Source organism: Brienomyrus brachyistius, chromosome 25, assembly GCF_023856365.1.
Source record: "Brienomyrus brachyistius isolate T26 chromosome 25, BBRACH_0.4, whole genome shotgun sequence".
Taxonomy (NCBI): Eukaryota; Metazoa; Chordata; class Actinopteri; order Osteoglossiformes; family Mormyridae; genus Brienomyrus; species Brienomyrus brachyistius.
The window spans coordinates 5351359-5412306 of NC_064557.1; the positions used below are offsets into that span (position 1 = coordinate 5351359).

Below are 60948 nucleotides of genomic sequence, written 5' to 3' on the forward strand. Positions count from 1 at the left end.
CTCTCCTGTTTATGCTCCGGGCTACAGGGTTTATCAACACTAGCTAACTAACTAGCTGCTTCTCTGAGCATTTGGGGTTTTTTTTAAGCAGGCTTTTAACGCCAACAAAGCACACAGCGGGATTTGACCAATAGGGCTTCTCCGCCTCTAGAAACTGAGCCCAGGGATGTCCACAGCCTTCCTGAAATCAGCAGCACTGCAGGGCGGACAAGCCTGGATGTTTTAGGATACTTTTAATTTACTTTATGGGGTTACAACTTTATGGAGTCTAATTACAAATTTAATCGCTTTTAAGAATTAAAGTAAATTTTTTTAAGAAGTCAGTAGTACCGTGTTATTCTGTCTAACACAAAGCACATTTTATAGGCTAAAGATTTCAGCAAAATTGTCTTACTGTTTTATATCATTGTGAATCACTAGACTCAAACCATTAAAACCAGTATGCTGAGGTAGGGCTCAAAGTTTAACATACCAGTATAGGACCTGGCAGCCAGCTCAGCTAGAGCAACCCTACTGTCATAAGAAAACAAATGAAAATGAAGCTGTGGGTGATGGAACATGCCGGATGCCTCGTCTTCACAGCTGAGTCATGTGACACAGCAGTAGCTGGACTGGGAGGCTTTAACCTGCTCAACTTTTTTTGCCTTCAACTATCTACAGGTAAAAGCTTGAATTAAATAATATGACAGTAATAGTTATATGATATTACCACTCTGTTAAACTGAATAATGGTCGTATCACACAGTAAGTGTTAAATGTAGAGGATGGTGGTGAGTTTTCTTGCTGCTTTTCAAAAGCAAACCTATACCCCCGCCCTACTTTTTGCTAACCTTCAAAAGTCCATGGTGCCATAATGTGGTTTATCCTGTGCCTCTTCATTTTCTGATTCCATGTAACTTATCCTGTGCCTCATCATTTTCTGATTCATGTGCTTTATCCTGTGCCTCATCATTTTCTGATTCCATGTGCCTTATCCAGTTCCTCATAATTTTCTAATTCCATGAGCCTTATCCCGTTCCTCATCATTTTCTGATTCCAACAACATCGTCTGTAAACCTCATTTTGATCATCTTTTGCGGACATCAGGAAAACATCTTACGCATTTCCAGGTTGATTCTCACAGATAAGAGTCTGAGATGTTTTGTTTCATCTTGTCTTTGCAACGTCTGCTTTTCAGACTGGATAAATACAAAAGGGCAGTTGAGGTCGCCATCTAGTGGCCAAAAGTGATCTTGCAGGTACTGCTGTGGCATTTGGGTACATCATACACAAAGCAATGAAAGCCATATAACAATTTGAATAATTTTATTTACATTTTGTAAATTATGGTGAATTGTTTTGATAAATAGTATCATTAAGAGGGAAATGCGATAGATTAGCACTGTGGCGTCATGCCTCCGGGATTCAGGTCTTGCCGCAGTTGGTTTCCTTCAGATACTTCGGTTTCATTTTATTTTCATTTTAGGGAACAATGGAACATGGTTGGGGTGGATCAGTCTCATCTCCTTTTCGCTAGTGTTTGATCGTGAGCCTGTTCCCTGTGATGGGCCTGGATTTTCACCAGGGAATTCTGCGTCTTGTGACCTGTGCTTCCTGGAATAGGATTAAGTGAACATTCACTGAATACATTATTATTAGCAATAATTATCTATGGTTTTGTGTTGTATTTTTCTGAGGATGTAGATTGTGCAGCAGTTACCTGTCTCAAATCCTGTGGTTTCTCCACATTGCACACCCAGACCTACATAACCAGTCTGTGCTTTGATTATTAGCTATAAATCCTTCATAAAGTTTCTTAAAAATACAAATAATACATAAGGCTTTATAATACTTTTTCTCAACAGCAAAACATAGATGCAGTTAACTCATTAATCTATTAATTTTAAAACAGGCTATAATTGTCCTTCAGGTTAATTTTCAATGTGCATTTCTAATTGTGCTTCTAACAACTAAGAAATTTAGCTAAAATACAAGAAAGCAAATTAAATGTGAATTAAGTTTCTCCTGCGACTTGAAATAATAGCTTTGAGCTAATGGACCGCCTCACCCAAAACGCTGGATCTGAAATGGACCGCCTCACCCAAACCGCTGGATCTGAAATGGACCGCCTCACCCAAAACGCTGGATCTGAAATGGACCGCCTCACCCAAAACGCTGGATCTGAAATGGACCGCCTCACCCAAAATGATGGATCTGAAATGGACCGCCTCACCCAAAACACTGGATCTGAAATGGGCCGCCTCACCCAAAACGCTGGATCTGAAATGGACCGCCTCACCCAAAATGATGGATCTGAAATGGACCGCCTCACCCAAAACACTGGATCTGAAATGGACCGCCTCACCCAAACCGCTGGATCTGAAATGGACCGCCTCACCCAAAACGCTGGATCTGAAATGGACCGCCTCACCCAAATCACTGGATCTGAAAGCTCTCAAAGTATGCAGAGTATGCGACCGTCCACTTTAAGACAAATGTTTAAGATTATTTTTATTCGTTTGTTTCATGTTAACGTCATTTTTATTTATGACATTGTAATGGGCTTTTTGTTTCTTTTTGACTTCTTCATGATATAAACATCGATAAGACAAATGGTGTAAATCTTAACCTTATTGAAGACATATAATTGTGATTTGTATAGTCCTTTGGCATTTCATCAAGCATCCCCTACATGCAGAGATGAAGGTATTATATGTACTTTATACAAGACACATTCTTATCAATCTTGCCCTTGTTCTATATATAATTCAGATGGTGTGACTTTGCAGCATGTGATTTATAAAGGTTAAGATCTGAAATGATGGTGCTTATTTTGTGGAGGGGGGTGTATAAGGCCTACGCTGTGCTGCTCATGAAAAGGATCTGGGGGGTTTTGTTCTGCTAATTATAAGTTTACACAAAAGTGGAAGAATGTGCAGTAATTCAGGGACACACATGGCAGCCCAGTGATCAAAGGGGAATTACAAGTGACTTTCCTTTCCTGAGCTCCATTGTCAAAGCTCAATATAGAGTGTCTGTCCCTTTGTGCTGAGAAATAGCCTTACATTTTTCTAATTAAAGGGGCCAAATATCTGTCCCCTGTGGTTGGTTGAGGGCTGGAGCGGGGGCGGGGGTGGGGGCGGGCTGGTGCTGAGGATATTCCAAGCCTGGTCTGAATGGGGGGCTGAGCTGTGGGGTACAGGGCCGCCTGCAGGGTCTCCCTTTCAGGACACGGCCCGGCGATCGGCTTCGGCTCCTGCTTTGAACTCGTTGGAGTCGTTGCTTGGCAACAGGTGCTCAGCAACCCGCTCGGAGTGCACCTACAGTCCGCAGCAGCATTCCGCTGGTCACAAACACCGAGACACGGCACCTCCTGGTATCCATGCCCTCCTTTGCGTACATTGATTCATGACCGCCATTGCTTGGTATGCGATTTGAATTTTTAAATATCTGTATTGAATGTTACATGTGTGACAATCTGTCCATTCATACAGTTCTGTATCTTACAGAAGTGACCAAGAAAAAATACCTCGTTTGAGGTTATAAAAGACAGGGATCTCATCATGAATCCTGAAGGTAGCTACTGCCCATAACTCATTACGGCTTTAAATCTACAGGATTAGTGTAAACGTTATCAGGACTGCCTTGACATTTAACAAACTCGTTTTGTTGGTCATCATCAATGTGACACATGAGGCATGTTGGTAAGTAAAATTAATAGATTTTTGCGAACTGAAATTATATTGGTTAGAAGATAAAACTGCATATAAGCAAAAATAAAACAAACTACTTCAACTCTGACTGATCTCCATGATCATACGGATCAGCCACAGGCTGAAGTCGTGTCTCGAGCAGGAAGGTGACAGGAGAGTGAGGGAGGAGTGCATCCTCTCCCAGAAGGAGTGTTTCCCGTACACAGAGCACACAAGCCAAGTGTGAGTCACACAGAGGGTCTGACAGTCAGCAAAACGAAGTCTGCATACCTGTGGAAGACTTGGAAGTCACCGGCTCACATTTTTAAGGTTTACTTCAGTTCTAAGAACAAACGCTGAATTTTTCAATACATATTTTTACTGTAAAAGATCGTGTTGCATCTAGAAAGAATGTTGTGGCCCAACACAGCTGACAGGTGTAATTAGTTCCCCACTAACCACAGAGCAAAAGCCAAAAGAATTTCATTCTTTCTTTAGAACTTGGGGAAAAAAGATAAATTCCAGCAGTATGTCCTGTACACAGAAGTGTTTACTAGTGTGAGAGTTACACCTTCCATTCAGCCCACCATTCAGCGTTCTGCAAAGGAACATTGTCTTTTGAAATCCACAATGCATTCTCAGCTGTCATAAAATTCAGCCAGTTTGTATAGAATTTGCAGAGATTCCTTTAAGTTTATAACAGAGACCTTTAATAGTAAAGTTCACATTTTCATAAACGCACACATTTACTGTATAAGTGACAAATAATATGAATTTGACTTGGTTCAGAACAGTGCAGACATTTATCATTTCAAGGATTCATTTCAGCAATGAGTTAGTGAGAACAGCCTGTTTCTTTGATATAACACATGTAAGACCCTGCCTCGTTTGCCTCGTTTGCCTCGTTTGCCTCGTTTGCCTCGTTTGCCTCGTTTGCCTCGTTTGCCTCATTTGCCTCGTTTGCCTCGTTTGCCTCGTTTGCCTCGTTTGCCTCGTTTGCCTCATTTGCCTCGTTTGCCTCGTTTGCCTCGTTTGCCTCGTTTGCCTCATTTGCCTCGTTTGCCTCGTTTGCCTCGTTTGCCTCGTTTGCCTCATTTGCCTCGTTTGCCTCATTTGCCTCGTTTGCCTCGTTTGCCTCGTTTGCCTCGTTTGCCTCGTTTGCCTCGTTTGCCTCATTTGCCTCGTTTGCCTCATTTGCCTCGTTTGCCCCGTTTGCCTCATTTGCCTCATATGGGCATATTAGATGGAGTCAGTGTCATGGACCTGTACTACTGCGAAGAATTTCCAGTGATCAGAGAAGTTTCCGAGGGACACAATTTAATTCTCAGTGAGTAGTGATGCTCTCCTGTACCTCACTAGTCTAATGATCCATCGCCATGATCACTGCAGTGTGTTTTTTTTCCACTGGGCTGCCCTGTGAAGAAGCAGCAGCACGCTGGGAAAAGGAGAATTTATTCAGCAAAGGTTTATAAAAGGCCCAGAACGGGCCTTTCTCTTCACTTCCTGTGCCGTCCAGGACGTTTCCTGCCTGCTCTGTGCACAGGCTTGTGAGTACAATCGGGCTGAATGGGGCGCGGGAGCCACAGACTGCCGGCTGGCATTCAGGGCCTGGCAGAGATCCGTGGGGGTTACTGCCGGCACCATCAATCAGCGCTTCTGAAAGGGCTGCCTTCAGGTGGCATAGACTGCTTTGGTGCAACACGCCATTAGCGGGGAGCCGACGGCTTTTCGAAGGAGGGACTATGGGGAAGGGCAAGCTAGTTAGGTGTTAGCTTAGCTGGCTGCATTCTTCTAGTCAAACTTAGGGTTAGGGTTAAGGGCAAGCTAGTTAGGTGTTAGCTTAGCTGGCTGCATTCTTCTAGTTAAAGTTAGGGTTAGGGTTAAGGGCAAGCTAGTTAGGTGTTAGCTTAGCTGGCTGCATTTTTCTAGTTAAAGTTAGGGTTAGGGTTAAGGGCAAGCTAGTTAGGTGTTAGCTTAGCTGGCTGCATTCTTCTAGTTAAAGTTAGGGTTAGGGTTAAGGGCAAGCTAGTTAGGTGTTAGCTTAGCTGGCTGCATTTTTCTAGTTAAAGTTAGGGTTAGGGTTAAGGGCAAGCTAGTTAGGTGTTAGCTTAGCTGGCTGCATTTTTCTAGTCAAAGTTAGGGTTAGGGTTAAGGGCAAGCTAGTTAGGTGTTAGCTTAGCTGGCTGCATTCTTCTAGTCAAACTTAGGGTTAGGGTTAAGGACAAGCTAGTTAGGTGTTAGCTTAGCTGGCTGCATTTTTCTAGTCAAAGTTAGCCTTAGTGTTAAGTCACGATGAGCATTCTCTGTGAAAACTGAGCTATAATCTGCACACAGTGTTCTGCTCCAGTTTTGTCCGTGTTATACTGTAGAATCATCGTTTTCCAGCCTTGCTGTTGTGTCAGGAGCCGGTCTGCCGGTGCTCCCTGGAATCCCCCACCAAGTGCATCTGATTCCCAGCTTACAGCTTTCTCGCCTCAGGGATATGGAGGATAAAAGAGATCAGGGCTTAGAACAGCGTGGGTGGCTGGGGTGCCGGAGGCCGCAGGGAGGAAAACGCTACGCGGGCAAACGGCTTACGGAGGCTTGGGCCCTCTGGAGGCTTTCATGTAGGGGCTTTAAACAAGGGTTTGCATTTTAAAGAGGGGGGACACTGAAGTACGGGACTGTAGCGATTAAGGGGACTGTTCTCTAAACTGGAGAGCTAGACAGGGAAATATATATTATCTGTGAACATTTTTCATTGAAATATCACATGCTCCAGTCATTCATTAGAGGAAACCAGGATTCAGCCATTAGTACTGAAGATGTGGATTTGCTGTTTGGTTAACCCTTCATTATGAGGGCGTAGCTCACTTTGCACATCACAAACGTGAAGATACAGGTCATATATATATATGTGATGTGCAAAAGTGAGCTGTATATATATATATATATATATATATATATATATATATATATATATATATATATGATCTTAGCCAATACGCCCTTAATCTTACCTTTTATTAGTTCTAGTGTTAATCTGATCCACTGCAGTATCTAATCCATACTTTGAAAAAGAGCTGGTTATTTATATGCATTTAATGCACACTTTACCCAGTACTGTAGCGGGAAAATGTTAGATTCATTGTATAAATATAGAGAAATATATATATATTTTACTTTTGTGCAATATGAGGAATGGTTTTGTGTCCACAACAACATGTAAATTATTTTGACAGACGTCATTTTCCACATTTTCAGCCACTGTCAGGGCTCTACTAATAGACCTTTACTGCCATCTGCTGGTCAGCAATATTTTGTACTTTAAAAGAATGCATAGGTGTGTATTTCAACTGATACGCTGTTGATAAAGGGAGCAAAATGCAATGATCTCCATAGAGCTACAGCAGAGTTTCTGCCATGCTGCTCAAGCCCATAATCAAATTATTATAAGCCCTTTATAAAAGACCAAATAAAATTTGGGTAATTGATATGAAATTGATAAGACAAAGACAATAACTGATATGCCGCGGCACGGGGGAGGCGGGGAAAGAGCGTGACGATCCGCTCAGCGGCTCAAAGACAACGGGGCTTATTGGATAATAACTCACAGGGAAAAGCACCAAAACAGGACCACGAGTGGTCAAGGCGAACTGGAGAAAAGACACAACTGAAGACCATTAACTAATGACACAAAGGAAGCAAGAGCCAGAGGGAATCAGGCTAGACAAGAAGTAAAGAAATAACAGCCTTTATGAAAGAAAAGCTACTTAAATATATGAACATTTCAATATACTTTGTTTGACAACGTTGGAATTTTACTCACAATTTAAGTCTGTATGCTACTGAAATTATGGAATTACAATGAGAAATTACATTATTCATACCACAAATGGCATTACAACAAAAATATAATTATGCATGCCCATATAATATATAATACAATTTATAATGGTGTTTTCATATATTTCACATATATTGAAAAATACATAAACAATTGCCACTTTTCATATATTAAAATTTATATGAGCAATATATACCCAATGACAAAAAAGTGATTGCTGGAAATGAAATGAATCTGCACATGATGAAAGGTCATGTTACTGTATCGCAATGATTGTAATATCAGATGAAACATACAACAGAGTTGGCAGTATGGGCTCACTGCTGGTCCTATGTCAGTAGGGTGTGGCACCCCCCCAGGCCTGGATACATGCAACAATATGGTGCAGAAGGGAGTTGTACAGCCGCTGTATCCTCTCCTGCGGCCCACAGCTGTTGTATCTGACCCTCGAGATCCTGCAGATTTGCAGTGGGTCTGAGTTGACGTCTGAGCTGATCCCACACGTGCGATTGGAGAAAGATCGGGGGACCTGTCTGGCCATAGGAGGACCTCGACGTGGAGCAGGCAGTGCATAGACACACGTGCCATGTGTGGACGGGCGTTGTCTTGTTGAAAGACTGTACTAGGGTGCTGTCTCAGGAGGGGTAAGACATGTGGACGCAGGATGTCACTGATGTAGCGCTGTGCTATCAGGGTCCCCCGAAACACTACCAGAGATGACCTGAAGTCATACCCTATGGCTCCCCACACCATGATGTCATACCCTATGGCTCCCCACACCATGATGTCATACCCTATGGCTCCCCACACCATGATGTCATACCGTATGTATCCCCACCCCATGATGTCATACCCTAAGGCTCCCCACACCATGATGTCATACCCTATGGCTCCCCACACCATGATGTCATACCCTATGTATGACCATCTCGGAGATCTGTTCCAGGACCTCCCCAGGGCCCCTCCATGGCTGTCGAGCTTGGGTGATGAGGCAGTACACCAACACAGGGTCTCCGGGCTGGAAGGCCTGTCCCCGGCAGCGGACGTCATACGCCCTCTTCTGCCTGGCCGTGGCTGCGCCTTGATGGTCCCTAGCCAGCTTGGCATGACGCGAATGTGCTCCCCGAGGTGGCGCAGGTAGTCCATTCCCGATGTTGCTGGCAGATCTGACTTGGGGGGGAGCCAAACCTCCTTCCGGGTCCGCAGCTCACGGCCAAACATGAGGGCGACGGCGGTACAGCCGGAGCCCTACTGCACTGCTGTACGATACCAATAAACTCGCTGCTGCAGCTCCCCTAGCATCTTAGCTACCCCAAAATGCCCGGCCCTGACAGCCATGTGTACTGACCTCAACACGGCGGGACATAGGCTCCAGGCACCAGCAGCTGCAGCAGTTCACCAGTGCAGCTCGGCGATCGCCAGCGATGCTACAGTAGCCCCTCCTGCTCTTCCAGGGTATCCCACTGAGAGTGGTAGGCCTTTATCTCCGGATCGAAGGCCGCGATTGTCTCCCAGCCCGGTCGCCTGCCTTCGCTCATCCACTCCCTCACCCTGGCCAGCACGGGGTCGCTGTGCTGCTCCATAGTGAGCTGCTGGTAATCTACCTCCTGGTGGGTCACGTGGGTGGCAGCAGCTACTACCCCGGAGGAATGGTCGCACTCGTCTGCCCCGCTACAGTGACGACAGCTCTCGGTGGTGCAGGGATGGCGGGAAAGGGCTGGTGGCGCTGGATCTGAAAGTCACACTCTGCCAGCATCTACAACCAGCGGGCCAGCTGTCCCTCCAGGTTGCAGAAATTTAAGAGCCACGCTAGTGACGTGTGGTCTGTCCACAAGCACAGAGGTAGGGACAGAAGTGTTTACATGCCCACTTCAAAGCAAAAAACTCGAGGCGGTGGGCAGGATACTTTCTCTGGGCTTTACTCAAAGTCCTGCTTGCAAAGGCAATAGGGCGGGCTCGGTCTTCTCCTGGCACAAGCTGTGATAAGACAGCGCCCAGGCTGAAGAAGCATCAGTGGCTAAAATAAAAGGTCTGGAGAAGTCAGGGTGTGCCAATACAACATCAGCAAGAAGAGCATCTTTAAGTTTATGCAAGGCCTGCTCGCAGTCAGGGGTCCAATCAGTTGCGGTCAGTTCTCAGTTCTCAATGAAACGCTGGTACCACATCACCAGCCCTAAAAACGACTGAATCTTCTTAGCGTTAAAGGTGCTAAATGTTGGCAGGACACAGGAAAAATGGTCTTTCCACCAATTAGAAATCCTTTAAAATTCAGCTTAAGCTGGGCTAAGACAGTTATGTAGAATTTAAACAGAGTGGCAGGCGAAAATTAATATCTTTCCATGCATTTGATAACTTTTTGAGGTAATCTGATAGACATCAATGCATGCTTATATAGTTAAAAATGTTTATTACATAAAGAAATTGAAATAGACAAGCACTGTATAGTTCATGATCGACTGAAGTGAAGAAATATTGAAATTTTGGCCCATAAAATAATTTTTTGACCTGAGAAAGCACTAAGAACCCAATAACCCAGGCATGTGTTGGGACCTAGAAATACTTCATAATCTGCATGTTATTGAACGGAAATAGATTTAATTTATCTTGGAGAAATACATTGTAATTGCATTGGAATTTGATTTTGAAATTTTTTGAATATTTGAAAATATTCTGCATATTACATGACTTATTTACTGCTAAGAGGTTGGAGCTGAGCATTGGATGATGTCATCCGTCCACACAATAGGGGGAGGAGTCACACGGAGGCAACTTTTTATTTTTTTCTACTAATGTGATGGTGTATCTGATTATTTCATGAAGAGAACTTCAACACAGAACTGGGAAGAATAAAGTTGCCGTCAAGCAGTCATGTCTGTTTAGGCGTGCAACTATAACGAATTTTCGTTTGTCTAATTAAACCAACGGAATGTGGAGAGATCACCCATGTCTTCAGAACACATTTACTGTAAAAGCAATATACACTTTTATTAAGAAACAACAAACAATAAACATGTATTTCCTACTAAAGCCATATATTATTGCAAAATGTATGTAAAATGTAAAGTTCATGTAAAGTTTCATATTTTTCCTGCAGGCGTTTCCCTTGACTGCCTTACATAAGTGTGTTTCTTTAGTATGAATGTGGCCATAATCATACAGGAAAGAACGCTGACTTGTAGTGAACATATAAAAACACCATGTGTCGTCATAAATACGGTGGAATCCGTATATAGAGATAATGTCTGTCTGGGTGAAATCGATCGGTATAAGCGGATGATCATTTTAACTGATTTTTTCCTTTCCTTTCTGTTTCAGGCAGATTATCATCTAATTAACATTTGTATATTTATTACATGAATATAAGGTAATAAAATGTTAAAAATTGATTACAGTACTGTACAAATTAAACAACTGAACTTTACATAATTAAAACACAGCACAGTGCTGTACAGTGTATATAAAACCTATTGTAGTATTGATGCTTGTTTCTGTTTATCATAAGTGTCACGCCCAGCTCGCCCGATCCTCGTGTGTGCCACGCTCCCTCATCATCCACGTGTGCTTCCCCGATTGTGCCCAGCTATTTCCTGTTATTTTCGGCTCGTCTTTTGTATATCATTTCACAAGGCCAGTTAGCCGCTCGGTGTATTGCGGAGACTGTGGTACCGCCTCCCGTCCCGGAGGACACGGCACAGCCTCTCTCCACCGCTGCAGGCCAGCAAAAGAGGAGGAGGAGGAGGAGGAGGAGACTGTATTTGTCATTGAGAGAAAATTACTTTCTTTTTCCCGTCATGTTTTCTGTGGTCAAACTTTTGACTGGTAGTGTGTGTATATACGTGTAAACTGAATATAATATGTTATAACTTAGTTGAAGCTATTAATGAACCAAACATACACTAGTTCTTTATATAGATTTTGTGAAGACTCTATATACAGTTGGGTATTTTACTACATTACCCGTCTTTGACAAACTGCAGTCTGAAACTGCTCTGATAAATATAATCAACAGGAAGTTATGAAATAACAGCAAGGTGTTAAATGTCTTTGAACTTCCTACATTTCAATCAGGTTTTTCAGCATCTGAAAGATAAAATATAATAATATGTCAACATATAAACATAACAATTTAGGTAACAAATCAATTGTTGAATTAAGTCTTAAAAACACTTACTATTGCATATCAGAATGTCACTTCACAAGAGACGCTGGCGGTTTCTCCATATTTTTTTCCCTATTACAATAACCATCAAAAATCCAGTCCCAATCACAGCTGCAATAAAGATCTTGTACGAAGTCATCCAAGGGCAAGTTTCAACTACACAAAAGCAAAAACAAAAGCTTGATCTTTAGTACATTGTATAGTTTTAATTATACTCTATTAAGCAAATTCATACAAACAGACTCTTCTCTACATTGTTATAAATAAATGCACCAGTTGTATTACATTTAATCCACCAGTTGTAATCATTATATAAAGTGTATTTAAATGTTGCCTTTCAATCACAAGGTTACCGATTGCTTTGAAATTAAATGAATGATAGTCATTTAAAAGTTCTTAAAGGTAGGTTGTGTCACTTTTCTGATTAGAAATGTAAGCCCAGTATTTTGCTGCTATGCATACTAATATATTCAGCTGAAAGGATTTTAAATATCATCTATATTGTTACCCCAGATTATGTCCATTTTGTTGTCCAAACTGACATGTTCCACAACACATGTGTAGTTTCTCCTCTCTTCTTCAGGACTGACAGTCACACTCTTTCTCTGCTGGTATGTGTCATCCCCGTTGGGAAGCACATCCCCCCCTTCCAGCTCCTCCGGTGGTACAGGCTGTCCATCTCGCAGCAGAGTCATGTTGATGTGTCTTGGGTAGAATCCAGTAGCCAAGCATGTCACCTTCTTTCCAGTGTCACTGTCTTTAAACAGAACTCGTGTCTTTGGCTTCTCTACATGGAAACAGGAAATATATTTTAATTTAGTTAACATACCTTAATAGTGGGGCCCCGGTCACGACATAAAGATAATATATATATATGAGAAGACACTACAGGAAGACAGATGTTAATGACCGGACTGGAGATTACGAGACAAACAGGTACTTTGATACAAAGACTATTGACGGCCAGGACATAAGAAAATCGTGGCCATGTTTTATGCATTAATTAGTCCCCTTCTTATAGTTACATCGTGGGCACATTTTATTAATTCGTTCCCACGACTATTCCCTAATACATTACTTTCATTTAGACCACTAGATTTCTGCATCTGCTAGCATGGACAGACAGTTTAATTTTAAAGTGACCACCCATTACGTATTTTACAGGCTCATCTAGTATCACAAAATAAAATGCTGTACGTGTTCCATTATTTTAATGGGGTGCGATTTGTCGTGTAGAGTGGAACCCCAGTTCTCGAACTTCATTCATTCCAGAAGGCTGTCCGAGAACTGATTTGGGCGAAAATCGAAATCATTTTCCCAAAAAAAAAATAAAGTAAACTGGATTCATCTGTTCTAGACCCCCAAATGATCGCCCATTTAAACTTGTATAAATACATATGTTAATCTAAACGCATAAACCATAAATGAAAATTTTAAACCCATAAATATATTAAATAAATGAAAATTTAACTGCACTTTACCTGTACTGTGGAGAGCTAATAGCATACAATAATTTCCTTTGTAAGCTCTATCGCGGTTCTCACAACTCCTTTTTGGTTTGCTGGTATTACTAACATTCTTAGGTCCCATGGTGGTTTATTTAAAAACAAAATAAGAGCAAAAAATCCAAAAATACGATAATATTCACAGCACAACTCTGTTCTACAGGAGTGTTAGTGGTAGACTGACTCATACGCAAGCATTCTTGTTTACTCTTATTTAAAACTCAGATACGTTTTAGCAGGAAAGCATCTTGAAATAAATCATTTATGTCTGAATGTGGATTTGGCTGCCCTGTTAGCTAGGCTACAGACTTTTTTGGAGGAAGCGGTGACCAAGCACATTGAAAAATGACCAGAGTGACTGTGATGAGCGGACATTCTGATTGCTTTGCTCTGATCACATGGTCTGGTCTCAATCTTTACGAATTTTAGCAGGATCAGTAGAGCTACAAGAATTCGGTCAAGGTACAAGTGAAAAAAAATGACAGACTCTTTCGATGTTCGAGTTCCAGGGTTCTACTGTATTCGTGATTTGAACCCCCCCACCACCACATTTCATTGTGCTCCCTGTTCCTCATATTTAATTTTCAGAATGGGGAGTGGCAAGCCTAGGTTGGAGTGACGTGCAAAGACATTTTTAAAAGGAATCGCAATAACAAGAGGCACATGTAGTAGACAGGGTTTAATGGATTAAGTTTTCTTCTTATCACAGTGATGTGATTGGTTCTGGCAGCCAGGTAGCCCCACCCTTCAGCCTGTGAGGTGATTGGGACGGGCTGTGAGAGTGGAGTTTTGAGTAGTAAATGTTTTTCAAAAGTTGCAAGGATTCCCGAGAGTTTGTTCCTTTCCCCACCAAGATATTAAAGCATGTATGTTTTTTGGGGCAGATTGATGGCCTAAAGGTTAGGGAAGCGCACTTGTAAATGAAGGACCACTGAGGTACCCTAAGCAAGGTACCGTCCCCCAGGCGCTAAATTAGTTGCCCCCTGCTATGTCACAGTGTCACATAAGGGTTAAATGCAGAGGATGCATTTTGTTGTCGTGCTGTGGTGTGTCATCATTGATCACTGAATTCTTATGTGGAATATGGAGAGATAGGGTGCTTTACTTTCATTTTATTTACATCGTGTGCATGTTTTAGTAATTTGTTCCCTAGTTTTTGTTAAATCATCGACACATTTTGCTAACATCCATCCATTTTCCAAACCTCTTATCCTTCTGGGTCGTGGGGGGTCCGGAGCCTATGCCATGTAACCCAGGCAGAGATTCGAACCCGGGTCCCAAAGTGTGAAGCAACAGTGCTAACATGTTCCCTCATTTTAGTTAAATCATGGGCATTAATCGTTTAATTAATTCATTCCCTCGTCTAGGTTAAGTCGGTGGTACGTTTTATTAAACTGTTCCCACAATGCATTACAACATGGCCACAATATATAATTCCTATCGTTACGTCATGATCGAGGCTTCGTGATTTTTTTGCACTCCGTATTCGGGTGCCAGGCAGACTGAGGCATCGCAGCGGTGGCGAACAAAAGACTAGCAGAGAGGAATTGACATAAAATTACTATTTATGTTAGTCCGTGAAAGGACTGCACAACAAGCACCAATATCTCAGACACCACGAACGACAGGATAACACGAGAAGTTACTCTAATCCTGTATTCCATTATCTATCTTCGTCACTTCCTGACGGAAACACACCTCCTCTCCAATGTTGATGTAGGACATTTGAACATGGCGGCTTACACAGTCAACAGTAATTCTATTTTAGAAATACAGTAAAACCTTGGATTGCAAGTAACTTGGTCTGCAAGTGTTTTAGAAGACGAGCAAAATTTTTAAATGAATTTTAACTTGCAATTTAAACAAGCAAGGTCTTGCAATACGAGTATTACGTATACACTTTGTATGCCTAGCGCCACGTAATCACAACTGAGCCGATGGTTCTTCTCTCTCTCTCTCTCTCTCTCTCTCTCTCTCTCTCTCTCTCTCACACACACACACACACACACACACACACACGCTGGAGGATTGTGGGTAATTGTTAGTTGGTGTGCCTCACTCGTACAGGCAAAATTTAGCAAAAAAAAAAAAAAAAGTTCCAGTGAGCCAACAGATAGCAGTGATTCCGTTAGTTATGGTGAAAATCCTCCAGCAAAATAACCCTCCTCTTCTTCTCTCTTTCATCTCCCTCATACCATCCATGACTCTTTTCAAAGGTAAAGTGCAGGGTAATTTGTTATATGTATTTTTACTTTATATTTTGTATTAATCATTTGTATATTAATATTTTTGGGTTGTGGAACGAATCATCTGAATTTCCATTATATCTAATCTGAAAATTCGCTTTGATATACAAGTACTTTGGATTATAAGCACGTTTCTGGAACGAATTATGCTTGCAAACCAAGGTACCACTCTATTTAAAAATGCTTATTTTGTTAAGTATATTAATAGTTGTAAATGTAATGACACGTGTTCGATTTAGAGAATACCATATCATGATTGTAAACAGTACCCTAACATTCAATACAAGATTTAAAACAAAGTTTTAAATGTGGTTTGACCAGTTTGTGCTTCTTCTTTGTCTCTCAAAAAAAAAAAAAGAATCACGCTCCAAATCTGCTAAAATATAAAGCAACAACACACAACAGTGTGTTCGTGGAGGCAGCCATGTTTGTTTCGAGAATGGGAGATTTGCTGGACGTGACGTCACACACCTCGGAATCCATAGCAATATTCTATTTTCGAGAGTGCAACCACATTTAAAGGCATACGCGACACCCGGATATACAGCAACAAGTATCTGCACTAAAAAAATACAAATGAGGACGAATTAAGACTTTGGTGTCACAGATAACTTGCTACACCACTGTCAAAATGTCCATCTGCAAACAGTCTAACCATGAGACATCAGAAATTATCTTTATAGTTTACATGAGTCTATATAGACATTGCACATGATAAACTGTATAAAACATACAAATTTAGGTGTAATTATACATATATGATGTTATGTATGTATGTACAAACATCTATTATTAGACAGTAATCAGGTCATGGGGAAATTTCACAAACTGAATTCTATGAATAATGTTGTGTGCTTAATTTACTTGTATAATCTGACGCAGGCAGATTTACTTGAGCAGGACACTTACGTCGTCTGTTTAGGATGTTCTTCCCTTCTGTGACATACATCTTCAAGAATTGAAGGCATTCTTGACCATACAATGTTACGGTAATAGCAGACATTAAGTCAGTGGAGAACTTTTCAATTTTGCTCTGATTTGTGGGAAGATTCCAGGATCCAGCGCCCTCAGCTGTGTCCAGATATTGTTGTCCATCGTAAGCCTCCCAAACTCCAACTCTTCCTGTTCCATCGTCATCCAGTTCACACCCTGCCAGTCTCTGGAGGGTGTGAAATCCTTACATGATACATAAAATTCCATTTAACTAAGCATTTCATTTCACAATAAAAAAATAAATAAATCTCACTTCCAACCCCATTATAAAACAATTACCCAGTATGTACCAATGGTTGCACTGTGGTGAAGTACATTGAGTCATACCTCTAGGCTGGGATAATATCCTCTATTATTATTGCGGCTGGTCAATCCTTTTGGTGACTTAGGTAGCCGCTGAGGACACCAGCTTCAGAGGGGGAGCTGACTTTACCTCAAACAGGGGTGTTAGTGGTGATGTTCACCACATCAGGTGCTGATTACAATAGATGCTGTGACCAAATTATCAGGTACACTTACTAGATATGAGGAAGGACCCCATTTTGCCCCCTGGACCACTATAAGGTTCAATGACTTGTGTGTTGAGAGATGCCTGTATCTATAGTACATAAATATATACAGTATACAGATGCTATTGTGGGTTATATGCTGTCTGGCTAATGATGAATCCGCTGCCTGTATATTAACATTAGAACTGCCGTTTCCCACGCCAATGAACCTCAAACTTCTTTAACCCCAAGCAAGACGTACTCCAGCATACGCAGCTCTTTTGTTTGCGCTAATGTACCGTTAGATTTGCTGCTGGTATTAACACTAAAACCCTGAACCAAAAAGCCATAATGTTCCAAACAGAGCAGCTGCTCTGTCCTGAAATCGTAAAGCTGAAAAGTCTTCAAATGCAGTATGTATTTTATTAAATGCTGGATAAATTTAAAAAATAATAATTTTGCTACAATAATAACTCCACACTCTATCACAAGCCCCCCTATCTGTCGCTAACTACACCCCTGTCGAAAACATATAAAACTGACATGTAATGCTTTTCTCGTATTCCTTGGGTTATACATGTCACGCCCGGCTGGTGCGATCCTAGTGTGTGCCACGCCCCCTGATTATCCACGTGTGCTTCCCCGATCTTGCCCAGTTGTGTCCGATTATTTTCGCCCAGTCCTGTCAATTTCAGTCCATGTCTTGGCTTGGTTTTCGTCCGTCATTGATGTTAGTTGATGTTAGGTATTGTCAGTCGATGTCCCGTTCTCCCTCTAGCCTTCTTCCCTTTATTAAATCCCCGTTTACCCCGACTTTTGCTTCCTTGCCTGTTGAGCGGGTCCAGAGGAATCTTCTTGTCTCTCATGTTTTTATCATGGGCAGAGACATTATCCACATTCTGGTGAATGTTGTAATCAGACACGCGAACAGCGTGTCAATTGTCATGAAAAGGAAGGAAGCGGATTCCGCTAAAAATGCCATGGCTATCTTGCAGTTGCATTTCCGCATTTTTTCTGTTATTACATTCTCAAAGTAAATCTTATCTAGCTCTGATTTAAAGGAACCCAGGGTTTTAGCTTGTGCTACACTAGCAAATCTAAATATAAAAATCTAAAATTCTCCCTGTGTCCTACACATAAGTGAGGGATTCTCTCGTTGTGAGAAATGATTTTGAGTTCATAAAGTGGCAGCGGCAATAGTATTTCACACTATTGTGGATAAAATGTGCAGTTAATCCACTGTGCATAGGGGGTGGGATCCATATGGATCAACTAAGGTCTGCTATACCACTAGTATGCTTATTCAATTTATGGTAAAGTTAGACAGACACGGTAAGTAAAATGCTTAGATTGAAGGTGCACGTGAACAGGAACCCTGCTTACGTTCCCGGTAACGTGTGAAACAGCGCCCCCTGGAGTCACACATTACGACGGTCACAGAATACGGTGTAACAGCATCGGTCTTAATGATAATATAAAGTTATGAAAAGTGAAATAACCACTGTGTAAATGTACAAAAAAACAATAAAGGGGAGATAATCACCTAATAAACACACTGTCATTAAAGAGAAGACAAATGACATTTGTCATACTCACCTGTATGGTTAAAGTGTGGCATTATCCTCCGAATGTGATTATTCATGTTTTTCTTAGCATCCAATGTAAGATATTTCCTATAGTTGACAAAATCCTGGGTATCACTGCTTAGTTTCCAGTACTGGGGACAATCATATTCAGATCTGAAGGCTTCAATAGTTATATCATCTACTTTGCCGACATTATAAAACACTTTAGATTCAGTTCCATCTGATGTAAGTGTTACGTAATACCATAAAGAGTGGGTACCTGGGTCGGGGAATAAGAAAAGAGCAGCCCGATTATTTCTTGCTGCTGGAAAAATTAATTATTAATTTATTGAACTAAAACGTCAACAGAAACCGAGAAACGCTATGTAAAAGATCCGCAAACGCCACGCGTTTTAGTAGGATTCACTCACAGCATCAAACCACATAATCCTCAATATCACCTAAAATTGCAGAATAAATGTTTAAACACTAAAAATATATCAGTTTTTTTTGTTAGCAAAACTTGTATATTTAACAGAAATGTCGATCGTGTCTAAATCACATGTCTTGTCTATAGATCCCGCACTTCATTAGCATCGGGCACATTTACTTAAACCACCACTGTAGCCAGTCTAACACAGAAAAAACTCTCTCTATATATATAAAAACAACTCGGACCTTCATATGGACCAGACTTATTGCAGAAAGCTAAGCTTATAGCCCACATTTGTTATCATTATTTTAAGATTTCATCCCATCCTCCCTTTTCCAGTCCCGATCAAGTTATATCAATATAAGCCGTTTGGAAGGTGGACTGATGAATGTATTTTCACTTATCTATAGCAACAGATGACAGAAAAGTAAATTCGTGATAAACATTCTTTTAAACTGCGCAACTGCCGGAAGTGAAAAAAAAATGAAAGTAAAAAACACGACAACAAAACAATCATTGCAAAATTGCAAGTTACTGCGAGAGATCGAAGGCGTCTGCCTGAAAGTTTAACAATAATTCACGTCAATTTATTAGTCATACACAAGGTAGCTCCCACGGTTTTTTCGAGGAAACTGACTTTATACATATAACAATGATAGGAAATAGAAAAAGTTTGAATGTGAAGAAACCACCATTGCCTTACTGACAGAATTATTTAGTAAATTTAAACTTCAAAATGAACTTATGCCAGATACAGTGATATCACTTTTCACTTAAAAGCTTAATCACTGGCATGCATACAGACCCAGCCTTTCATCTTTCAGAAAAGCGTTCCCAGAATGGAGCTACGGTGGTCAGGATCTAGAGCATGGAATATGAGGTAAGGGATGCCATGGGTAGGATGGTGTCAGCCCATTACAAGCACACTCTTACAAATACAGTCACGTAAGATGGGCGATTTGGATATATCATTTCATTTGGATTGCAGAAGGAAACAGGAGACAAACTAGAGAATTATAAAGAGAACATGGAAACTCCAAAGCGGGAACAAGAATCAAACTCAGAGCCCGGAAGGCGTTAGGCAACGATGCCCACCAAACAAGCCATCACGCTTTACGAACATCTTCCTCACCCTCGAGTAAACTTACTTAAATCACCAGCCTACCTCGTCAACCACTGGGAAAAAACTCTGTAAAGACACGACTGCACATAATAAAAATGTAAACTTACCTGCAGAAACAGCTACCAGAAAAGGTAAATTGATGATAAATATTCTCAACGGGGACATTGTCGAATGGGCAAATAATGAAAATGAAAATTATCTTAAAAACAACCTTAAGCTTGTGACATAATCCCCTGATCCACCTGTGGTACTTTTCAGGTCATTGCACTCATATATGGGAACTGAATGACATCTCGCTCCGCCCACACCTTGCCCCGCCCACATCTTGCCCCGCCCCATCCTGCAGGCTGCAGCAAGGTGTACTTGTCAGCTTCTCCAAACGGGGAGTTGGAGCAGTATCACGTGACCAATGACATCCCCTTGGCCCTGAGGTGTCACGTTTTGAATCCTGTCAGCTGTTTGAAACTCATATAAAATTTGATGAAACCCTCATGGCGTCGTTATGTTATTTTGCTGTTGGAGAGACTGATTGCTATACAGTTTGTATTGCATACAACACCTTTTCATTCATTATGGAAAGTGGCTCTGGAAATGGCAAGAGGTGGTCCTCAAATGTTTGAGTTTATGTCTCTCTATAAGGTGAATGAACAGCCATCCATCTATTTTCTGAAACCACTTATTCAAGGTTGCGGGGGGATCCAGAGCCAATCCCAGAGGCTACAGGTGCAAGGCAGGGAACAACCAAGGATGGGGCACCAACCCATCTCAGGACACTATGGACACAAGGCAGGGAACAACCCAGGATGAGGCACCAACCCATCACAGGACACTATGGACACAAGGCAGGGAACAACCCAGGATGGGGCACCAACCCATCGCAGGACACAAGGCAGGGAACAACCCAGGATGGGGCACCAACCCATCCCAGGGCACAAGGCATGGAACAACCCAGGATGGGGCACCAACCCATCACAGGGCACAAGGCAGGGAACAACCCAGGGTGGGGCACCAACCCATCTCAGGACACAAGGCAGGGAACAAACCAGGATGGGGCACAAACCCATCCCAGGGCACAAGGCATGGAACAACCCAGGATGGGGCACCAACCCATCACAGGGCACAAGGCAGGGAACAACCCAGGGTGGGGCACCAACCCATCGCAGGACACAAGGCAGGGAACAAACCAGGATGGGGCACCAACCCATCCCAGGGCACAAGGCAGGGAACAACCCAGGGTGGGGCACCAACCCATCGCAGGACACAAGGCAGGGAACAAACCAGGATGGGGCACCAACCCATCCCAGGGCACAAGGCATGGAACAACCCAGGATGGGGCACCAACCCATCGCAGGGCACAAGGCAGGGAACAACCCAGGGTGGGGCACCAACCCATCGCAGGACACAAGGCAGGGAACAACCCAGGGTGGGGCACCAACCCATCTCAGGACACTATGGACACAAGGCAGGGAACAACCCAGGATGGGGCACCAACCCATCCCAGGGCACAAGGCAGGGAACAACCCAGGGTGGGGCACCAACCCATCACAGGACACTCGCACACCATGCACACACGCATGCACACCTATGGGTAATTTGGCAACTCCAATTAGCCTCAGCATGTTTTTTGACTGTGGGGGGAAATCGGAGTACCCGGAGGAAACCCCACGACAACATGGGGAGAACATGCATTCTCCGCACACATGTGACCCAGGCAGAGACTCGAACCCGGGTCCCAGAGGTGTGAGGCAACAGTGCTAACCTTGGTCCCCCCCCCCCCCCCAAGGTCAAAATCCTTACAACGCCACTGACACCATGATTAAAGGGTTCCATGACCAAGCTGATACAAGGTAACAACATGATTATAATCAATCCGGACCAAACTGGTTGTACAGCACTTTCCATGACACAGAGTCCATGGGATGAGTCGCGAATATAAGCAGCCTGGTAAGTACTGACTTTAGGAAAGGGGAGCTTTGGCACATTAGTAACCGCAGTACCAGAATCCACCAGTAGATGCCAATTTTGAGCCTAGTATATTTCGAAACGTTATGAAATAATTGGTCCAAATGCGTCAGAATGGTTGTGAAGTTTCAGAATTGCCTTTATTAGGTATTCCCATCACTAGCAGGCACAGCAAGCGTGCAAAAGGGTTAGGGTTAGGGTTAGGTATAAAGAAGAAAATGCAGTCAAAGCTAAGGTCAAAAAACAAGATTGGACTAGAATCACGATTTGGCAGGATTTTCAGGACAAAACACAAAGAAGGGCTGGGAGTAAGAGGGCTAAATAGGGCAAGAGAACAAGACACTGCTGGACGCAACAAAACAATTAAGGTAAACAAAGGAAGAAACCGGTAGCCATATGTTGGAACAGGAAGTGGACATGAGGAATTCTGGGAACTGGAGTCCACTATAAATGGACCGTGACAACACGTGATACACTTTCAGTTTTCCTTGGTTTTAATTTTTCCATTGATTTTATTTCTTCTGGTTTTCTCTGTACTCTACAACTAGAAATTATTTTTTGAGGGCAAAATACTGGAGAATTGAAGAGCATTTTCCAATGATACAGCTCACCTGTTCCATAATCATAGGCAAACTGAATGATAAATCCTACATTTGCCATTTACACAAGTGCATCAGAATGCCTCGCTTCACCTACCCCAGCTTTCTCTCTGTAGCTTTGGGGGGGGTCACAGTGCAGGGTCAGCCAATGCGTGGCACCCCCGGAGCTGGGGGTTAGGCGATAATCTAGCCCATATGAAAGAAATCCAACATTTATGTGGTTATGTTAAGATGTTTTAGGTAATATACGGTAAATGGGAGCGTTGGTGATACCACCAGGGGGCGGAGTTAAGGGGTCATGGGAGTATGTTGTTCAGCGAGGATACGGACATTAATACGGGAGCCGTGGCCATGATATAATCAGAGAGTATTGTTTATTTCCTGAACCCACATGCAACATAGCCTATGCTTATATGTAACATGTTTCATACAATCATCTTTACTCCAAACGCCACAGCAGATCACAGTTTTGGAATGTTTTTTACAGATAATGATCATTTTGTCTTACCGAATGGTATGCGGCCTGCACACCCTCCCTCATAATGCTGCAGGATCACACACACACACACACATTTTTTTTTAATTCAAGTGAATATTTAAAACAAACAAGGTCTAGACCTCGCTGACCTCATATCTGGCTATGGCCCTGATTGGCAGTGCTCCCTAAATGAAGACCTATCCACTCAAGACGAACTCTCACAAGCAGGCACAGGACAGCACATACATCCTGGAGCCCAAGTTCGTCGAGTTCTAATCCAATTGAGTGCTACAGAGCTATGAACAAACAGATGAATGATTGCAATCTTACCGGCGTTTTCCATGTTCATTTTTAAAGGACCCACTTGCTCAATGTCTCTTCCCAGCAGCCCCTGCACTCGCTGAAGCTGTCGAATATCGTTATACTGCAGGGTCTCGAGACCAAGATCGGATCTCGAGACCTACAACTCTGGTATTGCGGGAGAAGAGAGGAGTGGGTGACAAATGAAAAAAATGCACAATAAAAGGTACTTACCGTAAATCCAGAAATTAAAATGAAAAAAAAATAGCATATGAACTGAAGACAAACCTTTTGCAATCCAGTATACAACATTCTTGAATTATGTTGAATGTTGAATGAAAAAAAAACAGGATTAAATTGCTTACAGAGAGCATGTAGTAACATTAGAAATGCAATCTTCCAAGTCATCCGGTAGATGCTCCTGAACATAAGTTTGAATCATCTAGGCATAAATCACCATATTGCTTGTTTTAGTTTCTACGACAAAAGCTTTTGATCACTCATAGCTTGTCCCTGGTGTCTCCTTGTTTGATTATTTAATACCTGTTTACTGTTCCGTTCTTCCAGATCTCCACATGTGTCGACCAGTTTATGATTGTGCAGTGCTGGTACAGTGTAGTGCCGCCTGATGTGGGTTTCACAGTATGAAGCAGCACAGGTTAGGCAGGATTTCACAGCTCTCTGTCTCTTCTCCAAGCAGAAATCACAGGCTACTTCACCTGGCCTGGTACAGCTGTGATTAGAGAGAAAATGACAATATTATAATTAGGTTGCAGTCACCTCAACTCCAAGCTGCTAGATCTGTGTGTATGAATCTGCATGTTCTTTCCATGTTCCTTTGCGAAATCTGGTTTCCTCCTGTAGTCCAAAAATAAATGCAATTAGGTGAATTGGTATCTCTGGAACTTGTATGTGCGTGCACATGTGTGGGTCTGTGCATGCGCCCGGCAATTGTGTCCCATTGTGGCCCATTATACCTAACTTGGGCCCTCCAGTTTTCAGACCCCTGCTGTCAGGTTTTGTGGGTGAGGACGAGCAGGCTGGCAGGTAGGAGGCAGGGAAGAACGAAACAGGTAGCCGAAAGTCAGGAAAACTTGGATTTATTAAGGGGAAGACGGGTACGGCAGGGCAGGACAGAACAACAGCACTAACATCAGCTAACATCAATGACGGACAAAAGGCAGGGCAGGATGTGGACTGATATAGAACAAAGACAGGGCAAAACTACAGGATACAGCTGTGCATGGTTAGGGAAGCACACGTGGATAATCAGGGGGCGTGGCACACACGAGGATAATCAGGGGGCGTGGCACACACGAGGATAATCAGGGGGCGTGGCACACACGAGGATAATCAGGGGGCGTGGCACACACATGGATAATCCGCAGGCGTGGCACACACGAGGATAATCAAGGGGCGTGGCACACACGAGGATAATCATTGGGCGTGGCACACACATGGATAATCCGCAGGCGTGGCACACACGAGGATAATCGGGGGGCGTGGCACACACGAGGATAATCAGGGGGCGTGGCACACACAAGGATAATCAGGGGGCATGGCACACACGTGGATAATCAGGGGGCGTGGCACACACGTGGATAATCAGGGGGCGTTGCACACACGAGGATAATCAGGGGGTGTGGCACACACGAGGATAATCAGGGGGCGTGGCACACACGTGGATAATCAGGGGGCGTGGCACACACGTGGATAATCAGGGGGCGTGGCACACATGTGGATAATCAGGGGGCGTTGCACACATGAGGATAATCAGGGGGTGTGGCACACACGAGGATAATCAGGGGGCGTGGCACACACGTGGATAATCAGGGGGTGTGGCACACACGAGGATAATCAGGGGGCGTGGCACACACGAGGATAATCAGGGGGCGTGGCACACACGTGGATAATCAGGGGGCGTGGCACACACGTGGATAATCAGGGGGCGTGGCACACACGTGGATAATCAGGGGGCGTTGCACACACGAGGATAATCAGGGGGTGTGGCACACACGAGGATAATCAGGGGGCGTGGCACACACGTGGATAATCAGGGGGTGTGGCACACACGAGGATAATCAGGGGGCGTGGCACACATGAGGATAATCAGGGGGCGTTGCACACACGAGGATAATCAGGGGGCGTTGCACACACACGAGGATAATCGGGGGCGTGGCACACACGATGATCGTACGAGCCGGGCGTGACACCTGCTTTAGAGTACAATAAAATTCCTGTTCCTGCAACCACCTTCATCCATCAGGAGGTATTCACTGGGTCATCAACAATGTTTTGGTACACTATGCTGTGAACTGTATTATACTGTGAACTGCATTATGCCAAGAAAATCTTCACCACACCATTACCCCAACACCACAAGTCTGTACGTTTGACACTGAACAGGGTTGATCCATGGATTCATTTATATCAAGTTCTGATCCAACCCTCAGCATGACACAACTGAAACAAGGACTCTAACTGCCCCAGAGATGATCTGACCTCTAACTGCTTTCTCAATCGTATGTTGCTTTGTCTGCTAAATAAATAAAATGAAATCAACATGAACAGCCACCACAAAACAATGGAGGATGCACACGTTGTTTTTCTTGGTCATTAGTTACTGGAGGGGAGCAATCACGATCAAAATAGACACAGCCTTTTATTTACATTTTTTTCATACAACCCACAACATCTTTATATTTTATTATTAAATCTGATCGGCAAAGTACAATATACAGCATAAGCCATTGGTCGATCCACAGAAAGTTTACCTTCCTCCACTCCATATAAAACTGGCCTTATGAAACATTTTGTTGTATCAATGGATCATGATGGAAATGCTTTGCAGTACCTATGGGAGAAATTTGGGTCAAGAAAAACTGATGGCAAACTGAAAGCAGGATATTTTGTTGGACCCGAAATTCGCAAAGTCATTCGTGATACCACTTTCAGAACATTACTCAACCCACTTGAACGTATTTTACAGTGGAAAAAAAGCTTTGAATGTAGATTTGTACAACTGTACAGTCACTGAAGTGCAGGTGTGAATGTAGGGGACAACTGTGCAGTCACTGAACTGTGGGTGTGTATGTAGGGGACAACTGCGCAGTCACTGAAGTGCGGGTGTGAATGTAGGGGACAACTGTGCAGTCACTGAACTGTGGGTGTGTATGTAGGGGACAACTGCGCAGTCACTGAAATGTGGGTGTGTATGTAGGGGACAACTGCGCAGTCACTGAAGTGCGGGTGTGAATGTAGGGGACAACTGTGCAGTCACTGAACTGTGGGTGTGTATGTAGGGGACAACTGCGCAGTCACTGAAGTGTGGGTGTGTAAGTAGGGGACAACTGCGCAGTCACTGAAGTGTGGGTGTGTAAGTAGGGGACAACTGCGCAGTCACTGAACTGTGGGTGTGTATGTAGGGGACAACTGCGCAGTCACTGAAGTGTGGGTGTGTAAGTAGGGGACAACTGTGCAGTCACTGAAGTGTGGGTGTGTATGTAGGGAACAACTGTGCAGTCACTGAAGTGTGGGTGTGTATGTAGGAGACAACTGCGCAGTCACTGAAGTGTGGGTGTGAATGTAGGGGACAACTGCGCAGTCACTGAAGTGTGGGTGTGTATGTAGGAGACAACTGCGCAGTCACTGAAGTGCGGGTGTGTATGTAGGGGACAACTGTGCAGTCACTGAAGTGTGGGTGTGTATGTAGGGAACAACTTTGCAGTCACTGAAGTGTGGGTGTGTATGTAGGGAACAACTGTGCAGTCACTGAAGTGTGGGTGTGTATGTAGGGAACAACTGTGCAGTCACTGAAGTGTGGGTGTGTATGTAGGAGACAACTGCGCAGTCACTGAAGTGTGGGTGTGAATGTAGGGGATAACTGCGCAGTCACTGAAGTGTGGGTGTGTATGTAGGAGACAACTGCGCAGTCACTGAAGTGCGGGTGTGTATGTAGGGGACAACTGTGCAGTCACTGAAGTGTGGGTGTGTATGTAGTGAACAACTGTGCAGTCACTGAAGTGTGGGTGTGTATGTAGGAGACAACTGCGCAGTCACTGAAGTGTGGGTGTGAATGTAGGGGATAACTGCGCAGTCACTGAAGTGTGGGTGTGTATGTAGGAGACAACTGCGCAGTCACTGAAGTGCGGGTGTGTATGTAGGGGATAACTGCGCAGTCACTGAAGTGTGGGTGTGAATGTAGGGGACAACTGTGCAGTCACTGAAGTGCGGGTGTGTATGTAGGGGATAACTGCGCAGTCACTGAAGTGTGGGTGTGAATGTAGGGGACAACTGTGCAGTCACTGAACTGTGGGTGTGTATGTAGGGGACAACTGCGCAGTCACTGAAGTGTGGGTGTGAATGTAGGAGACAACTGCGCAGTCACTGAAGTGTGGGTGTGTATGTAGGGGATAACTGTGCAGTCACTGAACTGTGGGTGTGTATGTAGGAGACAACTGTGCAGTCACTGAAGTGCGGGTGTGAATGTAGGAGACAACTGCGCAGTCACTGAAGTGTGGGTGTGTATGTAGGGGATAACTGCGCAGTCACTGAAGTGTGGGTGTGTATGTAGGGGACAAGGCAGGGAGGGGAGAAGTTCCCTTGTTTATGTGTGGACCTGCTGTAAGTGACGAGTTTTCATTACGTACAAAAAAGAGAACAGAAAGCAGTCATAAATAAAGTCACCAAAAGAGACTCTAAGTGAAGAGTTATTCTTCACGTGGTACAGTTTGCTTCGACTGAATACATGACTTTAATGAAGAAATTAAGGGGGAAACCACTAACAAACCGGACCATGCGAGGAGCACAAAATCAGCTATTTTGTGTTACTCCCAATATCTACTCATTCCGAAACCTAACTGGCACAAAGAAGGATAAATAGCCCAGAGCTTATCACTGCCTGATCTACAGCATGTTTGCATACAGTTTCAGGCTCCCCACAAGCCCAGGCACATCACAAGCTGGCGTCTGGATGGTTATACAGGATGCACATGCACAGCAGGATGTGCATCCTGTTCCAGATAAAGGTGGAGTCTTTTACTGAATTTACATGTAATGAATGTTAACACTGGTAGAAGTGTAATTTGAGTAATATAACCGAATGCTGTATCTCAGGAGTTTAATGTTTCAGACCAGTAAGTCTTTCTTTTACACAAAGTTACAGTCTGTTTCCTGTGCCTTCCAAGCTGGGAACCGACTGCAGATGTGTCTGTGTTTCTCATAGGAGAGCAAGATGGGACATGCAGAAATGTAAGAATCCCTACGTATCTGCACTATAATTGTAAGAATGGCAAGGCTATGAAGTCTGATCCCCCTATAGTTGTCACATAGCATTTCTTTTTACTTTTATGTTTCCTGCCCTTGTCATTCAGGGGTTTTGTGCATCAGAAAATGTTTAGATTGTGAGAAATGCAGCAAATCAACAGAAAAAAACTGTAAATAAGGGGACCCCCATCCCAGTCTGCCAATCCAGCGGCTCTGCCCCTGACCCCCACCCGCTGCTGAGAAGGCGTGTCAGCCGTGACAGCCCCACAACATTATTACTTAAGCGGAAATATGTTTCACTTTCATTTTGCCGTAATATAAAGCCATCCATCTTCTAAGCCCTCGCTAAATGCGGAAAGCAGCTCCTCATAAAGTCAGAAGATGAGTTTGAGATCTACATGCCTTCACCTTCAAGCATACTAGCAATTTAATCAAGCCGTACGTCTCAAGACAGGTAACTGCTCATTTTTATTTGCATTACTGCATTAGTTTTTTTGTAATAAAATAGCTGATGTTGGTTATTTCATAATATGGATATAGAACATGTAAAAATATACGTATTTTCAATCTACATAAAAAACATTTACTTATCTCAAGGGTATGTTTTATAAATGTCATTTTCAAATATTGATTTGGGGCCTCATGCGCATAGCTTCCGGGATAGGCTCCGGACCCCCCGCGGCCCAGAAGGATAAGCGGTGATGGATGAATGGATATTAATTTGGGTTCTTTTCAAAGATGTTGATTATTGCTTCTCACATCCAGGGCTGTTGGGGTTAAATCCTCCCTCTGTGAAGGGACTAATATAATTTATTCAAGAATTCCATCCATCCATCCATTTTCCAAACCGCTTATCCTATTGGGTCGCGGGGGGTCCAGAGTCTATCCCGGAAGCAATGGGCACGAGGCCAGGAACAACCCAGGATGGGGGGCCAGCCCATCGCAGGGCGCACTCACACACGCACTCCTATGGGCAACTTAGCAACTCCAATTAGCCTCAGCATGTTTTTGGACTGTGGGGGGAAACTGGAGTACCCGGAGAGAACATGCAAACTCTGCACACATGTAACCCGGGCGGAGACTCGAACCCGGGTCCCAGAGTTATGAGGCAACAGTGCTAACCACTGCACCACCATGCCGCCCCATTTTAGGTATTTTAAATGAGAAAAACTTAATATAAGCTTAAACAATTAAATTAATTCAAGGACAGTATAGTTCATTCCACTTGAAAAGTTACAATAACTTAAGCTAAATTCATGGTGTTAAATATAACATTCAAGTTCAAGTAACTTTAAAAACTGAGTTTCTTAAATTTAAGTCATTTGAGGCAACAGATATTGTCAATGTTTTCAGTGAACTGAACTTAGCAAGGTTTACAGTCGGTACACTTTAGCTTAATTTATTCAGTTGTATTAATTTATTTAGTTTTATTTCCTAAAATTTGCCATACATTAATAAAAAAACAAACAGTTAAACCAACCAAACTTGAGTGCAAATTCTTGCCTCATTTTGAGTGCTTTTGGTTTCATTTTCGTCAGGCTTTGAGCCTTTTCTTCTGAACAGAGAGCGCCATCTAGTGGGGACAGAAAAGATAACATCATTTTGGCCATCACAATAAATATTTTGAGTACAATTAGCCATCTGGTTTCTTGAACTGTAACTCTGGAGTAAAGATTAGCCTTTAAAATGGAAAGAAATAATGACTTGACATTTATTAGTGATAGTACATTTATTAATGATATGTACTAAAACATTTTTTTTGTGTGTCTCCTGGGTATGACGGTAAAAATGCATCCAGCCCTGCAAGTGGTCCTCCAACTTATAGGGAAAAAATGTTGGGGGTTGGTGGTGGAATTGGCTCTCCAGCCACCGTAAAACAACTCGCAACAGCTCGGAATAAACAGGCACTATACCCTTCTGCTCTGCTAGGGAGTAGGTCTGCTGCAGCCACTCCCCGGAAGGCTGCACACGCCATGGAGGGGATGGGGGAAGCCCTAGGGAGCCTCTTCCCCGGATGAGTCAAAACCGTCAGAGAGCTAATAGAGTCAGACCTGTTGGGGATGGGGGCTGCTGTGCTGCAGAGGCTTCGCCCGCTGCATGGCGGCACTTGGGTCCCAGTTTTAAATGGCCCACCTGGGTAGATGTGTAGAATGTCTCGTCTCTTCAGTAAGGTGACCACCTTTCTCTGCTGTCGGGGAAGCTTCATAAACTCTGCGTTTCTGTGAGATGTGCAGACCAGGGAGTGGCCACATCTCTGTAGATGGGTAAACCTACTTTTGGCCTCGTCGGTCTGATGGCCGCCATACTCAGGGAGTAACTGTTGCGGTACCAGATCAGCTCCTCCGGATGGTGTCTGACGTCTTTCCTTTCCACTAGCGTATCATGAGACTCAGGCTAAGGCCCTCCTTGGGTGCCTTGTCTGTTGTCTTAGTGTATTTCCTACCGTGGTGAGTGATGTCTCATTGAGGGAGACGTTTTACTCACAACTTAACTTGGTGATTGAAGGGTGCCCTGAGGTGACACCCCTCTGGTCATGGGTGACTTCAATGCGACCACAGGCACTGACAGGGCTGGCTATGAGGACTGTGTCGGTCCCCATGGGTCTGGAGACCAGGGTGATAGTGGCTCCATGTTCCTTGACTTTGTGAAAGGTCAGGGGCTGCGGGTTGCTGGAGCCTGGTTCCAATACTGGTGGTGCAGCAAAGGAGATCAATCACATCGTCGTGGGCAGACGCTGGAGGCTCCTGCAGAACTGCAGGGTCTACATAAGTGCCCAGTTTGTGAATTCTGACCACAGAGATGTTGTTGCTACTCCGAAGATTCAGCTTAGATCCAGTAGGCTAGAGACTGAGCATCTCTAGCCTACTGACCCGTTTCAGTTTGCATACAGGACAAACAGGTCCACAGAAGACGCCATTTCCGCTGCTCTCCATCCAGTCCTCACCCTCTTGGACTCAAAAATCTCCTATGTGCGAATGCTGTTTGTAGATTTTAGTTCAGTATTCAATACAGTCTTTTCATTACAGCTGGATGGGTGGGATTTCTTAGGGACAGGAATTATAGTTGTGCCTTTAAAGTATGTTGGAACAACAGCTTGGTCCAGAGAGACGTGACCAATTTCATACATAATTTCAATATTCATAGCAGGTTCATTTTAATATACTGTATTTATTTCCTGGCATAGCGTCCATCCAAAACCTTGGAATGGGAAGGCCTATGCATTCGTTTTTGCATTCATTAAAGACGTGGAATTGCGGTCAAAAGATGAATATGAGGCGAGAGTTCAAAATTTCTGCTTTTATTTCCTGGTATTTACATATAGATATGTGCTTATAATTGAACAAAAGTATCGGAACAGATAGTCTAGTAAATTAAAGTAAATGACACTCAATATTTGGTTGCATATCCCTGCCTCAAACCTGTGACACACCGACATCACTAAATGGTTGGTTTCTTCTATGGTAATGCTTTTAAAGGCTTTTACTGCAACCTTTTTCTGTTTTGTGTTTCAAAGGGCTTTTATTTTCAATCTACTTTTCAGAAGTTGAGATACATGCTCACTTGGGTTAAGGTTCAGTTAAGGTTTGGTTATTGACTAGACGAGTCTAAAACCCCCACTCCCCCCCCCCCCCCCCCCCCAGTGAAGTCCCTTGTTGAGCAGGAAGTATTTTTGGATCATTGTCTTGCTGCATGATGTTCCTCTTGATTAGTTTTGACACATTTCTCTGTAAATTGACAGACAAATTGTTTCCATAGACTTCTGCTGTTACCATCATTAGTTGTATTATCTTCTGTCTATCACTTTCAAAATTGCATTGTTTCCAAAATGAGGGCATATGTTTAGAAAGCAGTACTTCATCATTCAGCAAAAGCCATACATTTGTGTTGACAACAGACAAAATATTATCCTGGCTTTTCCTTTTGACTAGGATCAAGACGGGAAGAAAAGGCTTTTTGGTCTGAAATGAGCTCCAGGGATAAGTGTGAGGATCATGAGAACAGGGGCCGTTTCCCTTCATCCTCTGTGTATACAGAGCATGGCTCTACTTGTGAAGATAATTCTTCCATAATACCTGAACACTATAAAGAAGATGAATATCATGCTGCCTTCAACAATAGTGCCTCTACGGAGTGTACAAGCAGCGAGAATAAAACTGCTCCTGAAGAGAGAGTCTCAGCAGAGCCTGAAGAGGGAGCTGCATCTGTACCCAGTGTTTGTACAAAGATTAATCAAGGGGCTGCAGATGAAACTGCTACTCTGGATGGTCCTAGAAGGTACAATATTCATGTCAGAATGTGCAAACAATATTAATTAACAAGGCTGTAACAAGACAGTAATCAGTCATGCTTTACAAAAGTATTGACACTCTGCAAATGTTTCCAAATGTGGCTAGATTGGGCAATTCTATAATTATAGGTACTTTTTGGCACTTGCAAATCTGTTGGAAAAAAAATATTTTACTCAGAAATGCAGAAATATTCTTACAAGGGATTGTAATTTTGGACATAAACTTGAAACACCAACAGCTTTGTCTGTCAAATATGTTGCTAGCAAAATCAATTGAACAGCCATTCATCCATCCATCCAGCCATCCATCATTTTCTGCCACTTATCTGAGTCTGGGTTACAGGGGCAGCAATCTGAGCTTTAGAACCACAGCTCTGCACAGGCACCTCAGCAAAGGAGTCCTGGAACATAAGCCTATTCATGCTTAATGTCCCTTGACTGCCTCAGGATGTCATAGAAGTTCTACTGGAGGTGTGAGTTAAAGATCTCCCTGACAGGGTCCTCCATCCCCCAACTCAAAGTTGAAAGGAGGTCGTTCACCAGGGTAAACTCCAATGTACTGGTACTGACCTGGCAATGTATTGGTACTGAACTCGGGGGCTATAAGTAGACCCACTGCTGCCTGGTGCTTCTCACCATGGGCAACTACAGAATGGAATATTGTCCAGTCCCTCTCCAGGAGTTTGGTTCCAGAGACTGAGCTGTGCATTTAGGTGAGCCCGATTATATTTGGCCGGTATCTCTCTACCTCTCTGACCACTGTGTTAGGTTGGGTAGGAAGAGCACCGAGGTTGAGGTTGTCAAACTTAAGTCAAGCAGCCTTGGGACCAATTAACAGTACTTCTGTTTTTAACAAAAGGAAATTTTTGCCATCCAGCACCAGAGGTCTATAATTAGAATTTAGTGATCAGTTAAACCCATACTGTATGTGACATAACAGGGGGCAGCTAATTCAGCGCCCGGGGAGCAGGGCTTGGGGGCGGAACCTTGCTCAGGGTACCTCAGTGGTGCCCTAACCATCAAGCCCCCACTGCCTACCACTGAAACCTATCTAATAGACAGTTTTCTAACCAAGAGAGCTGTGATCCATTATCCAGCTTTACAAATATATATGTAACTGTGCATTATCAGCATAGCAATGAAATCCAACACCATGATTTCTAATAATGTTACCAAGAGGCAGCATACAGTATATAAAGTGAACAGTAGCGGCTCAGCACTGGGACACCATGTTTGACTTTGGTTGTCTTGGAAGATTCATTGACCACATGGGCAAACTGATAACGATCAGTTAAATAGGAGCGAAAACTGGAACAGGTGGGACCTGTTCAAGCCGGACGGGATGCATCTGAACCAGAGGGGAACCAGAGTATTGGGGAGGCGTATGTGTAGAGTAGTTGAGGAATGTTTAAACTAGGGAGGAAGGAATATTTAAACTGGGGGGGGCAGGGAGGTTAGTTAAGAATATAGGTGGGGAGAGAAGGAAAGCCCCAATTACTATTAAAATTGGGCACTGTAAAAGGCCTATCTTTTGTGGTCTGTATTTAAATGCTAGGAGTATTAGAAACAAAATTCATGATTTAGAGGCTTTAATTCCATCAGACACGACATTATTGGAATAACAGAAACATGGATGAGCGACCTGCCTCGTGCCCATTGCTTCCGGGATAGGCTCCGGACCCCCTGCGACCCAGTAGGATAAGCGGTTTGAAAATGGATGGATGAGCGACAATGATGGAGAAGAATATAATATGGATGGTTACATGTTCCATAGAGGCCGGATAGGGTAGACAGGGTAGGTGGGAGGTGAATTACTCGAGACCCAGGATTCATTATGTGTGGCAGAGCTGAATGGACATTATATCAATTGCCATGGAATACGTTTTTTTGTCTCTTTATTAGGTAAGTGAACGCATTGCAGAACACAAAATTTTGCATAATTTGCTTTAGTTACATTTTTTCTTGTTTCACCCCACAATGATCAACATGTAGTCCTGGTGAGAAGAGCCCCAAGCGGGGTGAGCCTGCACTCTCTGGAATCAGCTCTGAGAATCGCAGCGCAGGAGAAACTAAACAAGGTAAATAATTATGATGTCAAAATCATATATATATAAACTCTTAATGATGGTGAAAGAAAACTCCTGATGTACAAGAGCTGTGCAATATACAAGCAGTAGGAATTTCCAAGCATGACAGGAGCACATCAACATACATACCTACTGTACAGTACATACAGAATGCATAGCAGCAACATTATTGTTACCCAAGGTGAGGTACTGAAACAGTTAATCCATTTCCCATAAGAAACTCATATCACCAAAATATTAGTTCCTAATATCTTTCTGGAAAGATACTAGGTAACACTTTACTTAAGGCCATGTTTTTAGTAATTTATAAACAGATTCATAACAAATATTAATGCATTCAAAAATCATTATAAACATAGCTATAAATATTTATGAAAAGGCATAACACATTATAGCCATGTTTATTATGCATTATGGGTGCTTTATGAAGCTCTCATCTGTAACACAATTTCAATTGCTTAGTCATTTTCTCAAAACTCTACACACAGTCTGCAAAACCAACACACAGTTTCTCCAAACAGTTAATCCCTCCACCAAAATGCAGTACAGCCACCAAAACAGTTAACCAGTGTCTCAAAATAGACTCTTACCAACAAAATATTAGCATTTTCTGACACTATGTCACACACAAACAAACGGCCTACTAAACACTAACAACAGACAGCGTTACATAACATTTTAAATAGTTCGTCATTAAAGGATCATCTTTAGAGAAAAGAATATTCTTTTGGAAAAAAAAAAATACTTATTGTCAATACTACAGACAGAAACAAAAAGCACTTGCATTTGGCCCATGACTGTAACAATACTATAGCAGTAAGTTTCTAATCAATCCGTTCTGGATTCGGCCACAAGCTCTCATCTATGTCACATCTGAGCTCCTCTCTAGCAATGCATCGTGGGTAATATCTCTTGGCATGCCTGATCCATCCATGTTACTGCTTGGCATCCAGCGTTCACGGCATGCAGTAGTGACATGTGATCATATGGACAATGGTGATAAACCTTCCACCTCCATGCAGAAAAGACTTCCTCAGTGGGATTTAGGAGGGGCGAGTAGGGGGTGAATGAAACGATGAGGATGTCCGTGGGTCTGCTGCAGTCCACTCTGTGACTGCACTGGAGTGCTGGAATGCCACATGATCCCAAACCACAACAAATACCAAAACATTTCTCTTCACTCACTCTCTCTCATCCTCTGGTAATTTTCAGATGAGCCTTGATAGCAATTTTGTAATTGTACTAATTTAGTTTTTAATGTATGTTTAATCATTTTGAGAGTAGTTTTTAAGGGTGTACAAAATACCCTCTAGAAACATTAAGTTTTGATAGTGGTGGATTTTGCCTGAGAAAGGAACCATGAACTGTGAGGCACTCAGTCGCTGAATACACTTTGTATGACAGCAGTGAGGGATGATTCGCAGTTTGACCCACATAAACTGATGTTACTGTGACTGTGTGAAGAGTTTTGAGACTCCAGTGACTCCAGTTCTGCAGAATGTACCTTAGCAACTCAAAAAAACCATAACATATATCTCTCTCTTCCTTTCGCTGGTTTTCAGTTTTGCAGAATGCATCTTAGCAATTGAAACTAAACTGTAAATATGCTAAAGAACATTTGCACTTCATCTGTACCACACACAATGAACAGACATATTAACAATAATAAAAATTATAATAATAATAATAATAATAATAATACACTAACCTGACATTTTTAATACAGGTCATGCTACTGTTCTCATTAAATGAATGTCAACATCTCAATATCGTTTTACTTTTCAGAAATGCCTCTGGAATTGCTGGTATCTCGCTTAGGAATGACAGATTACCTTAAGAGGAAAAAATTAAGTCTGACTGCTGTCCTAGAGATCAATGAAAAAAACATAAGCCCTACAGAAGAACCCATTCAGTCCCTGAATTCAGTATGTTGGTGGTTTCTCCGAAAACTATGTAGAGTGAATGTAATGGCAAGACATGTCAGGTGTACCAATAATACAGAACTGAAAGGAAACTCAGCTCAGGATTTTGATCAGATTTTGAATGAGCTACTGGAGTATGAAGCAAGTGATGATAACATCAACCCTCTTGACCTGATTACCGCTCTGTTCCTGTGTTCAGACGGCCTCCTTCAGCAGGAGATGGCTTTAAAAATGTCTTTGTGCCAGTTTTCAATTCCACTGCTTCTTCCCAACTGTGATACTCAGCAGTTCTCTTTGATGCTGTGGGCCTTGAGGGACATTGTAAAGAGCTACAGACCTCATTCCAAGGAGGAGTCCAGAGGATTTGAGGAGAACAGCATTGTGCTCACGGACCTTCCTATGATCTCTTTTGTTAGACTTGGAAAAATCAGCATGTCTAAGTCTCATATTTTAAACCAAGTGTTTAGCAATCCACAGCAGTCCCATGACACATTTGTTCATCACAACATGAAGAATGGCAACATCTCTCGCAAGGTTTCTAATGGGATGGTGGAAATTAGCTGGTATCTGCCTGGTGGAAAGAGTGACACCTTCACTGAGCCTCTGGCTGTAGCTAATCTTCGGGGTGACATCAGCTCCCATCAAACTGGCTTCAGATTCCTCTGCCGAACATCAGCAGCTGTCTTTGTGTTCATTGATGACTTCAAGGAAAACATCAACTTACTGAAACCTCAAGACTCAAAGGCTCCTTTATTCCTAGTCTGTGATTCAGAGAAAATAAGTATCAATAAGAATGATTTCAAAAACTGTATTCATTACCTGAAATGTAATACTCAATTCATTGTCATGAAAGGAATTCAGATGAATGATGCTGAATTTGTTGACAAACTTCGGTCAACCATCAAACAAGCTGTTTCAAGTGACTGTGCCAAAATGAGCATTGAGAAGATGTCTGCTGTTGCACGTGAGCTTCAGATCCTTGTGGATGAAGACAATGACCTTTGTCAGAAAGCAAAGCAGAAAGCCGATGCTATTACAGCCAGTATCTCCGACATTCCTAAGTACAAGCAGGACCAGCTGCCATTACAGGGGGATATCTTAAAGAAACTGGCTAAACTGGAGAAAGAGGAATGCAGGCTAAAGGATGCAGGAACAAAAAATATTCCGATGTACAGGATTGAACTGAATAAAAATAAACAAGAACTCAGGAAACAGCAGGTCAGCAAAGACATTACACCTGCAGTAAACAGTTTCATCTCCGGTTTATTAGTCTGCAAAGAGGAACGTGCCTATTTCCTTAAGTGGATGATGATAAATCTGGATAACCTTTCAAAGAAGCATGTTTTAAGCCTCAAAGAGGTTTACAAGAAGGAACATGAGGATGCAAAAAACAAGGAACTTATACTGGACCTGGAAAACCAGATGTCCTGTAGCTCCTTGGGTATAGAACATTTCCTGAGGGAACTGGGACAGCTCTATGAGTCTGCCATCTCCAGATCAGAACATTCACACTCAAAACAGAAGATGCAGATGATCAAGGATTTACCTAAAGTCTGTGCCAAAATGATGCTGGAAGGCTTTCCGTTTGAGCTGGTCGATGGAGATGCTGCTTACATACCTCTGATGTGGGTATCTGCTGTGCTGAATGAACTCCGTTCTATGGAAAAGGACTCAAAGATCCGAGTCATCTCTGTGGTGGGAGTTCAGAGCACTGGGAAATCCACTCTTCTCAATACCATGTTTGGGGTGCAGTTTGCTGTCAGCAGTGGAAGGTGCACTAGAGGTGCTTTCATGCTGCTTGTTCGCGTAAGTGAGGATTTTAGAGAGCAGCTTGGCTGTGACTTCATCATGGTCATTGACACAGAAGGACTGAGGGCAGCAGCAGTGGCCCAGTTGGCTGACAGTTATGAGCATGATAATGAATTATCTACACTACTGGTTGGACTTAGTGACTTCACAATTATAAATATTGCCATGGAGAACTCCACTGAGATGCAGGAGATCCTACAGATTGTAATTCATGCCTTTCTCCGCATGAAAGAATTTGGCAAAAAAACCCACTGCCTGTTTGTTCACCAGAACGTGGCTGATGTCGCTGCCCATGGTAAAAGCGAGAATGATAGGAAAATTCGTCTGGAGCAACTCAACACTATTACTCAAGCTGCAGCCAAAATGGAGAGGAAGGGTGAAGTTTTGAAATTTACAGACATCATCGAATACTCTGACAGGGACAATTTCTACATCCCCTCCCTCTGGCAAGGCACCCCCCCTATGGCAGCAGTCAGTGCCGGCTACAGTGAATCAGTGGTGCAGATTAAAAAATGTTTAATAGACATAATGACAGATTTAAAGGAAAAGAGACCTGTACAGTCAGTGGAGGAGTTTCAGGAATGGATCAGACGCTTATGGCAGGCAGTGAAATATGAGAATTTCATTTTCAGTTTCCGCAACAGCATAGTAGCTGAAGCTTACAGTAAGCTGTGTGAGCAGTACAATAAGTGGGACTGGGATTTCCGCAGAAAGATGCGTGAGTGGATGGTAAAAGCAGAAACTAAAGTGTTAAACTTTGGTACAGTGACCCAGAGCTCACAGCCAGCAGAGAACATTGAGAACTTTCTTATGAAGCAGAAAAATGAGGTCATTCGAGAACTGGGAAAAGCTGAACAGCAATTAAATGACAACCTGAGTAAATATTTTGAAAATCCAGAGAATCGTGTTGGCCTGGTGGAGAGATACAAGCAAGACTTCTTAAACAGCATCAAAAGTCTGAGGCAGGAAACGGAGAACAAAATGATGAGAAGGTTTGAAGAACTTCTGAGAATTAAAAAGGGGAGGAATAAATTGGAGAAGATTAAGGAAAATCAAGCTAAAATGATGGAGGAGAAAGTGTCTGAGTTACTTGAAAAATGTAGGAAATCCAAAGACTCATTTTCAGATGATCAGCTAGATAAAGAGTTTGAACAGATGTGGAATGATGTTGTAAATGGGCTGCCATCCAAAAGCATGGAGGAACAGAATGTTAGTGAAGATATTTACTTCATGTTACATAAAGACCTGGAGAACAGGGGCAGCTCAGCAATGGAAATTCTGTCAGAAGTCAGTGATTTGGAGGATTGTGGGAGAGAGGCTTTTGTTGTAGAAATGAATTTAAGTTCTAGTAAGATAGATGGAAATACGGAAGGATCTGGAATGAAAGCAACAATAGAATTTATGAAAACACCAGAACAACTAATTGAAAATTGCCAGAATTTTATTGCAGATAAGGTTTCCAGGAAAGCTCAATTGGATTATGACAGCACTTATGTCAGGGAAATGTTGATTATGATCAATGACTATTTTCAACAAAATGCGGAGGATCTGTATAAAGATGTAGAGTTGCAAACCAAACTGAAGATACACATATGTGGGATTGCAGCTAGGGAATTTCAACAAATGCACAAGGACTTTATCCAAAGCAATGATCCATTGCTGTGCCTGGAGAAAGATAAAGAGCAGTACTACAGAGATTTTAAGGATCTCTATCATGAGACAGATCAGGCCCAGAGAAAAGCAGAGGAATTCACCAAGAAAGGTCTGGAACCTTCAGTCAGGAAGTACATCACAGATTACCTGGGTTCAGATGTTCTGGAGAAAATGGAGTTTGGACCTACAGGAATGAAATTCCGCACCCGCTCCTTCTTCCAGTACTCCATTCTTGAACAGCTGCTTAAAGATCATGAATTTGAGAAATTTCGGCAATTTATTACAAATTATGAAAAATTTATCAAGGATTGGATTGTTGCTGAGATGAAAGATACTTTCTCAGAAAAAGACTGCAAAGTATCAACCTTGGAGATTAGGCGCTTAGAGGAGACTGTGTCGGATATAAAAAAATCTATTCAGGAAGCTAGGAAGATATCTGAAGGGAATATGGGGGAGCAAAATATTCATAATTTCATTGATAACCTCCACAAACATTTGGGTGATAAACTCATTATTTCCCCCGATGCTTTGAAAAAAGTCCAGATCTTAAACAATGCCACAATAGAACGATTTTCGACATGGCTAATATCATCTGTAGAGAATATGAAAGAGACTCTGATTTCAGAGTTCCAGAAGGATGAAGACATTAGTTCCAAACTTGAGAAGTTACCCTTCAAGCCCCAGGAGGAACTCTTCAGCAGGATGTTTGGCTGTGGGAAGATGTGTCCATTCTGTGAGGTCCCGTGTGAAGTTGAAGGTGATAAACATGATGCACATTCTGCTTCTTATCACCGGCCAACAGGAATCAGAGGATGCAAATGGCAAACTTTTGAAATGTTATCCACAGATGTTTGCCCATACTTAGTTACTAGTGAAAAGAGGTTCACGTCTAGTGAAACTGAAATTCCCTTTAAAGACAATATAATTCACCCTGAGTGGCACATAGAGTCTGACACCAGCATCAAGGCCACAGACTACTGGAAGTACGTCTTTGCACAGTTCAATGATCAGCTTGCAGCGATATATGGTGCAAGGCCAGCATATCTACCCCCAGACTGGCTTCAGCTGAAAAAAGAAGATGCAAGGAATTGTTTGGGTAAAGAATTGATGTTCAACAGAAATACAGCAGTAGTAACTACTTCAAGTTCGTGAGAATTCAATTATTGTTTTTGCTGTGAGCGAGTGCAACTTTATACTTTGTTTTAAAACATGCCTGAATAGTCACATATATTTGATTGATTTTTGGATGTGATTATCATTTTAAGATAGAAGGATCTCTGGATTTTTTTCAGTTGCTTTTAGTCCTGCTAAAACCTTTTAAGTCTTTACAGTAGGATAATAAAGTTCATTTAGCTTCTTCTAAGGAGATGCATAAGTTGACAAATTAGCATACATGCAGACATTGTGTGTGCTTGACACTGCAGAAGATCGTGTGAGATCTGCTATATCCCAGTGGTGAAAGTTACTGAAAAAAGGGAAGACGTGCTACTCCAATGTGGACAGAAGTGTGTGATTCTGATTTCCGGAAATTTAGTCCATTTGGGAATGAAATATATTCTTTTTCTGTTGCTAGCGGTTTAATATCTGATTTTGTAAGAAGAATCATCAAGGCAGCATTTACTGACTTTGAAAACAATGCAATGTTTGCTTGTTTGTGATTATTTAAAATTAGCAACTGCAATAGGGAAAACTGTTAGACCTCACTGAATGTGATGATATTTAAATTTTAGGAAGAGATGCTTGCTTACAAAACTATGTTCCAAATGCATTAAATCTGCTGTGATATTTTTTGGTAATTTTACTCAGATAATCTTGATATCATTAAACAACAATAAAGGAACTCTGATTGGTATTTCTGAGGTCTGGTTTACTGTGAAACATTTCATACACACTTAAACCTCGGTTGTAATTGCTTCGATGACCCTTGTTTTGACCCTAGATCAATGTAAACTAACACCCATTTGGAACAATCCAGATATTTGCCAGAAAAAGAAACCATTGAACTTTCCTGTATAGCGTGATAAAGGGATTACAAATCTAGAATCATGTTATTCAAAACAGGAAAGTTGTCGCATTCAAGGAACTTGTCTCAAAATATGGAATTAGCAACAATAAATTTCTTGAGTATCAGCAAGTGAAGTCCATTATTCAGGCGAGGTTCAACCCTAATCAGCTTCATTTAGAAATACCTCCATGGGTACTTGAATTTTTACTCTCTTGGCCCAATCCAAAATTGTATAAGTTATTATCAAAAATATATGATTAAATTTCCCTCCCAACCTCAAAATGGGAGCAAGATCAATCCATTGATCCAGAGTAAAACTATTGGAATCAAATATGTTTAAACACTTTCAAAATGACTAAAAGTCCCAACTTGCAACTTGTGCAATACAAAACTCTCCATAGAATACACTACACATTACAAAGGATGTTCCAAATGGGCCTTATACACTCAAACCTATGTACCCACTGCTCAGGTAACTTTGTGGAGAACTACATGCATGCAATATGGTCCTGCACACCGGTGTAGAAGTTCTGGCAGAGGATATGTGAAGATCTATCAGTATGGTTTAATTGTCTTATCCCAACCTCACCCACGCTGTGCATTTTAGGAGATGCAAGTGAGTTAGATATGGAAGAAAATAAGGCACACATAATCCTTACTGCCTTAGGCATTGCAAAGAAAACTATCTACTAATCAAAAGATAATTTATGTATTACTCAGTATAGAAATTTACTGTTAGACCACTTAAGTATGGAGAGAATATCTGCTCCCTTCCAAAATAAACAATTAGGTGAATTGGATTCTCTCTGGTCCACTCTGATCAATTCCGCTATATGGGGGGTGGTCGGCTGTGATCTCATCTTAAATGAGACTTAAATACACCACAGTAATTAACATGACTAGGAAGAGCTGGGAACACGGGGAGTCCACAAGAGGTAGAGAGGGGGGCACGGCATGCAGGACGACCAGGGCATGACATACACAAAGAAAAAAATAAGGTGGTAACTAGCCGGCTGTAAACTCGACAAATGACAGGGAGAAATCAGGACTACAGAAACAACTGTTATCTACATTTTTTATGTTTACAAAAATCAAAGACTGATTTGAAAACTCTGATATATTGAGGTCTGTGTTCTTTATAAAACCAGAAAACTATTCATTAGGATTATTGATCAGGATTCTGCACTTTCAGTGAGGTCAGTGTGGAGACCAACACATTCTATAATATATGTTGTGATTTTGTTGTTGAAATAGTATTATAGTATATGATGTGAGGAGGACATGGGGCTTTCGAAGGAACAAACAGGCACGCTTATGTTCACTCAAAAACACTTTAATAAGTAATACAAAGAAAACCAAGATATTGTATCAAAAGCAATGCAAAATAACCTCGTATTATAAGTGATATTACATCGTATTATATATCATAACCAATAATAATAGGTTCAAAGATACAAATGATATATATATATATATATATATATATATATATATATATATATATATATATATAGAAAAGAAGAAATAATACATAGAAAATGCAAATTATTATCACAAGCAGTGATAATTAATCCCAATAATCAATGAAATGTACAAGCAGTTGCAAAGCTATTTACACTCAGATGTCCTTCTCCCTGAAGACGGGGCAGGGGTCTCACACACCGATCAGTGGTGGGCAACACGAATCGGCGACACCTTTCCCTGTCCTCAGGAACCCCCCCCCCCCCCAGAAAAACAGGGCAAGCATCCAAGAGCACAGATTTTTTTCAGACAAGATAAGGACACTCCTTTGATGAGAAACACGTTATTTGTGAAAAACAATAAGTGATAAGTGTATAAGTGATCACCATAATATTATGGGTGAATCATGGACGACGTATCTGAATCTCAGAATGATCAGTCCATAACCGATCAGAATCAATCCACACCTCAATCACCTCACATGTATCACAGCAGCGGGAGGACAGTGATTAATTCTAGGTGACGTAATCATCCGCAAATTCGTCCTAATGCAACATGATAGTTTACTAACTTACTACTACCATTACATAAAGATATTCGAAAAGAAAAAGTATAAGGAGAGAATAAACGTTTAATGTTAATTGAAAATCATGTAATATCTTCACTGATCATTGTTTTTTATACTTAGTTATTATTGCCTTTATATCTCTCATCCAGGTTTGTTTTTACCAGAGATTTTTGTTTTTCTTTATTTCCCTTGTTCTTCTTCTTGCTGCCCTTCTTGGCCTTCATGAACATCTCATTGGTGTAATGGCCTCCTCCATTCTTTTCGATCATCTCCTCTATCTTGTCCAGTAGATCTGTGACCTGTGTCGCATTCCATACATCTTTATTGTTGAAGACATGATATCCACCCTGGCATTTCTCAATGAATTCCTTAAGCTTTGTATCACCACTAAGAAATTGTTCGGCAGCGTCACCCAGGACGTCTCCATGTGTGAACAGCACCATGGTGTATTGAGCTGATTCAGGACCAAAAACCTCCTGGATGATGTTCAGTGTTTCCTGCTCTTCTTGTGTGAATCTGCCCACCTGCAGCAGCACCAGGAATGCATGGGGCCCAGGAGCACAGAGGGAAACACACTCTGTGATCTTCTTTATGAGATCTTCCTTGCTCAGCTTTGTGTTAAACAGGCCTGGAGTGTCCACCACTGACATCTTTCTTCCACAGGCTTTGCCTCTGGCTTTAGCGCAGCTCATCGTTACGGAGTAGTTGCTGACTTCTGACTTAAACTCTTTCCTGCCCAGGATGGTGTTCCCAGTCGCACTCTTCCCCACTCCAGTTCTTCCTAATAGCACAATTCTCAGCTCATGCCCTGTGCAATAACAACCTTCATTACCTCCATTGTAATTCAAACTCCAGAAGATATTTAAGAGTATTACTTGTGACATCCTACAGCAGTTATCAATTATCTAAGAGTTTATGATTTTAGGATAACTTATCTCAAGGAAAGACTTCCAGACATACAGGTGTGGTCTTACTTGTACAGGTTTTGATGGTGACAGGTTCACTCTTGAGATTGGTGTCTTTCAGCATGGTGCACACAGAGAGGCTGTACTCTGTTCCTGGTCTCAGGCTGGACAGGACAACTTCATTCTCATCTGTGATGATCGAATGGCTCTGGCTCGAGCTGCTGTCCGCCCACGTCACACTGTAACTGTGTGAAATGTCCTCCATCCCCTTCGGCTTGTCCCAGGTGAGGGTGACTGACATTGTACCCAGAGAGCTGATGCTAAGACTATTGGGAGGAGAGCGTGCTTTGGGGAAAAATAAAATATACATTAAACATGTTTATAGTACCGTTAGTAATTTTATAAATAATACAAAGATACAAAGTTAAAGGTATCTGTAGACTTTCCTTAAAATGATAGAAAATGTCGACTATTTACATGTGACAATGTTTTATGCCATATGATAATTATGTCGTACTACATGAGTATCCTCCCAATAGGGTAAATAAAGCCTCATAACACTCATATCGGTTATCTAATAAAAAAAAAAAAACTTTTCCTTGATCACGAAATCTATCTCTTGTTATATATCTCCTGCAATTTCATGCAAATCCGTAAAACTGATGTTAAAATATGGTCCTATATATGCTGGTCCTCACTGGTAGCCATTCAGAAAGCTGGCTGAAAGCAGTGTGCCCCCGGAAATTCGTTTTTGTTGTTGTTTTTTATTATTATTAATATATTTTGAGGGTAAACGTGGCTGCTTATTGCGAAGTTGCGAGACTGATGTTTAAAACTGTGCATAGCAACTGTGTATAACTCGAGGAAATGTTAGGGCTCAGTTAAAAGACTTTAGAGGTACGGCAAAGGCGGGAGGGGCGCAGAGCAGGACACTCATGGAGAGGTACTCTGCTGCACGCTTATTTTACATCAAGTAGAAAACTGTAGTTGTGCATGTTTTATAAAGAAAATTCCAGCCCTGATAGAGTATTAAATCATTTTAATATGCATGTGGGATGGGCCTAAAAGCTACAGCACTATTAAGATAATAGTGCGTGAGTGTGACTTTAATATCATTTGGTGTAATAAATGCAACATGTCCATTTACTGAGCAACCACTGTGGGTTGTATCCTGAAATTTCACATATTTTTTTATTTTATTTTATAGTTGTACCTAAATCGCATCTATCATCTGTACATAACTTTCCTAAATCCTTATTTTCATCAGGAGTTTGTAATGTTAGAGAATTTCCCTACGGGAATTAATAAAGTAATTCTGATCCTGAAATATAGAGGGCTCTTTTTCATTTCAATTAAGCTCACTGTGCTCTCACTGTGCATTCACTGTGCACTCAATGTGCACTTACTGTGCACTCACTGTGCATTCACTGTGCACTCACTGTGCACTCACTGTGCATTCACTGTGCCACACTATGCAAAAGTCCTAGGCAAGAACATTATATTTCTGTGATCTCCATGTTGGTGGTTTTTATTAGCTATGTCAGCTTAGCCATTTCAAAACCTCTCTGAACGTCGCTCCTGCTGTATTTAAAGTAACCATCCAATACGCCCGTCTATTTGTTGACCTGACCACTAGCATAGCTTATATGGGTGATCAATACCATGTAAACTTATTTAACTAAGTCATTTAATTAATGAGGTGAGCTGGGAGTGAATCAAACACGTGGAACGGCTGCGATGTTTCTGCGGGGAGGTTTGGGAAGCAAACCCTTGTCCTTCAGCCACCCAGCAAGATTTCAGTACAGTTTTGGAGAACAGAAGACATTGTTGTTACGTGATGCAATGTGGTTTTTCTAGCTTCATAGCAGCACATTCCTCATTTTCACGCCACGTTTTTTAAATAAATAATTTTGCACTCGTTTCCCACTTCTGGGGGGGGGGGGGGGTTGAATCGGCCATAGATGATGCGCGCTGCCTTTTACAGTGAGGTGACGTGCCGGTCTGATCGGTCCATTGCAGGTTCCTCCCAAGACATACTCTGAATAATTTAGTGAATTAGGACAACCCTTTCACATCTTTTGCATCTGTATTTTTCCTCTGTCAAAATAGCAAAATGGACTTGGACACGCCCAAAAATGCCTTGCACTTTATGCATTGTGTTACATCGTCCAAATAGAGCCCAATGTATTAGCCAACATTTGCATAAATTCTAATGTGAATTAGATACAATTACTCTCAGTATACAGATACGCTTTAAACATTTTCTTTGAGTGCCTAAGACAAAATTAAAGATGTTGAGAAAATAAAATTATTCTCTATGAGGCCAAATTGCTGAAACTACAAGACATTTCTACTTGAAAAACCGCCAGGAGGTTGAGATGCTCTACAAGAAGATACTAAAGGAAAACAAATGAGATCACAGTTGTTCAGGAAGGAGTCACAAGCTACTGTTAGGATGATTATTAGATGAGTTTCATGATTAAACGATTTCAATATTTTGTGACTTGACGTTAACTGTATACATCCCTTCGGTTACCTTTGCCCTGAAATAAAGAAAAAAAACTTTTCCTTCATTAAGAAATTGCTGTCTCATTACATATCTCCTGTAATTTCAGGCATGATTTTTAAATTAATTACTTTGCAGTGAAACTGGAGTGAGACATATGGGTCACAAACACCTGCTCTCGAAAATTCGTGATACATTTACTCTAACCTCCCAATAATACTTAGCTATATAATTACAAGTAACACGGTATTTCATACTAACATGCAGGCCATCTATGTTTCTAATTCTGCAGAATATGGATATTTGATGGATCATGATACTCCTTGTCAGTATAGTACCTACAGTATATGTATTGATATCACTATGTGTCTGCATATATTTGTTAGAATATTCATGAAATTATACTGACCAATTTTTAAAGGGAAACATCAACTTTTAGGCTTTTGGGTTTTTGAGTACAATTTTCAAGGTGAAATATGCTGACCATGCCAGAACTCTTACCGATATTCATTACATTACGCAGTTTTTTAGCCAGATCATTCATGTTCATCTTCTTCAATATGGCGTGAGTCATCTGAAGTGCACCTTCAGTATTGTAGTATTCTTTCATTTTCTTAACCGTATCTGTCCGGTCTGCACGTTCTAACTGACTGACTGGAATGGGCTCAAATCCATCCAGTACTTGTGTGTTCAGATGGAACTTGAATCGCTTCAGCTCATCATCCACTAAATCGTCCATGATTTGCAGGAGAAAAGGGCGGACGTGCTTCCGTGAAGCCTGGAACTGCAGGACAACTTAAAGAGGTTAACAAGCCAGAACAGAAGGTAGCAGGAATCACAGCACTGCAGGAATACCACTCACCTTAAACCTTACTTTCTTTGTATAGCTTGGGAAGCACCCCACTCGGTTCCTTTGTGCCATGATGCAGTGAGCTCACTGCAGTGCCTGCTTGGTCAAACAGAAAGGTACAATATATTACAGCTACGGAAGCACCCCACTCGGTTCCTTTGTGCCATGATGCAGTGAGCTCACTGCAGATCCTGCTTGGTCAAACAGAAAGGTACAATATATTACAGCTACGGAAGCACCCCACTCGGTTCCTTTGTGCCATGATGCAGTGAGCTCACTGCAGATCCTGCTTGGTCAAACAGAAAGGTACAATATATTACAGCTACGGAAGCACCCCACTCGGTTCCTTTTGGTACAAACACCTAATGTGACTTCACACAGCCCTGTGGTTTTGGTATAAACACCTACTGTGACTTCACACAGCCCTGTGGTTTTGACACACACACCTGCTGTTACTTCACACAGCCCTGTGGTTTTGGTACAAACACCTACTGTGACTTCACACAGCCCTGTGGTTTTGGTACAAACACCTACTGTGACTTCACACAGCCCTGTGGTTTTGGTACAAACACCTAATGTGACTTCACACAGCCCTGTGGTTTTGGTACAAACACCTACTGTGACTTCACACAGCCCTGTGGTTTTGGAACACACACCTGCTGTTACTTCACACAGCCCTGCGCTTTTGCCGCACATTTATTATAAAATAAAAGATTTTTTGAATGCATGAATTATAATGCATAAATTAATTTTATGTAAAATATACAATATAAATGCACAATATAAATTAGTGCATGTGACTATGGTTACCTCATCATTTTAGACTGGGTCTAATATCAGCAACTGTTTATAAATGTTCCATTGGACGTTTGTTGTTGTTTTGCAAAATGTTTATTTTTTTTGGTGGATAGTGTTGCACTAGGCTGCCGTTCGGGAGTAATGATCAAAAGTACCGAACACGTCAGCTTAATAGAAGAAATCATGATTTTTAAACGTTTAAATGTTAGCAAATTGTAGCATATAAACTGTACTAACTGATAAATGAATTTTAGCAAATGAGATGGCATATATACCTTTTAATGAAGATTACCTTTCATTGGCTCATCTGACTCCTAACATTTTAAGGTTTGTAAGATCATATTAATTATTAAAGTTGATCACTTTCTGTGTTCTTCCAGATAAACGTTTTATCTGCCAAGCATCTCAGTGGAGCTGTCGTATAACCTAAGGACGACATTATAAATTATAACTTACCTTTACAGTCTCTGCCTGAATCATTGGCTTAGTACGTACTGCTCTTCTCGATGCCAAATGGATATAACACGCGAAACACTGCACCTGACTATTAAACCAAGTGATTATCAACAGATCTTCCACAGAACTGGGCTGAGTCCATCATCTTGGATGCCAGCCAGTCTCCTTATAACCTCTTTGCTTTCCTGCCCTTGGGGAAGCACTATTAGTGCATTACCCCCCCCCCCCCCCCCCCCAGTCCACCCACTTCAGACCCAAAAAGGGAATTCTGGCTCTTTTCCAAGAAACCTTTTATTTTGCATGGCTAAGCAAAAAGAGTTGGCTCTTTTGGGTCTCAAATGGCTCTTTGAATGATACATGGCATACATTTATAAACAAAATTTATTTTCTGCATCATGCTCCTTAAAACTGCAATTTGAATTGTTTTGCAATTTGTCACTTTTATTGTGAAAACATTTATGGAAGCTGTTCAGCCAAAGTCTCCAGTGCCCAGCCCAGAGGAAGCCGCTCAGCCCGAGTCTTTAGAGTCCAGTCCATTTATAGGACTCTTAACAATGTTTTATGTCATATTTAGCAGAAATATAGAGAATTCTCAAGGATTCACAAACTTTTTTTCCAAACTGTGCAACACTGTTTCCGTTTTGGGGCGATCTGTCTTCAAATTTGATCACTTCCACTTTACCATCTCTACAATGTGTCTGCAGATTGAAAACGATCTGAAAAAATGCTTTTAGAGTTACTGTGTTCACAACACCAAGTGTCTGCAGCTGCAGTTTCTTTCTTTTGCTGTTATTTTCTCTGAAAATAAAACTAAGTGTAGATCTTCATGTTTTCATTAAGTAGTAATTAGATCCATGGAATACATTTTGACATCACATTCGGAAGGACAAATGTCGTCTGCTTTCATCCTTTACTTTGCTGCTAATACGTAGCATTGTGTCAATTTGGGGGCAATCTACTTCAAAATGTAATCAGCTCCATTTCAACACCGATACAGTTCCTCTGCAAGGGTTGAAAAACAACCATCAAATACTTAGTGAGTTATAGTTTTAACGAGATCAAGTGTCAAAACTGCGCTTTTTGCTGTGATTATGCAGCATTACTTTACTTCTCTCACAAAATTTGATCAGTTCTAGTTCATCACCCATACAATTACTCTGCATAGTTTGACAAATTGAGTCAAAAGCTTTAATTTTTATTGCGCAGTTAGAATGAACAATGAAATTCACTCAGCTATTATTGGTGTTAAGTGCCCTGCTTAAGGCCCAATAGTGATATGATTACTCTACTGGCCATGGGACTCAAACCAGCAACCCTCCAGGGGCCCCATCAGAGTGTAAGCCGCACACAGGGAGAAAATGCACGGGAAGGCAGAATGTGGAGGCGGCCCGTGCTCTAATTGTTACCATGACTGCTTTTCATTGGATCGGTATCTTATCTCACGAACAAACTGCCTGTTATGGTCCATAAGAGGGCTGTGAAACAGCACCGTGTTCCAGGGAAACAAATAAAAAGGGGAAACAGTTCTCCTCCTGGCTGGTGTACAAGCCCAATAAGATGGCCTCCAGCCGCTGTTCCATATAAGGTCACTCTCTGGAGTGGGCCAGGAACTCGCCCTGAGAGGCTATGCGAAGGGTAAATAACAGGAAGGAAACAACCAATCAGGGATTTCATTAAACACTCTTTATTGCAGCCTTAGTGCACTGCAGGATCACAGGCTACATATTACAGATGTGACAAGTGTTACATGATAGTAATGAGTCAGTGTTTGAATGTTATGACCTTCAGTTCTATTAGTTCATCTAATGTCTTCTCCATGCAGCATCACCCAAGGAAGCAAGTCTGATTGGGTTCCGCTAGCAAGACGTCGTTTTAAGAAGAAGAGTAATTTGGCAGAAGGGAGAAACATTTGAGCTCCATTTCGCGATTGTTGTAATTGTTCGTTTCCTTTACTGGTTGTCATTTGCAAAGTTTGTTGTTCTTGCTGTTCCTATTCGTATTTTCTGTCACTGTCTTCCATGTTATGTCCTGACAATAGACCATTATTTTTCAACACAGTGATAAAGTCAAAAGCTTATATTACTACTGACTGGGTTTTCAATTATTTCCTAATGAATATTTTACTCAAATTTTGACAGTCTTAAAAATTCAAAATGAATGAAAGTACACCAAGGAGCCACGTCATGTGTTAGGAGGCCTTTTGAGATTTGTTAGCTTGTGGAAATTCTGAATCTGACAGGTACTGGCGGACTAAGCATGATGCAGGTTTGGCAGTTTGGGAGTTTTGGGACAACCTCTTGTCCTATTTAGTGTAGCAGGGGGTCCAGAGCCTATCGCAGAGGCTACAGGTACAAGGCAAAGAACAAGCCAGAATGGGGCACCAACCCTTTGCAGGGCACACTCACACACCGTTCACTCACACACCGTTCACTCACACACCGTTCACTCACACATGCACAATCACTTATGTATAGTGAATAACAAAAACTGTCTACTATTTATTTCTGGTGATGGCGAAGAGAGAAAGTTCACTTAGTTTCTGATTGCTGAATAGTTCTGCATACTGATAAGTGCTTTCTTTTATTTTTGTGTGTGGAAGTCAGTCACTTTACACTTTATTTTTTACCAATTCACTCTGCTAAACCCTAAATTCTGTCATGAAATTTGCACACAATTGTGCACAGTAGGTGGCAGTATGCAACAATTAGTCTCACAGCAAGTGTCTGAAAGTTCAGGAGTAATTTCAGGAGCATAGTCACTTTTAATTCATTCAACTTTCAGTTTGTTTTTCACCTGAATTTTGTTGGTTACCTTAAAGGTGGGAAAATATCGGAGATAAACAGTCATTTTGTTTGTCACAAAAACCTGCAATGGGGGTGCAAAGACTTCCACTGTATGTATCTAAACCATCTGTAAATAGATCGACCCTGATTAAGGAATTCCATGAAAGATATCTTCAGTTCTTCCAGTTAAGTCCATGCCAGCTTTATTTAAGCTGATAAGAACTATAAGATCACATTATAAGAAAGATAGCTGTAAAATGGCTTGTGTCGATCAATTTCCTGTTTGGAAAATCAATGGCCAAAACAAAGGGTGCATCGAAATTGCATATTTACACAACATATACTGGTTTTCAATAAAAGCCTATTAATGTAGTACATACTGTATGTATGCATGAAAACAGTATACAAGCACTTAGACATCATGGTTACCATCTTGCATATTATCTGGACCAAATGTTTGCTAATGATATAGCTTCGCCCCTGCAAAAGTTAAATCCTGTTAAAAATTGTCAACAAAACCAGTACATATTCAAGTAAACTTATATGACTAAGTATTGTTTTCTACACAAATTTCTGAGTATGCAATGTTCTTCATCCCTGGTTGCAGTTCTGTGGCCTTTTGGGACAACATAGCGCCCATTGATTGCACACTTCAGAATTGCTACATAGCAAAGAATTATGTGATTTTGGATACACCCAGAGAGTCCGACATTTTTTTCCTGTAAGTAAATACAAGTTTATTCGTGTAGAACATTTTCAAACACAAGGGTCATTCAAATGCTTTACAGAAAATGAAATAAGAAATAAAATGTATGCAGTTAAATTGACATAAAACATTATAATCAACATATAAAACAATATAAAATGAAGAGAACATAAAATATAAAAAGGATTTTAAATGTGAAGAAAATGCTGATTGCATAAGTTATGTGAAAGCAGAAGTGAATTAAACTGTTTTTAACAAGGACTTAGAGTAACATTTGGGGCATTTTGTATGTTCACTGGAATGAGATTCCAATGTCTGGCTGTATAAGTAACAAACGCCATTTCACCCTGCTCTGTTTCAACTCTGGATTTTCTTAATAAAATGTTTCATTGCTTTTATATTCTAATGAAAGACATGTATGATCTCTCCACATTCAGATGGTTTAATTATACATGAGAAAATTCATGTTATGCATCATCTAAAAACGGATGTTTCCTTTTCAAAATAATCGTCCTAGTTGTGTGGAACTACTGTCCGTGATTCAGTCCAGTCCATTGAAAGAATCATGTATAAAAACTATTACTAACAAAACATTCACTTATTATGCATTTTACACAAATCAAGGACACAATGCCCAATGACATAATGCCCAATGACATAATGCCGAATGACATAATGCCCAATGACACAATGCCCAATGACATAATGCCCAATGACACATTCATTTCATATGGACTGAACATGAATGTCAGATGTATGTGTTTGACAATGCATTCATTTCATATGTATTTTACATGAATAAAGGACATACATGTCTAGTGACACAAGAATATGCATTGTATATTTATTTTGAGTGTCAAATAAAGACCTTATGTGATTTGGGTAAAGCACGTAAAAGTCATATGTCATTTTTTAAAAACTTCCATATGCAAACCCAGTTTTGGTGGTATTCAAACCGGAGTCACCTAACCCAGTTAGTTCTGAGAAAAAAACCAGCACAGCCCCACAGCCCTGTCGTGGCACACCACGAGGATCCGTCCATGCTTACCCCCAGAAAGGGGACTGGCAGGCCTGTCGTGGCACACCACGAGGATCCGTCCATGCTTACCCCCAGAAAGGGGACTGGCAGGCCTGTCGTGGCACACCACGAGGATCCGTCCATGCTTACCCCCAGAAAGGGGACTCGCAGGCCTGTCGTGGCACACCACGAGGATCCATCCATGCTTACCCCCAGAAAGGGGACTGGCAGGCCTGTCGTGGCACACCACGAGGATCCGTCCATGCTTACCCCCAGAAAGGGGACTGGCAGGCCTGTCGTGGCACACCACGAGGATCCGTCCATGCTTACCCCCAGAAAGGGGACTGGCAGGCCTGTCGTGGCACACCACGATGATCCGTCCATGCTTACCCCCAGAAAGGGGACTGGCAGGCCTGTCGTGGCACACCACGAGGATCCGTCCATGCTTATCCCCAGAAAGGGGACTCGCAGGCCTGTCGTGGCACACCACGAGGATCCGTCCATGCTTATCCCCAGAAAGGGGACTCGCAGGCATTTCTAATAATTTTCCACATAACAAGATGAGTCTGAATCGGATTTGGGCCAAATGTTGCTCAGAAATTGCCAGAGATCCGAGAGCTTAGTGTCTTTTTGCACTGTAGACCAACACTAGTCCAAATACGCTTTTTGGATTTGATAAGGGCCATATACGGATCAGATTCACACTGAATGTTATCAGAGCTGGCCCGTATTTGCACCAGAGTCAAAAGTTAAATTCAGATAAGTTTCAAATGGGGGCAGTAAGTGGCTCTGGGTGGTTGTGATCAGAAGATTTGCTTATTGAGACTGTGAGCAAGGCCTTTAACCCCCACCTCTGGGGGTGCTGCATGTTGTCTGGTCTGGGGTGAAGAAAAGCATTCCAGTGTAGCTGTGCTTAAGTTCTGCTCCAGCATCCTAAGTTAGGATGCTTCAGCATATACCTTAATAAAAACTTTTGTTTGCATTAGTTCTGGGACACATCATCTGTTTCAAATCCAAATACCGGATACGGACCAGTATATGGTGTGCTGTGCAAAAAGACACTGGGCCAGTTCTGGTTTACGAATCTGCAGCAATTTCTGAACAACCTTTGGCTCAGATCCGGTTCAGTGTGTGCCGGATCTGCTAAGTGAGTGATCATACATATATGTTCAGGCGAATGTGTGCCAAATCTGGTAAGTGACTTATCATACATATATGGTCAGGTGATTCTGTGCCGGATCTGCTAAGTGACTGATCATACATATATGGTCAGACGAATGTGTGCTAGACCTGCTAAGACACTGATCATACATATATGGTCAGGTGAAAGGACGCCGGGTCTGTATTGTGTATACAGACCAACTGTAATCATTTAGAACTCTGGACAAATTCTGGTGCAGACTATCCTGCCTGAATGCACCTAGATTTAAGGAGATGCAGGCGGATTTGGCCCAGAATCAGCTGTTATGTCGGTTCTGATAATACACTTCTAATTGCATAATGTACATAGAAATTAAAGGGGTTATACAAAATGTTGTCTTTTTTTTTGCAGACTAGGAATAACGGAGCCTTCGAGTGTTGTGGTTTCAGTATGTAAATGATTTCCCCCCAGTTATCACTGAAGAAAAACACAGCAGCTGATATCTGACAGAGGAATGTGAAGCCAAGTATGATAAGAGCCGACGTCTCCGTGAAGATTCGCTCCAGCTACAGGCTCAGTTAGGATGCGACTGTTTCCACCAGCAGACCGAGGTAAGACAAAAACACCCAAAACATGTCTTTTACTCCTTACCAGTTTATTTCCTCTTCTCCCCCCAATGCGTGCACTCTTTGCTAAGATACTGCTGAGCATCCCCCCCCACCATTAATCCTGCCCCCAAACACAGTAAAATAAATAAATAAAGCTATACATATTGCACTTATAAAGCGCAAGATTCTTTACAACCAGTTTATTTAAATCACCCGCAAAGTATAAACACAAAGAGTGTAGTGAAGAGTGTGAAGTGGTGCAATCTGCCAATTAAAAACGCCGAGATGGCGGTATTATTTGTCAGTGCTTAAAACATTTTTTGTCTTTATTCGTACATTTTCCATATACACTGTGTCATGCCCTGCTCGTCGGCTCCTCGTGTGTGCCACGCCCCCGGATTACCAACAACAACAACAACAACAACAAATTTATTTTTATATAGCGCATTATCACAACATTACATTGTCTCAAAGCGCTTTACAGTATCCTCACCCAAAGCCCCCAGTGAGTAAGCCATAGGCAACAGTGGCAAGGAAAAACTCCCTAGAAGGAAGAAACCTTGAGAGGGACCAGACTCAAAGGGGGAGCCCATCCTCCAGGGGCCGGCAGGGATAGTCAAATAGAGAGATGGTTAAGTGCCAGAGATGGGCCAAGTCACATTGTCCCCAATAAGATTTGGGAAATAACTGGAGAGCAAGGAAGATGATAAGCCAATGCCGAAGCCGAGTCTTCTTCCAATTGCCAGGCAACCAGAGGTAAGGCAGCGGGTCATACATGGAAGATCAGAACGGCGAGCTGGATGCAGGGACGTCACTGGTGGTGGCGACGTCACATGTAGTAGGGTATGCTGGATATCTTGATAGATTGAGGTCTGCAGGCAGCACCCCCCAGGAGGAGTAGGGGAAATAAAATTTACAATTAGGCATAGCAGAGGAGGCTATTGGCAGTGCTAAAAGCTAGGTGAGTACAATATGAAGTGCAATCTGCAAGCTCCGGCAGATATGGTTATGGCGGCATCAGTAGGAGGGAGAGGCAAGTGGGAATGCAGGCGTGGGGAGTCCCTGAAATGTCAGCACTCCAGCTCCACAAGGGATTGCGAAGCTAGAGTGACAGCACTGACAGTCCAGTTAATCCAAAGCCAATGGCACCGATCCCCACCCAGCTCTACACCTCACACTACAGGTCTGACTGGGAGTGAAGAGTTAGCTAGGGCTAGAACTAGTGTCCCTATACGCTAAACTAAACAGGTGTGTTTTTAGACTGGACTTGAATATTGAGAGTGAACCTGAAACCCGCACATCCGGTGGAAGACCATTCCACAGCTGAGGAACTCTGTAGGAGAAAGCTCTGCAGCCTGCCGTAGCTCTTTCTACCCTGGGCACTAACAGATATCCCATGGCTTGAGAGCGAAGCAAGCGTGGAGGGTTGTATGTGGTCAGCAGATCACTAAGGTATTCTGGTGCAAGGCCATTTAGTGCTTTATAAGTTAATAGCAGTTTTTTATAGTCAATTCGAGACTTAACTGGCAGCCAATGAAGAGAGGATAAGACCGGTGTAATATGATCAAATTTTTTAGTGTTTGTTAGAACTCTGGCTCCAGCATTCTGTACCATCTGAAGTTTATGCAAGGATCCAGACGGGCAACCCGATAGGAGGGCATTACAGTAATCCAGTCTGGAACTTACGAAGGCATGTATTAGTTTTTCTGCATCATTAAGTGAGAGCATCTTACGAAGCTTGGCTATGTTCCGTAGATGATAAAATGCAGTTCTAGTAATACTTCTTATGTGAGCATCAAAGCATAGATCTGAATCGACAAGAACGCCAAGATTTCTAACCACCATGTTAGCTTGTGTAGGAAGGTTACCAACGTTGAGGTGGTGGAACTTATTTCTAGCAGCCTTGGGACCAATTACCAGAACTTCTGTTTTTTCTGTGTTTAACATAAGGAAATTTTTTTGCCATCCAGCACTGGATATCTAATAGACAGTCTTCTAACCGAGATAGCAGTGATATATCATCAGGGTTAACAGATATGTACAACTGTGTATCATCTGCATAACAATGAAACCCAATACCATGATTTCTAATAATGTTACCAAGAGGTAGCATGTATAGAGTAAACAGTAGCGGGCCCAGGACTGATCCCTGTGGGACACCATATTCAACTTTTGTGGCCTTGGATGATTCATTGTTCACATGGGCATACTGATAGCGATCAGATAAATATGAGCGGAACCAAGAAAGTGCTGTCCTTGTAATGCCAACTACACCTTCTAACCGGTCCAAGAGGATATTATGGTCCACAGTATCGAACGCTGCAGTTAAATCTAGCAATACCAACAGAGATACACAGCCATGGTCAGAAGCCACAAGTAAATCATTCATTACTTTGACTAGAGCAGTTTCTGTGCTATGGTTTGGTCTAAAGCCAGACTGATATAATTCATAGGCATTAGTTTTTTTGTACCCACGTGTTCTTTCCTGATTTGTACCCAGCTGTGTCTGATTATTTTCAATCAGTCCTGTGTATTTCAGTCCGTGTCTTACCTGAGTCTTTCGTCCGTCATTGATGTCAGTCGGTGTGCTATGTTTCCTGATCCCCGGTTTCCCTTCCGTGATTAAAGACCCTTTTAGCCCATATCCCTCTTGCCTGCCTGTTCCTGCTCGCTCGCCTGACGCAACTACCCGCACGATCGCCTGCTTTGCCAGCAAGATCGTGACACACTGTGTGCAGAATTATTGGGCAAGTGTGTATTTTATTTGTATGTTCTCTACCAAACAATACTTTCAGTCCAGATGAATCGCTAAGAATGAACTGTTTGAAAACAGAGCATATTCAGTATTTGGTCTGAGTTCGGAGAAAAACTGGAAAACACAATGCAGATTCTTTCCTGTGCAGAATTATTAAGTGAATTATTATTACTAAGGACCTTGCAGAAAGCGAAAAAAAACAAACACAAAACAATAAACTGCCAGTTAGGATGATGCAAAACAATCAAAACTGCTAAACATGACTACCATACAACCGAGTGTTTTGTGGCCAACAGACACAGAGGAATGAAGAAGTAGGCAGAGAAGAGAAGACACAAATTAACGGCCAGTTTGTGTCAAATTCAAGGGGAGACTCCCAGAAAGGCTTTAGAATCGAGTGCCTCTATTTTACAAAACTTCAATCTGAATGAAATCTCCGGAAGTCCTCAGTGCAGGGTGTCATGTGACACTGCTAAGGTCACAAAGTCAGAATCATGACCTCCACTCAATAGTTATCAGTGATGAACCCTAGTGAAAAAGACCTTTCAGACTCCTAGATGGTATGAAAAGTAACTGCAAGATCTTCTGACAATTTCTGGAAGATACCTTCTTCCAACACTGGCACATGAAGAAGACAGTGGCTTTCAAAAAGATTATGAAATTCATACAGGACAGTGTCCCTTCCCATGAAATTCATGCAGGACAGTGTCCCTTCCCATGATCTTCATGCAGGACAGTGTCCCTTCCCATGATCTTCATACAGGACAGTGTCCCTTCCCATGATCTTCATGCAGGACAGTGTCCCTTCCCATGAAATTCATGCAGGACAGTGTACCTTCCCATGATCTTCATGCAGGACAGTGTACCTTCCCATGATCTTCATGCAGGACAGTGTCCCTTCCCATGATCTTCATGCAGGACAGTGTCCCTTCCCATGAAATTCATGCAGGACAGTGTCCCTTCCCATGAAATTCATGCAGGACAGTGTCCCTTCCCATGATCTTCATGCAGGACAGTGTACCTTCCCATGATCTTCATGCAGGACAGTGTCCCTTCCCATGATCTTCATGCAGGACAGTGTCCCTTCCCATGAAATTCATGCAGGACAGTGTCCCTTCCCATGATCTTCATGCAGGACAGTGTCCCTTCCCATGAAATTCATGCAGGACAGTGTCCCTTCCCATGATCTTCATGCAGGACAGTGTCCCTTCCCATGAAATTCATGCAGGACAGTGTCCCTTCCCATGATCTTCATGCAGGACAGTGTCCCTTCCCATGAAATTCATGCAGGACAGTGTCCCTTCCCATGATCTTCATGCAGGACAGTGTCCCTTCCCATGAAATTCATGCAGGACAGTGTCCCTTCCCATGATCTTCATGCAGGACAGTGTCCCTTCCCATGAAATTCATGCAGGACAGTGTCCCTTCCCATGATCTTCATGCAGGACAGTGTCCCTTCCCATGATCTTCATGCAGGACAGTGTCCCTTCCCATGATCTTCATGCAGGACAGTGTCCCTTCCCATGAAATTCATGCAGGACAGTGTCCCTTCCCATGAAATTCATGCAGGACAGTGTCCCTTCCCATGATCTTCATGCAGGACAGTGTCCCTTCCCATGATCTTCATGCAGGACAGTGTCCCTTCCCATGATCTTCATGCAGGACAGTGTACCTTCCCATGATCTTCATGCAGGACAGTGTCCCTTCCCATGATCTTCATGCAGGACAGTGTCCCTTCCCATGACCTTCATGCAGGACAGTGTCCCTTCCCATGACCTTCATGCAGGACAGTGTCCCTTCCCATGATCTTCATGCAGGACAGTGTCCCTTCCCATGATCTTCATGCAGGACAGTGTCCCTTCCCATGATCTTCATGCAGGACAGTGTCCCTTCCCATGATCTTCATGCAGGACAGTGTACCTTCCCATGATCTTCATGCAGGACAGTGTCCCTTCCCATGATCTTCATGCAGGACAGTGTCCCTTCCCATGATCTTCATGCAGGACAGTGTCCCTT

The 60948-nt window shown here is 42.2% G+C and overlaps 3 protein-coding genes and 1 long non-coding RNA gene across 7 annotated transcripts; 1 reads left to right on the forward strand and 3 right to left on the reverse strand.

Moving 5' to 3' along the window:
• Positions 1 to 10174: 10174 nt before the first annotated feature.
• LOC125720462 (major histocompatibility complex class I-related gene protein-like) lies at positions 10175 to 23487 on the reverse strand. 3 transcript variants are annotated; one of them, XM_048995933.1, is made up of 6 exons: positions 23379 to 23487; positions 18485 to 18561; positions 16317 to 16583; positions 12165 to 12443; positions 11669 to 11812; positions 10175 to 11577 (listed from the first exon to the last, which is right to left on the reverse strand). In XM_048995933.1, exons 2-5 carry the CDS (start codon positions 18528 to 18530, stop codon positions 11691 to 11693), a joined length of 714 nt encoding a protein of 237 aa, XP_048851890.1. In that variant the 5' UTR covers positions 18531 to 18561; positions 23379 to 23487; the 3' UTR covers positions 10175 to 11577; positions 11669 to 11690. The 3 variants fall into 3 exon arrangements, with proteins under 3 accessions (XP_048851890.1, XP_048851887.1, XP_048851888.1); XM_048995930.1 differs by lacking the exon at positions 23379 to 23487 and adding an exon at positions 20117 to 20302 and having other exon boundaries at positions 10176 to 11577; positions 18485 to 18733; XM_048995931.1 differs by lacking the exons at positions 10175 to 11577; positions 11669 to 11812; positions 23379 to 23487 and adding an exon at positions 20117 to 20300 and having other exon boundaries at positions 12067 to 12443; positions 18485 to 18733.
• Positions 23488 to 28907: 5420 nt separating this feature from the next.
• On the forward strand, positions 28908 to 42224 carry LOC125720455 (interferon-induced very large GTPase 1-like). Its single transcript, XM_048995910.1, has 4 exons — positions 28908 to 29067; positions 32543 to 32888; positions 34894 to 34979; positions 36774 to 42224. Exons 2-4 carry the CDS (start codon positions 32578 to 32580, stop codon positions 41522 to 41524), a joined length of 5148 nt encoding a protein of 1715 aa, XP_048851867.1. The 5' UTR covers positions 28908 to 29067; positions 32543 to 32577; the 3' UTR covers positions 41525 to 42224.
• A 1705-nt stretch (positions 42225 to 43929) lies between these two features.
• LOC125720461 (GTPase IMAP family member 7-like) lies at positions 43930 to 50104 on the reverse strand. Of its 2 annotated transcripts, none has more exons than XM_048995928.1 (5): positions 49922 to 50104; positions 48680 to 48763; positions 48319 to 48601; positions 45381 to 45656; positions 43930 to 45214 (listed from the first exon to the last, which is right to left on the reverse strand). In XM_048995928.1, the coding sequence occupies exons 2-5, from the start codon at positions 48737 to 48739 to the stop codon at positions 44523 to 44525; spliced, it is 1311 nt and encodes a 436-aa protein (XP_048851885.1). In that variant the 5' UTR covers positions 48740 to 48763; positions 49922 to 50104; the 3' UTR covers positions 43930 to 44522. The 2 variants fall into 2 exon arrangements, with proteins under 2 accessions (XP_048851885.1, XP_048851886.1); XM_048995929.1 differs by having other exon boundaries at positions 48680 to 48766.
• Positions 50105 to 56590: 6486 nt separating this feature from the next.
• LOC125720472 (uncharacterized) lies at positions 56591 to 59179 on the reverse strand. Its single transcript, XR_007385472.1, has 2 exons — positions 58729 to 59179; positions 56591 to 57049 (listed from the first exon to the last, which is right to left on the reverse strand). It is a non-coding gene; the product is annotated as an uncharacterized LOC125720472 (long non-coding RNA).
• Between the last annotated feature and the right edge of the window lie 1769 nt (positions 59180 to 60948).

Excerpts from the sequence above, each read along its gene's own strand:
- LOC125720461 (XM_048995928.1), bottom strand. The coding sequence starts at position 48,739 with ATGGCACAAAGGAACCGAGTGGGGTGCTTCCCAAGCTATACAAAGAAA. Across the intron at positions 48,602-48,679 it reads CAAAGAAAGTAAGGTTTAAG|TTCCAGGCTTCACGGAAGCA; the intron begins GTGAGTGGTATT and ends GTTGTCCTGCAG. Across the intron at positions 45,215-45,380 it reads CACCATCAAAACCTGTACAA|GGCATGAGCTGAGAATTGTG; the intron begins GTAAGACCACAC and ends GTTATTGCACAG.
- LOC125720455 (XM_048995910.1), top strand. The coding sequence starts at position 32,578 with ATGAGCTCCAGGGATAAGTGTGAGGATCATGAGAACAGGGGCCGTTTC. Across the intron at positions 32,889-34,893 it reads ACTCTGGATGGTCCTAGAAG|TCCTGGTGAGAAGAGCCCCA; the intron begins GTACAATATTCA and ends ATCAACATGTAG. Across the intron at positions 34,980-36,773 it reads CGCAGGAGAAACTAAACAAG|AAATGCCTCTGGAATTGCTG; the intron begins GTAAATAATTAT and ends TTTACTTTTCAG.
- LOC125720462 (XM_048995930.1), bottom strand. The coding sequence starts at position 20,174 with ATGTCCCCGTTGAGAATATTTATCATCAATTTACCTTTTCTGGTAGCT. Across the intron at positions 16,584-18,484 it reads GCCACACTTTAACCATACAG|GATTTCACACCCTCCAGAGA; the intron begins GTGAGTATGACA and ends GTATCATGTAAG. Across the intron at positions 11,813-12,164 it reads CAAAATGGACATAATCTGGG|TTGAAACTTGCCCTTGGATG; the intron begins GTAACAATATAG and ends GCTTTTGTGTAG.